This window comes from Lissotriton vulgaris, chromosome 5 (genome assembly GCF_964263255.1).
Source record: "Lissotriton vulgaris chromosome 5, aLisVul1.2, whole genome shotgun sequence".
Taxonomy (NCBI): domain Eukaryota; kingdom Metazoa; phylum Chordata; class Amphibia; order Caudata; family Salamandridae; genus Lissotriton; species Lissotriton vulgaris.
The window spans coordinates 1,382,019,706-1,382,091,794 of record NC_141693.1 but is presented as its reverse complement, the minus strand read 5'-3'; positions in this window follow the sequence as shown (position 1 = coordinate 1,382,091,794).

Sequence of the window (72,089 nt, the reverse complement as noted above, 5' to 3'; positions counted from 1 at the left end):
GGCCAGTGCCTGTAGCTGCACTCAAAATGGCCACCAGCCACATGGCATGTCCCTCCCCATGAACACCCCCAAAAATCAAAAAACACTGCAAAATCAGCACAATCCCATTCCATCCATGGCCTCCATGATGTTTAAATTCAAGACAACCCACAGAAAGACTAGGCCCATGCAAGACTCACTACCCCTGGGCATAAATAAAGGTTGAAAAGTAGGCAAAATGGTTGGAGGCCTAACAACAAAGCCTGCATTCAAAATGGCCACTTGCCTGCCAGCACATGGCCAGTGCCTGTAGCTGCACTCAAAATGGCCACCAGCCACATGGTATGTCCCTCCCCATGAACACCCCCAAAAATCGAAAAACACTGCAAAATCAGCACAATCCCATTCCATCCATGGCCTCCATGATGTTTAAATTCAAGACAGCCCACAGAAAGACTAGGCCCATGCTAGACTCAAATACCCCTGGTGAAAAGGCCACAAGTACAGGCCCAAAAAACGAAAATCACTGAAAAATCTGCACAATCCCATTCCATCCATGGCCTCCATGATGTTTAAATTCAAGACAACCCACAGAAAGACTAGGCCCATGCAAGACTCACTACCCCTGGGCATAAATAAAGGTTGAAAAGTAGGCAAAATGGTTGGAGGCCTAACAACAAAGCCTGCATTCAAAATGGCCACTTGCCTGCCAGCACATGGCCAGTGCCTGTAGCTGCACTCAAAATGGCCACCAGCCACATGGCATGTCCCTCCCCATGAACACCCCCAAAAATCGAAAAACACTGCAAAATCAGCACAATCCCATTCCATCCATGCCCTCCATGATGTTTAAATTCAAGACACCCCACAGAAAGACTAGGCCCATGCACCACTCACTACCCCTGGTCAAGGCCCCAACAACAGGTCAAAAATCGAAATACACAGAAAAATCAGCACAATCCCATTCCATCTATGCCCTCCATGATGTTTAAGTTCAAGACAGCCCACAGAAAGACTAGGCCCATGCACCACTCACTACCCCTGGTCAAGGCCCCAACAACAGGTCAAAAATCGAAAAACACAGAAAAATCAGCACAATCCCAATTCATCTATGGCCTCCATGATGTTTAAGTTCAAGACAACCCACAGAAAGACTCAGTCCACCCACCACTGAGTACCCATGGGCAAAAGGCCCCAAAACAGCCCAAAAATCGAAAATTCCAAAATTTTAGTTGCAGCAACTGTAATGCCCCAAACAAACTTACTTGTAAAATTTCTAATCCAACAGTGATCCAAAGAAAGTCAAAAAGGCCTCAAATCCAAAGATCCAGCAGCATCCACAAAAAGTGATCCTTCCAGCTCCAGATCCAAATGAAAAGTGACCAGGAGATGGACAAAGCACTGGGAGGAGCCTGCTGAACAGGAACAGGAAGTTGAAGACTGTGGGGCACTTCCTTCCTCCCACCCCCTTGCCCCCCTCCCCAAAATGGACTCCTCGCTAAAAAAGTGCAGGCAAATGTCAAACTAAGGAGTTATTCACATAAAAATCATCATTTCTAGAAGGTTTATGCTGCTTGCTGGTGGATTTCTTGTGCAGAATTGCAAATTTATATTTTCGCTCGCCGCATCTCAAATCTCGCAATTGCGAAGTACCGCGAGACGTGATCTCGCCGTACTCGCGTTGACAAACTATCGCTGGCAAGCCGCGATGACGTAATCGCGCTCGCCAATTCCCGCGGGATCACACAGCAAGATCCAAAATGGCGCAGCACTCGCAAACTATCGAAAAAAACAACTCGGCAAACGATGATAAACGCCGCGCGCCGCAAAAATTGTATCACCAACGCCGCGCGCCGCCAAAAAAATCCGCTGCGTGCGAATTTGCGGATTTTGCGGGAAATTCGCAAATTTCGCGGATTGCGAATTTCCCAAAAATCCGCAAAATCCGCGAGCGTAACGGATTTTCCGCCCACACTTAACCGGAGGCCAGTGTACAGCAGTTGAATCCAATACTCAAAACCTTCATCACCTCTAACAGGTACCACAGTCCACTGTGTCAAAGGCCTTTTCAATGTCGATGGGGGCTAAGGCCATTTCCTCCTGAATGTCTTTTACCTTGAGAAGCACATGTGAGAGCCACTGCAAGTTCATGCTCATACTGCAACCAGGAATAAAGTGGCACTGGTCAGCATGAACCACTACTGGGCACAGCTGATTGGCTATAGTTTTACATAAAGATTTTATGTCAGAGTTTATCAATGTGAGAGGATTATATGAAGCAGGATTAGGTTTGATCCCTCCAGCTTAGGTATATTGCAGATAAGACCTTTGTGCATGCTCAGCAGGAGTACCCCCAACTCATTGGCTTCCAAGAATACCCCCTTTAGGTGCTGAGTCAGTGCCACTGCAAACCCTTGGAAGAATTGCACAGGGAATCCATCCCCCCTAGAGTCTTATTCTCAGGCAACATGTGCAAATCAGCCCATAGCTCCTGCAGTGTGATACCCACTTCTATTTCTTTCACTGCCACTTCTCCTACCTGAGGCATTTTCAAGGGTACCTCTATTTGTAGCTCCTTTCGCAGCTTCTTACATGCTCCATATGTCAACCCCAGGCTCTGTCCCCTCATCACAGCTTTCATAATATCCCATTCGACAGAACGGGTGTCCGTTGAGCCCCAAGTAGTCTTCAAGTATTAAGTTCAGGTTTGCGTTAGTTAGTCTCTGGTCACAACACCCACCAGCACATCAACCAGGAAGCACCAGTTCCATGAACGTGCACCGCCCCCTTCTCATGGCAAGTCACAGAATACTGGCAAGTGATCTGAGAAAAATGAGCTAAGCGCATTACTGTCGACAAATTGTCCAGTTGCAGGCCTGCAACCAACACCCCCTCAACTCTACTGAACAAGTGGTATGTAGGCGAATGGCAGGTGAAGGTTTTATCTAAAGGTATACACATCTCCAAGCATCCAGCAACACCATACTGGACATTAGCTCCCACAGAGCAGAGGTCATTCACAGCTTCATGTCAGGCCTAGTTGGCAGCCTACACCTTTCCCCGTTCAATATGAAGTTAAAACCCCTCAGCCAAAGGAGTGGACCCTCCACCTCTGAACCACTTATGTCCTGTAGCCTGAAGAAGAATTGGGAATCATCGACATTGGGTGTGTGTAAATTAAGCAAGGAGATTGCTCTCACATCAAGCTTACCCTGCAGGAAGACATACTTCCCCTGAACAACAGCTTCCACATACATGGGCAAAAAGGGGGTCCCTAGAGCCACCCACACCAGCACTTCCCTAGTAGGTGGAATAGGAGGCAAGATATAGCTGCCCTTTCCATTTTTTGGCCACCTTGTCAATCTCTATATCCTAAGGTGTGTCTGCTGGAGACAAGCAATATTAACCCTATGGCGCTTCAAGAAGGATAAAAACCTATATCTTTTGACATAGGAACTCAGACCCCAGAATTTCCAAGTAAGTATTTTAAAACTACCTCCCATATGTATGATAATGCAATGCTTGGTGAGAACCCTCACTTTACACTATTTCAATATTCTGTCAGTACTGCAAGAAGAACAAAATAAACAAAATATAAACATGAAAATATTTCCTCCCACCCCAGGACAAGAATAGTGTAACCATCATGCTATGTAAGTCCCCCTAGCTCTGTGCCAGGACAACACAATATCTCTATCCTACCGAACCGGGATATGAACCCAATTTTTGTACTCCCCTCCTGGTTCCTGTCTAATCCAAAACCCACTAAATGATAAGCAGCTGTTCAATTAAATGCACATACCACTGTACACTTGAGTTTTGACTGGATCTCTGTAAGAAAAAGATTAGTGCAGAAGAAAGCAGTGCCAAATGATAACTGTGGCCATGCCGGGAAGTGTAACATCAGGGCAGGTTAACATTAGGATGCACCAAAATATCTAGTCTTCCAGAGAGGCTGTCCAGAAAGCTACAAATGCCACAGGATATGTCCAAGAGCAGCTGCCCCCTTTCCTCCACTAAAACCTAATAGCACACTTTCTAGACGCAGCATGAGAAAAACCATCACCTACAGTGAGATTAGTCTCTGATATCACATCTACAGGGAGAAGCTGAGTGCCATTCACCAGAGAGTCCAAAGTTGCAGTAGCAAACAGCTCCACCGAATGCGAAGTGCCCTTGTCCACTACTTGCATGGTGCCATCATCCTTTATTGTGAGCAACCCCTCCAGGCTCTACAGAGTGATGGTTTTCTAGAGGGAACCAGAATTTTCTTCCACATTTTCAGACAGTCCCAGCCCACATGCGGTTGTTCATAAAAGTGTGATTTACCATTGGAGAGAATATTTGATTTGGAGGGGTATAGCAACATGTACTGTAGGTTCATGGCACAGAGCTTCTACCTAACACCCTGGAATGAATTACACTGCTCTTGGACTTTCCTAGTATATTTAGGATAAATGGCAATAGTATAATTGTCTAGTTTTTGTATTTCCTTTTCTCTAGCTCAAAGGATACTATTTCTGTCCCTATAATTCAATATTTTGGTGAAAAAGACCGCACCAAAGCATACATCAACCATTTTACGACCGTTCACCAACCCACAAGGAAACTCAGATCTGGATCCCTTGCCCTAGCTGCCACTCATCGCATCCGCCGAGCATACAGCGGAGACTGATCCTTCTCCCATCTAGGATTTAGACATGACGTTAAATGACCTCCTGGCACCTCAGAGTCTCACTCTTGTTCCAGAAATTCAGGTAGGACCTAAAGACATGGAGGTTCAACCAATAGGAGAACAGACAGCACTATCTGACCCTCATGGTTGAAGCAGCTGTGCTCTATAAATCTTGATTGAATGATTGATAAAAAGCACAGTGGGTCATTTCCCTACAAGAAATTCCAAGAGGCCCTGTGGACTCAACTGCCGCCGTTCCCACTGCTCCAAGACATTTTCCACTGAAGAGCCCTCCACCTGTTCCGGAAACCTCAGGAGACAGAGGTTACTATATGGGGAGCAACCTTTGGAATCCCTCACCCTGGCTTCCAATGCCGTCGTAACTATTACTATTTTGCCCATCTATTGCTTAAGTGTGGATACCTCACCCTGCAGAGGCTCCATATCATTCTCAGTGTTTATTACATTCTCAGCCACTTTCCTGAAATCTGCCCATAGCAGGTTAAAATATATGGAAACTGTCTTAATCTTGAGTTACAGCACTGTGCAAGAGCTGTGAATTTGAAAGGGTTCCTCATCTCACTTCGGCGATGTGGTCCTCTGGTCCACCTTCCCCAGTCTGGCTAGCTGCTGTGATGGCTGATGGAGAGTGGGGTACTGAGTTATAGTGTTTGTGTATTGGGTCTTTGCCCATTGTGGTGCAACCACACTGCATGTCCCCTCCCCTCAGTGATATTGCAACCCTTCAACAATAGCAGGCAGGGGCCCAGTAGATCAAGTCAGGTGCTCCCTACTCACAGAGAATATTCTCTGCTCCCACCAGGTGACCACCATGTCACTCACTCATAGTTTATTGTATGTGATTACTTAAAATCTTTAACAAATTTCAAAGTAATAAAAAAGGATATAAATATATCACTACATACACAGATAAAATGCATCCAACAGTGTTACCACCTTAAAAGTAGGGAATAAGCAATTTCTTTAAAGTCCAAACACGCCTGGGTTGTTAGCTAAAGTGCGTGTGCTGAATCGTTGGCATATGATCTTATATTTACATTATAAGTGTATTGCCTAGGTATATCTTTTCCGTAGAAATTACTGTGATATTTCTTCAAACCTAATGATCAGTATTTTAAAGACAACACGCTGGAAAATTAGCAATCCCTGATTGAAATAGCAAGTGTCTGGAAAAGTGCAAATGTATACAGTAAATTTTAAAATATTTGATAAAAGCAAGCTTCTGAGGTCCTACTGATAAAGTTGTCTCTAATGGAATTTTGCAATAAGTCCAGTTATTACATAGATCAGTGAACTGGACCCATGCCGGTCTTGTTCATACATTTTTATTTCCCTCCAGATTCGCTTGCAGTAAAAGTTTCTTTACTTCTGGCTTATATTTTACTCCCCGGCAGGACAAAATTATAGAGAACCCTTCCATCCAGCGAATCATGCCTTGCCTGCATGTGCAAATGTTAAATTAATTAAAAATGGGTTTTAAATACTGTCTCCTCAGGTCAATAACTGCAGGGCATGCACATAGCAGGTGAGTTAATGTTTTTTTTTAAAAAACACATAATCGACAGTGCTCTGCTTGTTGGTTGTTTTTCCAAGATGGCTGTCTTTTGAAGCCCATCCCATAGTCTGAAAAGTTCTTTTTATTCTCAATGCTAAAATGAGCTGCTAAATAAGCTTAGGGCTTTCAAGATGTGTAAGAGTTGATCACGGTAGAACCGTGCTGATGTTTGGAAATTGTTTTTTTGTCTTCCAGAAAAGATTTCTTCTTTGCTGCGTCATTGACGGCTTTACTAATACTTGTACGGTCAACCTTGTTATCCCATGCTATTTGTGTTCCCAGCTCAGCCAATGATGTTCTCAAGTAACTTCACCATGAATTTGGAGTTTCTTCATCCATCTGATGTTTAATTACCTCCGGGCAACAAACTATTCAGTGTGTCGGGATCGGAGGAGCGGAATTTATGACAAAGCTTCACGAAGGCGCTCATACCCTGGAATTTCTGATTCTGAAGGCAAATTCCAACCGGACCTGAGCTGGAGAGGCAGACTTTGGAAGATTGAAAAGGCATTATAAACCTTCGTCTGAAGTTCGTTTAACAATACAGCCTCCTTACTGCACCAGGTGACTAGACCGTAGGACATTGAGGGCAGGATTTGCGCTGCCATCACTTTTAAGAGCTGATTATACTTCGGGCAGGCTAGTTTTTTATACACTAATCTATGTACACAGATTAACGATTGCGCTTTGGCTTTTAGGGCCAATTTGTGTTCCTTATATGTGGTACCCTGCCCTACTTTTATGCCACGTTATTTGTAGGACACTTGCTCTTCTACCGTTGCCCCTTTTACCAGCCATGTAAACTTTATTTTTTTATTGTCCACTAGGCGAACAACTTTGGTTTTCTCTTTGTTTAATTCCATGTTTTTACTGGTCCAAATAGGTTTCTAGGTTTTATTATTGCCCTTTGTAATCCGATGGGACAATGTCATCTGCGTACTGTAAAATGGAAATTGGCTCTTTGGCTAAGTTCGGCGGATGACAGTTGGCAGCATGCATGTAATTACTGATGTCTGAGAGAAACAAGTTAAATAGGCTTGGCGCCAGGACGCAACCTTGTTGTGACCATCATGTCACATTGCCTACATTTAGTAGGCCCCCAAAAGGAGCACTCCATGTCCAGCGCAATGCAGAGCATCTGCTGGGACACTCTTACTCCTGCCAACCAGGCCAAACTTCCCTGTGTCCGTACCTATGCCTCAGGGTTCACATCCGCAACACCAGACAAGACCTTCAATATTGTTCAAAGAGACGTGCTGGGCCTCCAGATCCCAATGTCATCCAAGATGCAGACAATCCATGGAGAGTCTCCAAATAGCCTACAGGCAAAAGTCTGCCAGATGGCAGCTGAGCTAGCCCACAAAGCCTGCAGTGCATCTAGTGTAGGCAGCCTGTGCCCCACCCACACTGTAGCAGCTATGTGCAGCCCCCTCTGTGGCCACGTGGGAGAGAGTCCACTCCCGTCACCAGAAGCCCAGCTAAACTCCTTTTGCCCCTTCTTCACATAGCTGGTCGTCCCTACCTCCAGGTGAGGCCATCTGGGTGACCATAAGCTTTTACAGACCTCATCAGGGTCACCAGAGGAGTCCATCACCACCCCACAATCAGCAACGCCTAGCATTAAGGCTCAAATGCATTGTAGTTGCACTGGTTTGAGGCCACTTCTCTTTGATTCCCAGTGGGGTCTCCTCACTTCCTGCACAGATCTCCAGTATGGCATTGCAGCTCCTCTACAACAACAGGGAAGCACCTGCATGGCTCAGGGGAGTAGTGCGTGTCCCCTCTAAGCCAACCGCCTCACTACAGTTGAGCAGCCAAGGTGATGCATGCAGTCCGCAGGGATAACCACATGGCCTGAATTCACACCGGCCCCCAGGATCCCCCACCTGGTTCCCTGCTGTTCCAACAGGGTCACCTGCTCACTCTGCTAGCGTAGGCCTGGGTGTGGCTGCATACCCTGACCCAGCTAGGCCACAGATTTGAAGCCATTTAACTCCTCGCTCAGATGGGCGCTGCTGCCAATCAGGATCCTGGCCAGTCAGCACAATAAGGTGACCTCAGCTCTGTCAAAGTTAGAAAGTGTCCAAAAGAGTTCAGGATCACAGGAATGTGAAGGATAGTAGATGGGGCGACTAGGACTACACCCTGTTGGGCATCTTATCAGGCCACGCTCCATCTTACATATTGTCTTATGCATTTCCAAGTAGGCAGATATGAAAAGATGGGTGCGCATTTTTTAGACAAGACCTGTTTCCTCCCTTTTCAGGACAGATGCATACATAGGAGAACAATGGGCCTTGTTAGTCTTCACAATTGTGAGGCTTCTTTATGTCACTCATTAGTCTGCGCAGAGATTACACTTCATGGAGTTAGTAATGCCTCTATGGCAAATTTAGCATGTTTTGTCAAAGGTATTCCTGTATAGTTGATCAAAACTGAATATTCGTTGCTTTCTAATGAGAACAATCTAGTTTTGAATGATCAGAGTTGTTGCAGAGTGAAACCAGGTGACCCTTATGTGGTCACTATTTCCAGAGGTTTGAGTTGTTGTATGTATACTTTATATCTTTCAACGCATACGTTGTATTCCAAGGTCTCTGTGGATAAAATTTGCTTTATAAATTGATCAGGCTGAAATCCTTATTGATTCAAAAAGATGTGGTTCTTACATCTGCCCGAGAAACATTTGATCTTGAAGTAGCCCTTCCTCGTAAGATGTTCAGTCCCTTTTATGAACTCAATTTACACCACATGTCAGTGACCTTGTGCACTGTATTTTCAATGCTTCTATCACTGCCCGAGTTGCACACTCTTTCAAGGTGAATTAGGCCTAGTTTCTACTTTCCAGACGGTACCTATAATCAATCTGTCCTTTCTGCATTCCTTATTCGCAAGAGTTTTTGCCGGAATTCCGATTTTATTACTCCTTGTTGGTGCATTGTTTCTGTTGTGGTTGCTCTGCAATGGATGTCCCACAATGAAGTCATCTGGAAATGCCTCTACCACACGTTCTTCTGTGTGAGAATACATGATTTTGGACTGTGCTACTGGAACTGAACAAACACTAGTCTCTGTTTGTTCTGCCAAAATGGTTTCAGAGCATGAAGTCTGTGTTCACTGTCCATGGTGTTCATTTGAGTATTGTCTCAACTTATGCCTTTCTACCCAATTGTCGGAGTCTTCAGATACACATCTGCTTGTGCGTCCTTTGTGGCCGCATCAACTGTATCGTCAAATGATGCCGTTTCCTTTGCTGCAAGATGCCTACTAAAAGCTCCATTTTCCAATGCCACATGCTCCTTTGATTTCAGGTTCCCTGGCATCTGGGCACTCTTCTGATGCTGCTCTACTGGCGCTATCATCTTCAGTATCTGCTGACTGGGCTAGTGATGACTATCCTCATTACTTGGATATGATACGATACAGGGAAATACTCTGCATGCCTTTATCATGGATTTTCTTTTACACATATGCTTTTACAATGTATGCCTTTACCACGCATTGGTTATATATATATTTATAAATGTAAATAATGTATTTGTGGGGGAGACTCCCTACACCCCCACACTTAGTTTAAATGAATGGTAAAGGCATATGTTGTAAAAGCATATGCATTCTAAAATCATGTGTGGTAAAAAATGCACGGTGAATGTACAACATGGTGAAAAACTAGTTGTAACGGCTGTTTCCCGCTATTAATTGTTTGTACAAAATGCAAGGCTTTTGAAATAAAGTTTATGCTGTTGCTATTGTATAGTAGTATCCTTCTGACCACAAGGGAGGTGGTATAGGGATAACATTTTGTCTCCATTTTAGTATTCGTTTCAAAATTACCATGATAGTGCTTTGACCATGTTTTTCACTAACACGAGAAAATGCCACATACACATTTATTATAGACAGACATTGTTGTTCTGTAATCTGCACTGTTAGTTTTAGGGGCATATAATAGAACAAAACGTCCTCACTTTGTTTTGTGTTGGTAGGAGACAACTCTTTTCCCAAAACTAGGTAAATCTATTGTTGTGCATCTTGTGCAGAATGAGATAAGGCCAGTGTATTATTATTTAAAACAGCGCCTATTTTGAATTCAAGTGAGAGGCGCTTCACACAGATGTTTTCATGCATGCTGCAGAGAGCAGTGAATGAAATGCAGCTCTGCCGGCCCCGTTATTAATCCTAAGAAGGAACATAGCGACGCAGGCAGATGTGTGTAGGCTTGCACACACAGTCGGAGTGCATTTGTTAATGCACTAAGGCCAGCTTCCTGAGGCATTACACCAAGGTATGGAGTTAGATTATTCCAATTGGGTCTAGCAGAAGGGTACTTCCACCAGGCTCTCGCTAGTGTAGGATTGTTAATGATAGATAGGAGTGATATTAGGAATAACATGGTTGATTTATTCATATTTTTCACCATTCTAATAATTCTTATAACAAGGATGTGTCTCTTCTGACTAATAATTGCAGTTCATGTTTTATCTACAAGTATTAGATCTTTTCAATAAACATTTGGAAATGTATTATTGTCTCTTCTCTTTGTGAAACGTTCTGCATGCAAAAGTGACAAACGAAAGAGTTAAATCTGTTTCCACAAATTCCTTGGGAATAATGATGGTCATTTTTGAGGTTGCCGATAGCACATTTAAATCTAGTGGTTTAGGAGTTTAGATGCAGTACTGTAATCTAATTTACTCAATGTTCCTGTCAATATTGAAGCTTCTGTTTACTGTAAGAACACGGGTATTCTTCATTTATTTTATTTCGTATTTTAATATTTTTAAGTAAACCTTTTCCTCTATTGTCTCCAATGTCTCTATTGTTGAAACCTTTATGCTACTCCCTTACTTGCTACATTTATTTTTTCAAGCTATGGCTAATGAAAATATGGGGTTGCACATTCATTGCATAGCAGTGTATTCGAAAAGCTTCAAGAGAGGGTTGAGAATAAAAGGATGAAGGTATGCCCTTTTTATTAACAAGATATCATAGTTTGGTGGGCCCTGTGCCCCTACAGTGGCCCACACGCATTCAGTGGCAAATACATCCCATTTAACACTACCAAGTAGTCGATTGATTACCAAGTAGACTATTTCTTCACAAAGCTACTATTGAATATAGATGGGGAAACTGATCCAGAGGCTGCAGCCAGTCAAAGAGAATTATGAGCTCCCAATGAAGTAAAAAAAAAACTGCCGGTGACAAGTAACCATCGATAACTAGTGGTTTTCTAGCAAGTCATCCGGTCGTCAAGGTATGGTGAAGCAGAATTGGATAAAAACCTTCATATATTGCATACATACATTTGAATTTTACACCGGCACCCAATTTTAGTATAGCCTCATCTCCAATAACCAGCGGATATAGGGCCAGATGTAGGTGGCCATATACCGGTCGGTAATGGCCGATTTCGTCCGTTACCGACCGATATTTGGAGTTTTAGGTGTAGTGGGCTTCAAAATTACCAATTCGGTAAATTTACCGAATCGGTAATTTGAGATGTAGGTACCACTGAAAACAGTGCCACAGGGCCTTAAGGATTCGTTATTTACCACCAACTATTAGTTGGTGGTAAATAACGAATACCTGTGTACATGCAAATCTGTGCATGTACACCTGTGCCTTGTGGCACACATACATACCCTAAGGGCATGTAAGTTTGTCACATGGCACACAAGCCTGAATCGGGGGTGTAACAGGGTGTCAAAGTGACACCCTGTCACCCCTGACTATTCGGTAATTTTAACAATTCAGTATTTGTTACCGAATATTTAACTACATGGCATTTGCCGATTTGTAAAAATCGAATCAGTAAAATTCAGTATTTACGAATCGGTAAATGCCATTTACCTACATCTAGCCCATAGTGATTATATGCTTTGGTAGAAGAGGAAACAACTAATGACTTTGTTGACAGAAAATAGATAATAAAATGTGTTCTTTGTTACATGAGATCCCTGGGGTTACATTCAAATAAAACACAACCTAGGACTAGTTCACGTTTTTTTGTGTTTTTTTTTCTTGTTTAGAGTGTTCTCAAACGGAGTTTGGGTCTCAAGTTAAACAGATACCATTGTGCTGGCAAGATGGCAGAGAGACTAATACCCACTATTGACATGTGCGATAGTTTTCAGGTCATGAGCATGAACCTTGGGATTGCTGATTCGGCTTTGCATCTTTCCAAGGATAGTAAATTGGGTAAAAAGATTACTTGCTAATTACACTTCCAAGAAACAGGACAATGTATTATAGAGCAGTATGCAAAACACAAGTACATTTTAACTATGGTAAGCTTTGTCCCAGAAAGAATACTTTTTTGCTGAATTCTGCTCATACCTCACTATAGTATATCCATAGTTCAGTGTCTTTGAGACATGAATTCAGTTTGTCAATTTGAGTTTCAAACTACTGCACAATCTAGATATCAGTTGCATTAAGAACAGGTTAGGAGGGGGCTTCTCCTACATATTGGAGATTCATGGCTAAATTGAGAAACCCTTTGACACCCTGTAATCCTGTTCACTGGAAAGAAAGGCAGTGCTGTCCCACTTACACACTGGTGAATGATTTTCACAAACCTTATGTGAACCATGGCAGTGTCGGATCCCACTATTACTTCATTTTTAGGACAATGTCTTAAGGTTGGTTGACACAGTCTCCCCAACATCAAAGGTACATGAGCAGAATGAGGAAGGCAGTTGTTCTTCGTATTTTGTGTCTGGTTTAATAGTTAACACCAATTATGCGATATTCCCTACTTTTGTTGCATTTGGCTTTTTTATTTGAACTTTTCAGCTCAAGGCACGCTGAGTGAGGTGAGTGCATGTGGCAGTGAAATGCATCTTAAGATATTTTGCCAACAGCTTTGGAGTTGGATTGCACATGATCACTAACAACTCCTTCACTAATAGCAGTGGGGATATACTCCCCTGCTTGAGAACGTATGGAGCTAGGCTGAAAAGGGCAACACCATCCACTTTACTCTTCTAATTGTTACCTAAATGTAAGCACTTGCATAGATAAGCTTATTAGTAATGCAGCATCATATGTCCAGAGAATGAGAAGCATGCTTATTTCTGTAATCATAGTGTCTGAAATAAAGAGTATATTCAGTATACGTCCACCTCCATATTGGGTACACAATGTATTAGATGTATGCCCCATTAATGTGACTTAAATGTGCTCTGTCCTATTTTTAGCTACACCCCAGCTTCAGGCCTACAATTGGTTAGAAGGTGATTATGTAAGTTTACCATAAGTGAGAGATGTCTTCCAAGACTGCACATATTAGTTGAGCCCTGCCAGCATCATCAGCAAAAATTGTACCAAACAAACTTTGTAGATAATCAGATTATAAACTCAAAAGATCTTCAGCTGCTCTCTTTGGTGAAATTCTGCATAGATTGAAAAATATCACAATCATTCCACTTTTTATAAAAATCTAAATTTATCCCAATGTCTTAACTAGATATAGACTTATATTTTCAAGACCTGAAAACGACAAATCTTTGAAAAATAGTTACTATTTTAAGATGATATCATGGTCTTAATCTTATTCAATCTAAAAGTGGTTGCCTCAAGCAATGCATAATTACTCATTAGCTCTAATCAGAGTTTGAATTGAATTGAAAACCCTCAGCAGTCGGTGCATGTGTGTTGAAGCTGAGAGATAGCAGGTGCTGTTCAAATTGCATTTGCCTGTCGAGGCAGAGATAAATAACCATAGCCACATTAAAACCAGTGAATTGTTGGCAAAAAAAGAAGCCTTCAAATCTGTTTGAAATTCATGAATGCTGAAAGACACAGGATTCTTAATCAGAGTTACTTGCACTAACATCATTCAAAAACTCATGCCCTTACATGAAGGATTAGGTAAAATGTAAAATACACACCTGCAAAACCCATTGAACAGGAGACCAGAATGTTTGGCTGTTCCAGTCATTTCACACAACTGATTGTCAGTTATATGTATTTGCAGTTCTGCTTCCCCTCGGAGTTGAATGACCTTCACACTGTCCTGGTCCTTATTCGTAAAATGATATTTAACTATGCATGTACGAATGTGTTCGTATTTGTAGAGTGCACGCCTAGCTCGATAGCAACAGAGCGCTAAATAGTTGGCATAGTAAGATACAATCTTTGGGGAAAGTCAAGGGTAGACTGTCGCATCAGGGGTAGGACTATCCATCAAGATCTATTTCAAACTCTTTTTATCCAATTGGACATCACACACACCATCCTCAATTGGTTCATTAATTTTCTGTGAAACAGACAACCACATAATCAGATGGATTCCTCTAAACTCACTTCTTATATAGCGCCAGAATCGACCCCCGAAGGGGTATCTCCGCGCTTGCCAGGGTTTTTCCCTGTGAGATAGCCCCTACAGGGCATCCCCAAGGTGAAAGCCAGGCATCCCGCCGCAGGGGGCCGTTGTGGAGATTAAGCAAGCTTAATGCCCAGAGTTGCAGAGTGTGAACCCATGATTAGGTCAGGCACCGAAGCGAGAATTATCGAGTCCGTGGACATTTGAGCTCAACACCCTGCCGCGTCGGGAATCGAACCCTGGTCCCGGGTCTGACCTCTGCTTCAGGGTCTGTCTGCTCTAACCAGTGAGCCACACTTCTCCACCTCAATTCCAAAAAGGCACTGGTGTGCTCCATGGATCAATTCCCCAATCAATAAATATTCAATCTGTATGTAGACTCAATTGTAATACTATTGGAAAAACACAATATTGATGTCCGCAGGTATGTACCCAATCTCAGAAATTGCCTAAAAACTATTTACATGCAGGTGGTGTCAGACCGGCCATCCTACTCGGGGGTTCCTTTAACTTTTTGCATTCACACTTCCTATTTTTGCTGACTTAGGATTCTGTAAACTTTACCACTGCTAACCAGAACAAAGGTGCTTTTGCTCTTTCCCTAAAACATGAAACAATTGGCTTATACACAGTTGGAATATTTAATCTACTTCTAAGGCCCCAGTAAAGTGCCCTACGTGTGCCCAGGACCTGTAAAATAAATTCTACTAATGTACCTGCAAAACTGATTGTGCCACCCACCTAAGTAGCCTTTTAAACATATCTCAGGCTTGCCAAGGCAGAGCCTGTGTGTGCAGTTTAACCTGTCATTTCGACCTGCCAAATAAACCTTTTACCAGGCCCAAACGTTCCTTTTTCCATACAAATAAGTCACCCCTAGGGTAGGTCCTGGACAGCCCAGAGGACAAGGTGCAATGTATTTAAAACATAGGAAATGTACTTTACAAGTCCTGGTAGTTAAAAACTCTTGAATTTGTTTTTCATTACTACAAGGCCTATATCTCCCATAGGATAACATTGGAGTGGATTTTTATAAGTATAATTTCCAAATGAGAACGTATAACTGATTCAAGTGTGGCATCTCCGGAATTGTCATGCCCTTTAGGCTAGTCCTTTCATGTATACCCCTATTACAAACGTGTCCTATCAACATGACAAATAACGATTCTAAACACGTGACCTTTATCCTAGTAGCTTTTTCCTGTCTCTTCAACACCAGGCTCTCAGTATCCTATCATAATCCCTGTACCTGACGTGCATAAACATGTCCCCAGGCACAGCAGAATTATTCTGTATATGGGTCATCACTTTTTTCATCTTTGGCCAACATCCAGCTGTGCATGATCGCATTTGTTTAGAAAACATTGGTATTGTTTTCAAAACATTTATGATTGTTTTCAAAACATCCATGATTATTTTAAAAACATCAATTCTAGAAAAAAACCTGGAGTAACCACTTTAGTACAAAAGACCCTTACTCCCCCCTACAAATTAGAGGAGAATTCCCCACAACTGAGATGGGGGTCCTACATGCTGAATCTTTGACACGCAGCAGTCTGACATCCCTTTTAGAGTGTCATCGTCGAAGCAGAGATGGGGGTCTTTTGTTTTCAACCATCATGTGAGGGGGCTGGTTCTTCCCTAGGGGATTCTTGGCTACACATACGTACATACGTACATATATGCATATACATGCTACATAAAAAAGATCTAGGCTAGGTACATTTAGACAAATTACATAGGGAACGCGTTTTAGAAATATGCAAGTGCTACTGTTTCTATTTGAACTGCCTATGTTCATCCTTTTAGCACTATGGTAGAAAAGTATCTACTATTTACTATATTGGTACGAGCAATCACTTTTGTATGCTTCTGTCTCCTGATTGTCGCAGCACATATGTTTTACACAAGGCGGTCGCTGGACCAATAAATACTCATTGAAATGTCCTAATCGCCATCCTGTGTATTTTCTGATTGAAAACAAGCACCAGTGACTTAGCAAAAAGTACGGTACTGTTTTCGACAATCCATGAGGAATCAGGATTCCCATGTTCAGTGGTTGCCAGAAATTACGTACACCACTGTAGAATACAGGGGGTGATAGTGGCATTGTAGAGCTAGCTGGTCTAACGGCTGACATAACCTGTGGGGTGTCCAGGGTTGGTTTGGACAGCAAGCTCTCAGTTTAGGTCATCCAAAAGGCGCAGGTCCTGGGGGACTCCTAGGAACTACACAACAGAATCCTAATTTAACATTCTAATTTATGGGACAGTCGGATTGAATATTGAAATTCTGAAAATGACACTGTTAGAAAGTTGCCGTTTTTTTACCCAACAATTTGGTGCCTGCACCCTGCCTTTGTGCCCATGTCTGGGTGGAGTTGGCAGTTGGGCTTTGTGCAATTCTCCTAGACTGCCACACACAATGGGAGCTTAGGTGTGACTGAGTGGGCTATCACTGACAGGATGTGAGGGAGAAAATGAATACAGCTTCACTTACACATAAATAGGCTGTGTCCTGTCCCAACACAAAGGACTGCCTACCCCCTGTATTTAGTCTGGAGCCAGAGATACCAGGGCAGAATATCTGTGCACTTCAAAGGCATGCCTCTAGAAGCTTCTTCCTACTTCAAAGGCCCAATTGTGAATAAAAGAAGGACCACAGACACCACCTCTTCAGTACACTTTTGGTCCTGTGAGTATTTTAGCAGGAAGAAGGGCTGCTGTGCTACTGAAAGGGCTGCCCCTCTGCTGGACTGCTACTCTGCTGAACTCCTGCTTTTCTGTGCAGACCTGCTGCCTGTGTCCCTATTGCCTTGGTTAGTAGGGCTGGTTCTGAATATCTTGAACCCAGAACCCAGAGTCACTCCAAGGTTTCGTTGGCTCACCTCCTGATCTGAAGCCTCAGGGACATAACAGGCTTTCAACAGCCTTGAACCGGGATTCCGCTATCTTTAAGTCTGCCCTGCCAAGTGGTGCCACCCCAGTCCTGGACCCTTGGAAGTCGGCCTAAGGTGCTTACAAGAAGAACCAATGCATCTTTTGTGCTGAGCAGCACATCCTCAAGTAGAACCGATGTATTACTGATGCTGCATGGATTGGGCCTGGCACAGAAGGCCAACATCACCCTCGCAGTCTACAGAACAAATCGCGGAAAGAGCAGGCATCTCCGACTCAGGTCCCCGCATCTCTTGTCGATGGTAGCCGTGACAATGATGCCGGAATCCGCATTGCAGCCTCGCAGACCTTCGGAACTGATGCATCTACAGCTGTGCGCCACACTCTGACACCAGGACTTCGCATTGCAAGCCCACTCAACAGGATCCTCAACGATGACGCAACATGACCTTGCATCTCAGCCTCACTGCATCTCAGAACTGATGTATTGCTTCGATTGTACGGCAATTCTTTGACCTGGATCCACGCAACACTCCTCAACCAGGATTTAAGGTACTGTATTTATTGAGCTTACCGGGGTCCCTGTAGCTGGCCTGTGCTCCATCACGTTCAGCCTGAACTTGTGACTTTGTCCTGATATGGCATGAACAGATATCGCTTGTTGGAGCATTGTGCTTTTGGCGCAGTTTCAACTTAAACTTTCAAAATGTAATTTCTCTCTTTTACTGATCTTTTACTGATCGGAGTGGCGTCATTTTGGTCTTCTTTTATTTATTAAAAATGACTCTGTTTTTCCAAACTTGATATGGGATCTTTTTGTGTGGTGTTTTTACTGTTACTTGTTTGAAGTGTCGCACAAATACTTTACACATCACATTCAAGTTGCTCTGTGCCAAGCTACCAGGGGGTAAGCACAGGCTAATTTGTTTTTTTATTGTGCCTTTCCCTGACTATGATTGTAGTTGCTGCTTGACCAAGGCTCACACCCCAGTCAACCAGTAACCCAATCTTTAAAATTGAAGATCAGCGTTGAGAATAGGTCTTGTCTTTGTTCAGTGCCATACAGTGAATTGTTGTACACTACCATCCCAATCCAAGACCAATTTGAGTTTAAAATCTCCCTGATTGGCTTTTTATGCTTTTTCCAAATGTATTCTCGTTCTGTTATGTTTTCTGACCCCACCTGCAAATATTGAGTTTGAGCTGGCAATCCTGGAGAGCTACACTGTGGCCCATCTTAAGAAGTTTTATCAAGAAACAGGGCTGTCTATTAAGAGAAGAACCAAAAAGGCAGGGTTCCAGAAGGCTTTGAGGGCATTTGAAGAGATCCAACAGATGATGGTGAACAAAAGGAAGAACATGAGTAGGACCAACAGCAGGAGCTTGGAGTACAGTCTATTGAGGAGGGGGTAACCAACTCCCAATACTGGAAATCCCTTCCCATGCAGGGAGCAGGGTGTAATCCAGGGACCTGACCCCAGAGAAGCTGGAGGATAGGAGGGAAGAAAGGAAGCCCAAGTTAGAGCTGACCAAATTGAAACTTCAGAAAGAACGAGCCTTAGAGGAGAAGAGACTACCCATGGAGGAAAAGAGAATGGCCCATGAGCTAAGTCTCAGAGAGCTTGACATAAGAGCTAAGCAGGCAGTGCCCAGCAGGAATTTTGGCAGCGTACCTATGGTGCCCCCTGGAGACAAGAGGATATAGATCCCTAAAGCTCTGGTGCTTGACTTTGTTGTAGGAGATAAGATTGATAAGTGGATTGAGGGTTATAAGATTGCCTTACAGATGCACGAGATCCCTGGGGAGTATTGGGGGACTAGTCTTTGGATACTTATCCCTAGCGAGGGGAGGGTCACACTAAAGAAAAGGGGCAGAAGGAGGTATAACCCTATGAAGGACACCCTTATAAGGATATATGGTCTGACCCCAACATTTCAGGGAGAGACAGAAACTGCCCCAACACCTGGGTGGATTGTTTGAGCCCTTTTGCAAGGCACTGGATGTTTGGGGGAAGGGCAGTGAAGTAACACATTATCAGGGGCTCTACAATTTGATTGCAAAGGAGCGTATGTCCAGTCTTTACTTTACAGATCTGTGCCATCAACTTATTGACAGTAGGCTGTCTGACCCCAGGTAGATTACTAAGTTGGTGATCTGCTGGGTCAGGCCAAAGGTTCATATAAAGGTATCTTTGGGGAGATCTCCACAAGAGTGGGCAGGGTCACCATCAAGGTGTTCTCTAAAGGGCCCCAAACTAGTTCTATGGGTCAAGACTACCATCCCCTAACTGAGAAGAAGAGATGATTCCCTAACACTAAGTCTTCAGGGAAGGAACCCCCTAAGTCTTTTGATTGCCAACGGGTAAGGCAATTCAAAGGGGCCCGTTCCAAGCAGGCCCAGGCTCTACCAGTGGCCAGTCACTGGGATTGGCTAGTGTAGCGCTTGAGGAGGAGACTGTCCCAGATAGTATGATGGACAGAGTAGAGATTACCATAGTGTCCCTGGGTGACAGAGAGATGATGCACAAAACTCACTGTCCTAGTAATACTATGACATACTGTAGTGAAGATATGGGGTTAACGGCAGACATTGCTATGTTACCTTAAGTGAAATATAGGCTTAGACATCATTTTGCCACTTTTGTACACCACACTACATGGCTCTGTTCTCATATATACACTGCTTGTGTTTCTTCACATGAGAACTGTCTGCTTTTCACATATCTAGTTGTACACTGTGCTCTCTGTCTGCACTGCGTGTTCAAGGTTGAATAACAATGTATGCTGTTGATTCACTTTTGTCAGTCCCACGCACATAGACATAACAGGACGCACAGCTGCCCAACTGAAAATCGGGTGCTTTTTAATATGGCATTAGAAGCATGAGAAGGCACTTGGAGAAAACCTTTCCAACTAAGAAGAGCTGTGATTGTCTTGGGATGTGATTCATTTAATCTGATTTTGGAGGTATGGGGTCCCCCTTAAAAAGCCTAGAGGTCTTCTATAATTATAATAATCTAGCTACCAGCACGTGGAGAGTGGTAAAGGCGTTATAGTCCTGTTTCCACTGTCATTATAATATGATTTCCCCTTTTGTACTTTACGGAATTGTAACAATACTGCACCTTAGTGCACGTTAGTTAAAATAAACATTTTATACTATACTGTGTCTCTGATTACTCACGTTGTGGACTAGTATGAGTGTTAGAGTAAAAGAGTGTTCATGTTTGCCACTATTCCTGAGAGTTTACTAAGTCACATGTACTGTGTTGTCTAACCATTGGTAGCTTCAGTGTAGTACGGAGAACGAATGAGAAAATATTGCTAGTCGGATTGGGGTTCTCAGCACTGAGGTGGGTTTTTTGGTACGCCACAATACACCCAGGTCCTGGTTTCCTGCGCAATGTTCTGTGCACGAGCAGAATCCCTGCAACATGGCACACCTAACTTATGGTCTGGTACTTATATTCGAGACACTTTAGTAGTGCTTGTACTTGTCCACAATACCCTCCCTCCTGTTTCCGGAAAACAGTTCTGACGGTATAACCTACCTATACTAATGTGTTATAGGTTCATTCAAGCTTGAAATTAAAAAAAAAAAGGATTTTATTTTCATATTGAATTGCTGACCCTTTTTGTGCTGCAACACAAATAAGTTGTTTTCCTTTTCTTTGTCATTATGGCTGCAATCGATATTGCTGTGCATAGTCGCGCACCACTCTGTCGTCATTTAACTGCATATGGAATGCCTGACACAGGCATTGCACTTATTTTTGTGGTTGGTGCAAAACCGGATTATCACTTTGAGGTATTCTACTCTTGGCTAACCTTTGAGAGAGTGAATTGAGATGTTAACTTGTTCCATAAATACACTCCCACTGCGATACCTGTTTTATATCGCCCATATACAACACTCAAGGTTCCAATTTTGGCATGGCAACACCGTATTTGGTTTAATGACGCCCTCCCCCACACAGTGACTCCGGTCGGTATAGGCCCTTTGTCGATTCCTGGGGCCACTTGGCCAGTTTTGACGGGGACACACCTCATCCACGTTATCTAGCAGCCACTGTAGAGGAATTGCGTGTCATGTACACCTCCTTAAATGAGGTACATTGGGCTCTAGTTAAATACGTTTCCCAAAATCTCCCGGTGGGAGCACTTGGGGTAGCGGCGAAACCAGCTGGACTGGTCAAGATGCCGATTAGTCCCGTCATGGTTAATTCAGTCATGGGAAAGCGTCCCCAGAATAAGGATGATTTACCTTACTGGCTTGCAGGGAGATTTGACCAGCTGGAAGCAGTATTTCCTAATACCAGTCATGTGGAAAAACACAATTAGTTTGCAGAATGACTTAATACCAGAGGAAACCAATTGTGAGAATTGGGGTACAGTATTCGCAGCAGTGTATGCAAAGTGTTTCGGCATACCTTCTATGACTGTGCTGCCCTCCGTGATTAAGCCTGTTCAGGATGAGCACGGCCCATATGAGGCGGTTGAGAAGGGAATGAAGCTTGTCGGAGTGCTTGGACATAGTTGCTGATCTCATCCTTACAAATGTAAAGGGAGATGCGGTTAACTTTCAGGTGTCTAATGCTTTGTGCCTTGTCCCAGAGGATGAGAAACCCCAAGAGTTCCCGAAAATTATTGATAATACTTATAATACCATTGGACGCAATAGTTTGGGTTTTAAACCTTTTGCTAAAATACCGGCACAACAGCAAACTCAGACGACGCAGTCTAATAAAGACAACAGTCCTAATTTTCCTAAAAAGAATAGGAAAAATAAAAAACAAGGGAAGCAACAATAGAAACAAGGGTCGCTTGCTTCGTCACCGATACCTGAGTCTTCTGAGCGCACTTAGGATTTGCACAACCGTGCTAGAATTAGGTCTGCTGACAGGTTTCAGGTCCCTGATCAGCGTTCTCTCGTTCTTCGCAGGAAACATCAGGGTCACAAGCCAGTGGAGGAAATCGCCAGGATCGCGGCAGAGGTCGTGGTGCCCCACAAGATTGCGAGCAACCTCATCAGACTGATGGTAACGGAAAGCAGGACAATTTTCCTCATCAACGCACTCCATTTCAGAAAAAGAAAGTTGCTGCTTTTTAAAAAAAAATTCTTTTTATTAAGCATCAAACATGACCAAATACAAAAGACAGCCTTCTCAATGGTACAAAGGGCGTGTAATTGCCAGGGCTGCAAAATAGGTAGCTATGATGGGTTCAGCTTAGCATAGTCCCCAAACTAGTCACCGCCCTGTACAGGGTGAATGATGCCTGTTTCAAGAACATGTAACCACCCCTCCCCCCCTAGAACCAACAGCATCCTCCCTCCCCCCTCCCTCTTCATCCGGTGGTGACTCAATTAAAATAAGAGCAATACGAAAATAATATAACAGAGAGAGAAGTGAGCAGTGACCTAGGCATTAGTGGAGAAGTACCGACTGGACCACAGGACAATCAGGGTATCTTCTAAGGCCCACAAGATCAACAGAAAGCCACTATAGCTGAAAGAGATGCATAGCCCTCACTGTTGGCGGACAGACCGCAGAGGGCAACCCCCGGGATAGATAGGACACCAGAGGCCCCACGAGTAGTGTGAAGTCTTTATAATCAGTCTGGAAAATGTCCGCCAGGCGTTCCATGGTTATGATCCTCTTTAGTCGAGCATGCCACAATGGAATAGCCGGAGCCTCGGTCTTTTTCCATGGAGCTGCTAAAGTGAGTTTGGCTGCCTCTAAACAAGTCCACATGATCGCTTTTGTCCACCTTAGTTTGTCTGATCAAGAGGGGGTCAAGAGGGGGTCTCGAAGACCAAGAAGAGCGAAGTCTATGGAAGTTGGAATCGGATAGCCCAATATATCCTTGATATATCCTTGATATGAGAAAGAAGCTCATCCCTAAAGGGACGAATTTTAGGACAGTCCCACCATATATGTCTAAAGTCCCCCTGTAGTCCACATCCCCGCCAACACAAATCTGTGGTGTCTGGAAAGGTACGTTGAAGCTTAGTAGGGTATAGGTACCAATCATAGAGGGGTTTATAGTGGGCTTCTTGGAGAGCCAATGATTGATTATGCTTGGCGATAGCCCTCCAGACATGAGACCATTCCCCATCAGCAATATCCCTCTCCAGGACCTGCTCCCAAAAATGCATATACCGTGCCCGTGGGGGGAATGTAGTGGAAAGTAGCATCTCATAAATAGCCGAAATGGCTCCCTTCATGGACCCCGCCCGCAGGGCCACAAACTTCTCCATCTCCGTACGTTCCCTAATAGCCGCCTCTCGAAAGGGAGGCGTCAAAACCCAGTGTTTAAGCTGTAAGTAGTGGTACTGTTCACTCTACTGGAGTGCAAATTCCTTCCTGCATTCAGCAAACGTCAAAACCTCCCCATCGCGAAACATGTCAGCTATTTTTAGGCAATCCCCTTTCATCCAGCAATCAAAATGGCCCCTCACGTAGTGCCGGAGGGAAATCTAAATTAAAATGAATGGGCTTGTACGGGGAAGGGAAAGACGTCCAACCTACCCTCATGGTAACCTTACCCAGGTGGTTAGAGTCGTATGAGTGGGAGTACTAAGATAAGCATTGGCAGGGCAATACTGTTTGGGCTTCCATAGCACATCCCATATATACCTCCCGACAATGGTGCGGTCCATGTGGAGCCAATGTTTCTCGGACTCCCTGGCCGACCACTCAGTTGCCACCCGTAGCTGAGCAGCCTGATAGTATAAGCTGAAGTCAGGTAGGACCAGACCCCCTTGAACACGAGGGCGTCGGAGTACATGATGAGGGAGGCGGGCTCTCCCCCCTTGCCAGATGAATTTGGTGATCAACGTGAGGAGTATCGGCAACAAAGATCCGTTTAGTTCTATGGGGAGTACCTGAAATAAGTATAAAAATTTAGGTAGTACCGTCATTTTAACACCGTTAATTCGTCCCAGCCATGAAATGTAAAGGGTTGACCACCGCTTGTAATCCTGTTGGAATTGGCCAGAAGAGGCGGGTAATTCACTTGATATAAGTTCGCCAGTTTAGCCTTGGGGCGTACCGCCAGGTAGAGTAGGGAGTGTTTAGCCCATTGGAAAGGCGTCGTGAGTTTTAAGCAAAACACCTCCGCAGGGTGAAGAGTAAGGTTAAGTATGAAAGATTTCGAGTAGTTTACCTTGAATTCAGCCACTTGCTCGAAGCTTCACAATTCTCCATGCACCGCTCGCAGCGATTGTGCTGGATTCCCAAGTGAGAGGAGGAAGTCATCTGCGAACAATGAACCTTTATGTTCAACCTCACCAAAAGGGTTGCTCCGGATCTCATCATTGTCTCGGAGTCTAAGAGCCAGGGGTTCTATGCTTAGGGCAAACAAAAGGGGCAAGAGGAGACACCCCTGTTGCGTGCCTCTACTCAAAGCAAAGGCGGAGGAGGAACAGCCATTAACCATCACACGCTAGGTAGGCTGGTAATAGTTGGCCTTCACCACGTTAATACAAAGTCCCCGAACCGGAATTTCCGCATGGTTAAAAAAAGGAAGGCCAAGTCAACCCGATCAAAGGCCTTTTCCATGTCAAGACCACCAACACTGAAGGAATCCAAAATTCTCAATCAAATGGACTGTGTATCGGATGTTATCATGGGTTTGTCTGCCCTTTTTAAATCCCGGCTGGTCGGGATGAATTAGTGTAGGCGTCAACGATTCCAATCGCGCTGCTAAAACCGCAGAATAAAGCTTGGCGTCCAAATTAAGGAGTGCAATGGGCCTATAAGAGCCGCAAAATTGCGGATCTATACCAGGTTTGGGGATTACGGAAATCACAGCTTCTGCCATCGATCTAGAGACCTGCTGATCGGAAGCGACAGCCTGGAACAGGGCCGTAAGATGGGGAAGAAGCTCTGCTGAAAACATCTCTAGAAATGGACCGTAAGGCCATCAGGACCCGGGGCTTTATGCAATTTGAGTCTCGAGATAGCCTCTCTAACCTCCTCCTGGATGATGGGGCATCCAACTCTGCAGCTGATGCCTTCAATAATTGTGGGAAGGCCAGGCTGTTGTAAATAAAACAGCGATATTGTTAAACATTAGCTGAAGACATATTTTGTCTTCCATTTGTTGCGTTTTCCCGCCCTAACTTTCGTAATAGTTAGACTCCATTTTGTTTCTATGTCCTCCATCTTGAATGCTACATCTTGCCATGTGCCCGCCATGTGACGAGTCCTACCTTTTCACTAGTCACCCTTGAGATCTGCCCGGCAACAATCTATAAATAAACCTCTTTGTGCGTCTAGCGCATGCTCAGTGAAAGTCACATCTGTGTTTGAACAGCGTAGATAGGAATCTACTTTTCGCGGGCTTCGAGAACCGTTAACTCCGCCCATGTATTGATCATGTTCAGAAATGTCCATATATGGTCGTAAATCATGCTTTGTGTTGTACCTGCCTACTTATGAACCCCTTTTTTGTGTATAAAAGGGGGCTATATGCTTGAGTTCTTTGTGCTACCTTGTACAATGCTGTAGAGTGTTGTGTGGGCTGTAGTACCACCTTTAAAGGTTTATTAAACTAACTATCTCTTTGTATTTTCAGTTTTCGTGCCAACTTCTTTCCTTAGTCTGAGAACTTCGTACACAGAAGGGCGAACCCTTTGCACTAACAGGCCTTGCTGAGGCCTGTACTCATCAAGGCTGTCTAGAAATTGTTGTTGCCGTGACATGTCTGGAGTGCAGCCCTGATAAAGCTCACTGCAGAACTCACCAAACACATTTGCCTTAGCAGTGTTGGAGTGTGTGAGATGTCCCTGACGATCTAAGATCCCCCCAATTAAGTCCTTTTCCTTTTGACCTGAAGCTGGCGTGCTAAGTGTGAACCTACTTTATTGCCCTGTATGAAAGAGGACTGATAAGTCTTTAGCAGGGTGAACTCCGCCTGATTAGAATATATAGATCTTAATTTGCCCCTGAGAGCAGTGTGTTGCCAGTGCAGAGTGCGTGTTGGGTTGGCTTTGTGAGCTTGCTCTACGGCTCCAAATTCTTCCTCTAAAGCCTCCCTTTCCCTCGTCCTTTGCTTATTTAGATTCAAATTGAGCATCCCAATTATTCTTGTGGGTCATTATGTAAATAAAACTCGGCAATGGCCGCTCGTAGCTCCTCTCTGGCCACCGGATCTCGGGTCAAAGCTAGAGGAAAATACCATCTAGGTGTTCGATTAGCCCCAAGTCAGTGATTTTCTGTTGCACCCTACGTTGGAATGTACTGGTGGCTGCCCTGTTGGAGCTAGAGCTATCCAGGGACCCCTGCTAAGTGAGATTAAAATCTCCTAACAACACAATGAAGCCTTCAGCAAAACCCCCTATTAAGTCAAGAGCTTGTGAAAGAAAGGCAGATTGCCCTGAATTTGGTGCATATAATGAGACAAAAGTACAGGGTGTGCCCCTCAAGCGGCCCTTGACTAATAGCAGCCTTCCCTCCTTATCAAGAGACTCGAATTGGAAGTTCGCTGAGACATGGAACAGCAACGTCGCCCCATTGTGTTTTGAAGCTGCAAAGGAGGTATAGATCATCGTGTAACTCCTATGGCGTAACCTAGAGACTTCCGCCCACTTAAGAGGAGTTTCCTGTAAGGCTACCACTTCGAATTTGCGATCATTTAAATACTTCCAAATCTTTTGGCGCTTCTGTGGGGAGTTTAGACCCTTGGAGAATGTTCTTGAAGCACACCATTAATGTTCTCCGATACAAATGGTTGTGTCAACCTTTTCCTCGTTTCACGTCAAAAGTAGTTTTTTCAAGTACTTTTTTCATGTTTTGATCGCAGAACATTATGAAGATGGACTGTTTACTTCACAGATCGTGGATGTGACACACACAACAGATGTTTATTTATTTAATTACTCGTTTAAAATATGCACTGTTTCACAATGGGATATTCATTTTGAAGTAACATTTTGCACAGGATTGTGGGTGATTGAGTCCGTACATGCAAACGGTAGTAAGGATTTAGAGCGGGAGGAGGCGAGAACACGTGAGCCGTCGTGCACCAATGACCATAGAGCTGGGAAGGGTAAGACTTATTTAAATTTGGGACGAATAGCATAGTCGTTCACAAGCAACAAGAGCAAACCAACAACGTTGCCAGGTCCTGGTACAGAGAGCACTCATGCCCCTGAAAGGATACCTCCTTCAGCTTTCTGGACGCCGAGAGAATGGCCTCTTTTACCTTGAAGGAATGTAGCTTGACCAGGACCTCCCGCTGGTGCTTGCGATTCCCCGTCTGCAGTGCTCCCACCCGATGCACTCTGTCGATCTTGATTTTAAGCTGCTGGGGGGCGAGGATCTCAGCAAGAAGACCCGACACAAAGGCCTCCAAGTCCGGCCCCTCCGGCCCTTCCTCCAGGTTCTGGATCCGAATGTTCTCACTGCGGGTCCTGTTCTCCAAGTCCTCCGGTTTGAGCTGAACCTGCTGTAGCTGGGCCCGGAGGGACTGTTGTGTGTCGTGCATCGTGGCCTGGGTCGACGTCAGACTCTGCGTTTGCCCCTCTACCTCCAGCAGTCGGGATCCCACGGCATCCACATCTTGCCAGAAGAGCAGTAAGCTTCTCGGCGAGATCAGCCTTCAGAAGATCCACAGAGGTTCTTAGGTCCTGCTTAAATTCCTGACAAAGCTCCACCTTAAAATGAAGGTAGCTGTGAGTCCGTGCATGCATGTGGATTGTCTACTTGGCAATGATCTGGAGAATACCAACTTGAAGGAGGTGGAGCTCAGGTCCCATTTAGAGATATTAGGGTTGCCTGAGTGGGTTTGGCTGACGAAATGGTCCATGGCATCCCGAGAAGGTGGTTAGGATGACCAGCAGCCTGGCAGATTGGCCCGAATGCCAGTCAAGAAAAGGAAAGCCCAGGGCGTGGGCAATCCACTCCTGAATATACCACAGTCTGACCCTTTGGGGGACATCTTGGAGCCTGCATGGGAGGATGTGGATGAACTGGGGATCTTGCCTGAGCTGGCAAAGTGGCAGCAGGAAGGGTGTCCCATGAGGGAGGAGTTCAGCAAGGTGCAGGGGTAATGCCCTACTCTTGTGGGTGTATGGCAGTATGCTGAGACCCAGGCAGCTGGCAACACCTCTGGTGATCTTCTGGGAGGATGGTCTCCTGTATAGTTAGCCTAAGGGTCCTGAGACGGGTTCAACAATGGGTGTTGCTGTGGGTGTTCCCACCCAACACCCATGGAACAAGACACATCTCCAGATTTACGAAAAATGGTAAATCTGGAAATGCGTCTGAATGCTATGCCACCCTAGAGGTGGCGTAGGGAGGTGCAACGAGGAGAAATTTTTCATTTCTCCTCGTTTTTTCCTCTTTCAATGCGTGCTGCATTCTACAGCACACATTGAAAGGGGAAAAGGCCTTTAGTGATTGTTTTTGTGAAGGAAGGTATCCCTTCCCAATACCAGGAGAAGCATGACCACATTACTAATCCAAACAAAAACAATATCTACACAAACGTTTGCACTGTAAAGTATACCAATACTTGCGGGGGGACCTGGAAGACTCGTCACTGTACCAAGCCCGATGGAGGTCCCACACTAGCAAGGACCATATTTGAACACATCGGTGTAAGGGTATTGGGGGTAAGGTTACATTAGAAATAATACAGCAGTATTACTTCCTTCTTCCCATTGATTTTGTTCTGCAGCTGCACATAGTAGGTGGTGGGTCCTGTTGCCCTGTTCAAAAAGTGTTTGCACTGTCTGTGGGGAAATGGTTGGAAATAAAGGATCTTGGCTGTCCGAGTCTATGGGTTCTGCTGTGTCCTCCGACTATGTTGAAGGCATAGGTGAGTGCCTTTCACGTAAGGCCAACACTGCTGCAAGCACTGAAGCTTGATCCCATGGAGTCTGTGCCAGGGAGGGTCCTTGTCTTTCAGGCTTCCTAGGTTTCCCAGTTCCCCACTGTCGTGTTCTCGGCAGTTGAGACGAAGTGCTGAGTAATTTGCCCTCGAGCTCGGCCAGTGTTTAGGGCGACATTGTAGCCTCAAGCCAGTCATTTGCCTCCTCTGGGCTGTCAAATAAAGTGGAATTTATGGTCGTACAATATTTTCAATTGGGCAGGAAAAATTAGTGCATATTTAAGCTGCAGTTCTTGGAGCTTCTTTTTGAGGGGCAGGTAAGAGGCACGCTGCGTTTGCACCTTGATTGTGTAGTCCGGGTACAACAAGATACAGTGACTCTCACATTGGATGGGTGCGTTTTCTCTGGCCCTTTGAAATAGTATGTCCCAATCCCTTTAATTGAGAATGTGGTCAATCATTGTCCTTGGCGGTGCCCCCGCCCTCGGCCTGGCTGTTGGAATCCGGTGAGCTTGCTCTACACAGAAGAAAGGAGATAGTCCCACAGGAGCGATGTGGTCCCTGAACCATTGCTCCATGTACTGCCTCACATATGCCCCCTCCGTCCGTTCCGGCAGGCTTAGCACGCGGACATTATTGCGGCGCACTCTGCCTTCAGCGTCCTCCACTCTGTCTTGAAGGGTCATTAGTTGTTCCTGCATGCAGTCTAGGGCCTCTGTATTCCCTTTGTGTTGTGGCAAGATCTCCAATTGCGTTTGTTTGTTGACTTTAACGGTGTCCACCAGTTTCAGATGGTCCACTTTCAGGAGGGATAGGCCTGTGGACAGGGAGCCCATCTGTCATTCAAGAGACGTGCAGGATTCCCATATCTCTTGCAGGATTAAGTCCAATTTGCCATCGACAGGGTCTTTGTTTGTAGGCAGGATGCAGATTATTGATGAGGTTTGCAAATGCTCTTCGAGGTCTTCTCTGGCCGACTGTTCCGCCTGGGGTTGCTCTGTATATTTCCACCTACTGCGCCCCATTGTTTCTGCCCTCTGTTGCATACGTGGAGTTCCTCTCAGTGTCCAAATGATGCCTTCGGGTAGTCCGACCCCCCACAGATATCATCTAGGCCCCACTGCAGCTAGTGTGTCTCACTGTGGATATCTGTTGAGCTGGCGGAAGTGGGGGGAAGGCATAGGTGGGGGCGTTCGCTGTATATGGAGGCATCCCCTCAGATCACGACGGTGCAGTAAACCCAGAGATACCCGCAGTGATCGCTGGCAACCCACACCGTGATTCAAATGTCCAAACTAGATGGTGTGAAACGGTGGTGGGCAGCGCACACACTCACAGCAGCGCTCGGTCATCGCCACAGGGCAGGTCCAGTCTTCACAAGCAGGCCACACCACTCCACCACACCAGCGGCCCTAACCTGCTCGGCCCACGAGAGTGTTGTCACATTCTCAGCCCAGTGGGAAGTGTCGGCCCGGCCACGTCCAGCATAGCAAGTCATTTCCCGGCGGTGTGCTGATGAAACCCACCATGCAGTCAGAGGCAGCGCTTCAGCCCCACCGCTAGAATCCAGCTCAAATAGGTCCGACGGGACCCTCGATGGCTCAAGACCTGTGCAGGCTGCACGGTTCCACTGAAAGCCTCCTGCTCACGCCATCTCACAGCTTGTGTACACACAGGTCCCCAGCAGTGTTCTGGCTTCAATATCACTGCTGTGGAAGGGCAGCTGCATCTGCTGGGGGGACACCGCCTCGAACTCTGCCGTCGCAACTCGTCCTTCTAGATCCCCGTGTGTGGCACATTTAGGCTCCGCTGCAGGCAGGCCTCCTGCCAGCGAAGTCCTGTCTCAGGCTCGGGGTGACTTTTTGATCAGCCAGTCTCATGCCCCCATGTCACAGGGTCAGGAGAAGAGGAAAGCAGCAGTGTTTACCCCCGGATCCCTTAATTGCAGCGATAGCTGAGGGTCTCGCAGTGGAGCTCCATCAGCCTGTGAACGCCACACTGGGACGTTAGCCACGCCCCTCACTTAAGTAGTTCCTTAAACATGTTTCAGGCCTGCCATAGCAGAGCCAATGTGTGCAGTTTAACCTCCCATTTCGAACTGGCTAAATAAGCCTTTTCGAGGCCCAAACCTTTGTTTTTAATACATGCAAGTCACCCTAGGGTATGCCCCGGACAGCACAGAGGTCGTGGTGCAATGTGTTTCAAAATTATGGGAGGTGGTAAACGTTGCTCCACCGGCAGAGTTCATAGAGTTTTTGTAACTCTACACTCCACTTGGTGGGTGAAGTTTGGCAAAAATAACAACTACGAGGCTTAGCAGAGTTTACCGGCACCCACCTACCACTAATGTGGATATCATTCCTCGTCCTAGAACCTGAAGAGCTCGATCCAATCCAATGAATTGATTATTTTCGTATTGTCTATTCAAATATTGGGCCTCTTAATGGGTGAGGCGCTATCACACCGCGGTGCTGCGCAGCATCCTAGGGGTCAAGCTTGAGTATGGCCTCATCTAGCAACACAAAACAAAATAACGTCAGGAACGAGAAGGTGGGGCGCATTGGGCATCACAGTACAAACCTTGGTCTCTGACTTTTATGGAATTAAATCAGAACTGGTAAGGCCTTTTGTGTGCCGAGGGTTGACACCATGGCATCATATTAGGCTGAACTCTTGAACTGACCGATTTAAAAAAAATCATTTTAATAAATACTTAATTGTAATTACGTGCTTTATACTCTTATATTACCGCACTATGGTGATTTGCGTTGCAATTTATTTACCTGAATCCTTTTTAAATATCAGTGTTCTTTTCCAAGATGGTCCAGTTTATTTATTAGTAATTTTGCCAGAGCGAGGTGAGGTTCACAGAGAGGCTATGTGTGACTTCAGTGCTTTCGTGGGCAGTACTAAAGTGATGTCATAGTGACAGGTCTTGGATCAGGAGCAGGATGAAGTTGTTGGAGGGCATGAAAGGGCTGAGCTGACTATGAGACAAGCTCACCATGGGGGACATCGACAGTGAGATCTTGTGCCAGTGAGGGTTTGGTAGTGAGAAGCAATCTAGAGTGACAACCAGAAGGGGATTTAGGGAGCGACAACAAGTTGGTTTTGTAAGTGTGGAATGATAAAGAGAATGCTATAATGAAGGGGTAGTAGGAGCGCCAAGGGATGGGTATCAAGTGTAGTATGGTTGGCAGTTGGGTTTTGTGCATTCCTCCTAGATAGTAAGCCTGGGCAAAGCACTACGTTACGCTCGCGTATTTTGCAAAGTTTGCGCTACTTGCACAATGCGAATTGCATGTAGCACAGTGCAAACACGCACAGCATAGTTCAGCGGTCATTTTTTGCTTGTTCACGGTCCTCAACGTCAAGTTGGCGACCGTGAGCAAGCAAAATGACATCCCGGCGAGACTTTTTCCTCGTTCGCGATCAGCAACATCAAGTTGCCGCTCGCAAACGTGGAAAATAAACCTCCCGGTGGGCTTCTCAGCGCGGGAAGGTCAGGTTTCTCATTGCGAGTGGTCGCGTATGCTCGCTAACGGCTCGCAATGAGAAACTACCAGTCCACGTTGAGAAAGCTGCTGCTCGAGTAGAAATCTACTCAAGCGTCAGAAAATGACCACTTACACTGTGTAAGATACAGTTTGCACTGATTGCACAGTGTAGACAAGCATCCGGCACTGTGCAATCAGTGCGAACAGCATTTTGCACAGTGCACTACGCAGTTGCTTAGCTATGCGTATCTCGAGTAGTGCAAAGTGTACTTCGTGTAGCTACGCGTAACGCTACTTCGCAAACAACGCCCAGAGTTACTAGATAGCCAAACACAATGAGAGCTTAGGTATGACTGAGTGGGCTATCACTAACCGGAAGGGAGGTAGAGTTCAACCATTGCCTCACTTAGACCTGAATTGGGAGTGTTCTGCCCAACACAAAGGACTGCCTACCCTATGCCGTTAGTCTGGAGTCAGGGTTGGTAGGGCACAGGAGCTGTGCACTTCAAAGACATATCTCTAGAAACATCTCCGTACTTCAAAGGCTCAACTGTGTATAAAAGAATGACCTCAGACACCACCACTTCAGTACTCTTCTGAACCTGTGGATACTCTGCCAGGAAGAAGAACTTAATGTGCTGTTAAAAGGACTGCCACTTTGCGGGTCTACTTCTCTGCTGCACTCCTGCTTTGCTGGGCTGACCTGCTGCCTGCTGCTCTCTTGCCTAGGTGAGAAGGGTTGGACTTGCATCCCTTGGACCCTGAACCCAGAGGGACTACATGGGCTAGTTGGCTGGCATCCTGATCTGAAGCATCATGTGCATAATAGGCTGCCAACAATCTTGCACTTGGACTCTGCCTTCTGTGAATCTACCATGTCAAGTGGTGCCACCCTAGTCTTGGACCCTTGGAAGTGGGCTTAAGATGCTTACCAGTGGAGCTGATGTATCCTCGAGCAGACTGACGCATTGTGACTGCTGCATGGATGGGGCTCAGGGAGGGGGCCTGTATTGTCTCTCTTAGTCCTCAGAACTGATGCATCACCAAAAGCATGGTGTATCTCTAACCCAGGTCCTCACAGCTCTCGTCTAAGGCAGCCTTGATTACAGACTCCGCAAAGCAGCTTCGCAGCTCTTCAGGACTGACACATCACCAGTGGCGCACCACATCCATGAATACACTGCTTTACATCACAAGCCCTGTCGATGGTGACGCAACAGAACCTCACAATTCAGTTTCATTGCATCTGGGAACCAACGCATCGCTTTGACTGCATGACGCTTCTGTGACCCAGATGCACCCAACACTCGGTAACCAGGATTTAAAGCGCTTTGTTCAGCTGGCCAAACTGGGTCCCTATAGCAGTCCACCCCCCCTCCATTGTGGTCAGACTGAACTTGTGACTGTGTCCTGGTCTGGCGTGACCAGATATCCCTTGATGGTGCTTTGTGCTTTTTTGGTGCTATTTCAACTTACATTGTTTTAATTCACTATATCTGGTTTCACTGATTTGCTTTTTGTCATTTTGGTCTTGTTTTATTTATTAAAAATTACTCTATTTTTATAAACCTGCTCAGATCGATCAGACAGAACTAGGACACACACACTGAAAGGCTGCTAAAAAGAAGCCCAGACATTTAAACAGGGAATGAATGGAAAAGAAGAATTTTGAGAAAGAGAATAAATCAAATTGCCCTGATGAAGTCCCTATAGGAGATGAGACACATTGGCTAGTTTTTTTAAGTGAGATGGAATTGGACACTTAACAAAAAGAACTCTATGGAAAAAGACACCAACATCTGGGAATTAATTGAAAAACGAAATATGGAAAGTAATTGAAAACAAGAGTGATTATGGATAGATGCAATTCGAATTGGAAAGTTCAAAGTGAACAATGAAATTAGGTTGCTCGCCTAATATTGTGAAAACATTGACTAAGGATTGAGTTATGTGGGCAGTCAGAACTCCAGGAGTGGGCACAAGGGAACTATAAGATTGGGATATTTGACTGGTGCTGTCCAAAAACACCACTGCTGGCTGTCTTTTGGAATTGTGTTTTATAAACCTGGTGGGGCATCTTATTGTGTGGTGTTTTCACTGTTTTACTGTTTGAAGTGTTGCCAAAATACTTTACATATTGCATTCTAGTTAAGCCTGACTGTTCTGTGCCAAAGCTACTAGGGGGTGAGCACAGGTTGATTTAAGGTTTACCTGTGCCTTACCCTGACTAGGATTGTGGTTGCTGCTTGACCAGGTCTCACACTCCAGTCAACTAGTGACCCAATTTCTAACAAGTGGCTATTTTCTATCTAAAGATTAAACCAACAAAGCCAGAGTTCATTTTCATAAGTGGAGAAAATGACAGCCTCAGCTGAAGAACTTGTGGACCATCTTACAGCTCAACATCCTACCCTCTGCCTACCTAAAGAATTATCAAGGCTTTTTGTTTCCATACTGGTGCCATCTCTACATTAAGCATAAAGATAATTGTAAATGAATTGTTTTCAGATAAGCCCACTTCATATGATAAAACTTAGCCCACTTATTAACCTCCCATTGAAAGCTATCTTTATTGATACATAACATTTGACCATTAGTGAAAATATGAACACATCAGCCGCATGTGCAAAAATACCCCATAACCCCACCTTGACATATGTGTTAAAATCAAACCTCTGTGCAATATCTACAACACCTTACACACCAACAAGACTGACTTATTCTCTGAAAGTCTCTCTTCACCAGGCCACACTTGTATCATTCAAAGCATTAATTAAGCAATTAATCCTTATTGTAAGGAAAAAAAGAAAAAAAGGAGATAATGCGTCTCTTTATTCACCCTATTGCTGTGACCTGACCCACCTAAAATCTGAGAATATGCCCTTTATCTTCACATTCTTCCTGATTCATGCTTCAAGATTGGCTCTATTATTCAATGTGCCTAATACGTACAATAAGAATTTGGGTCTTCTTTTTGCAACCCTTGAGTACTTTAGTGCTAGTGAATGGGCCACAGATAGCCGTGCAAAACATTAAGGTAACATATGTGCCAGTATGATAGCAAAGGAGTGTGACCCCCATGCCAAAGAGGGATTCCTTTTCCTTTGAAATTGCTCATATTATATAGGCAGGCTCAGAGGCAAGAAACCTGTTGAGAGGTCAACTGACTGTGCTCTATTTATGGTTGAAAACAGTCAGAGCACTCCTTGGGTGGAGTTAAGAGAGACCCTAGGGGCCCCTCTCAGGCAGGTACAGTCACAGTGTCGTGTTTATATCTAGGACCCTAATTCAATATTCCCGATGTATGCCCTTGTGAGGTTATAATCAATAATATCCTGATAAAGGTATAGGAATCAGATCCATATTCAGTAATAGCCCATTCAGTCCAAAGCACAGCACGGCTACTCCCATCGACTCCTAGAAAGTACAACACGTTCTTTAAACAAACCAAGCCTCCAGCAGCCCGGGAAAATCCCCCCTGTTTTAGTTTTGATTTGAACAAGAACTCCTGAAGTCCAGAAAGAACTGTTAGTTCTTAGTGACGTCTTATGTCCAATCTTACGTCAAACCCGGCACCTTCCAGGTATAAAATACCAACAGTTGCCTTAAGCAAACACACGGTGGTTTGGAGCAGAGCGGCCATCTACTTACCCGAGAGCCCAGCTGATGCGAGAGCCCACGGAAGCCGCCCCTCCCGTTTTTGACGCACTGAGAGAGACCCTGTCTTTTTCTCCAGCCGAGATAATCCAGCTCCGATGTTTCCAGCCTACCCTTGCGGGTTGCTGGAAGATCGAGTCCTGAGGAAAGAGATACCAGACCTCCCACATTCTATTACCAAGGTACGAAGCTGACTAAACCCTTAAGAGAATTCTTGATTCAGATTCTTGGCAAAACTTTCTTAAACAACTTAACTTAAACTGCTAATTACTCATCCCTTCCCAAGTATTAGGCTTAGGTTAGGTACACCGGGGTAGGCCTAGTTAGAAGCACCAGTTGAGTACGTTAGTCAATGTATTTATGTATGTATATATTTTATCCATTTTAAAGTATCACATGGCTAAGAAACCATATCAATGCTTTTACAGTATTATTTCCTAATACTACTTTTACTGTACACACTTTACTTTATGATAAGTATTGCAATTGTGGCAATTCATTTCTCTTGCATGGGAAAGAAGACTGCTCAATAAATAACACCTTTTATTGAAATCGCCCGTCTCTCTATTTCTCTGCACTCTGGTGAAACTAAATATGCACGATTGACTGAGCGAAATAGCTATCACGACTCTAGAGATACACTCTTATTCTGAGGGAGCAAAGTTGTCATGTTTATGCGGTTGTCGGAAACTGAATCCCTTCTTGTCTGAGCCAGGGAAGTTCATCCCTCCCTATTCATGCAAGAAAGTTTTCCAGTGACCTCTGAGCTAGCTGGCACAAACCTAAATTAAGTTTAACATAGTCAGTAGAGACCTAGATGGCCTCAGTCCTACATCTACACTGCTGTTTATGTTATTCCAATGCGCAGAGCCTATTGGGAAAATAGGAACTACACTACAACAGTCTACACCTGCCTCCAGGCAGATTCCTGCTCTCCGTGTAAAAATGGGACAGGTTCACCAACTGCAGTGGAAGACAGACCTGTGGCTTCAACCCACTGATCTATCTTTCAATAATGTGCTATTTACAATGCAGGCACAGGGTCAAAACTGCACACTTGTTTTACCAGAGCACATTGTCCTGTTGTGAATGTATGTATGACCCTAATTAAATATTCCTGAGTCATGCCCTTATGTGGTTATAACAAATCATATCCTTATAAAGGCATAAGAATCACATCCATATTTAGTCATAGCCAATGCAGTCCAAATACGGCAAGGCTACTTCCCTAGACTCCTAGAAAGTACAACGCATTCTTTTAACAAACCAAGCCTCCAGCGACCCGGGAATTCCCCCTGCTTCTGTTTTGATTTGTCCTAGAACTCCTGAGAGTCCTGAAAGAACTGCCAGTTCTTAGTGACAGTCCTTAGTGACGTCTTATGTCCAACCTTACGTCAAACTCGGCACCTTCCAGGTATAAATATACCAGCATTTGCCTTAAGCAAGCACACTGTGGTTTGGAGCAAAGCGGCTATCTACTTACCCAAAGCCCAGCTGATGCGAGTGCCGAAGGAAGCCGACCCTCCCATTTGACGCACTGAGAGAGACGCTGTCTTTTCTCTTGCCGAGAAATCCAGCTCCGGTGTTTCCAGTCACCCTTGCGGGTTGCTGGGAGATCGAGTCCTGAGAAAGAGATACAAGACCTCCTTCATTCTAAAACCAAGGTACGGAGCTGATTGATCCTTAGAGAATTATTAATTCATATTTTTGGCAAAAATAACTTAACTTAAACTGCAGCTCACTTACTCCTTCCCACGTACTAGGCTTAGGTTAGGTACACCGGGGTAGGCGTATTTTTTAAGCACCAGTTGTGTACGTTTAGTCAACTTTTATCATTATATGTATTACACATATTTTATCAGTTTTAAGTATCATATGGCTCAGAAACCATTTAAGTGCTTTTACAGTATTATTTCATAATACTCCTTTTACTGTATACTGTATGCACTTTACTTTATTACAAGTATTGCAATTGTGGTAATTCACTTCTCTTACATGAGAAAGAAGACTGCTCAATAAATAACAACTTTTATTGAAAACGCCCATCTCTCTATTTCTCTGCACTCTGGTAAAACTAAGCATGCACGATTGACTGAGTGAAATAGCTATCTATTGTTTTCACACGACTCTGGAGATATACTCCTTATTCAGGAGGGAGCAAAGTTGTCATGTTTTTGTGGTTGTCAGAAGCTAATTCCTTCTTGTCTATTCAGGAAAGTTAACTCATTCCTGTTCACTCGAGAAAGTTTCTAGTGACCTCTGAGCTAGCTGGCATTCATAATTAAGTCTAACATATTCAATAGAGACCTAGTCGACCTCAGTCCTACGTCTAAACTATTGTTTATGTTATTCCAATGCGCAGAGCCTATTGGGAATATAGGAACTACACTGCAGTCCTGGTAAAGGAAATGGTGTGGCGCAGACCGGGGCATTGCACCTTATCTGTAGCAAATGAATGTGCGCTAGTGCCCAAAACTCTGCTCAGAAGCCTGCGGCCTGAACTATTAAATATTGGTGTGCCAAATACCAAGGCTGCATAGTTTGGAATTAATCTCAGGCCTTTTTAGTTTACTCCCAGGCACTCACTGCCTCTTTCTCCCACTATTGCTGGTACCTACTTTCTCCCTGTGTGATGGTTTTTTCCACTTTCGCTTCCTCCTTTTTCCACATTTGTGTGTTTTTCCCTCTCTTGATCTCGATCACTTGCTGAAGAGGAGAAATAAATGCTGGTTTCATTAAGGAATGCTGGTGGGCCCCAATGGCAACTACCATCTCAAATTAAGCACTATCTGTAAAATGGCCACAGATGTGCAAACCCTGCCTATATCTGCTAACAAAATTATGTTAACCTAGCTGGTCCTTTTAGAGAAGCATCAATTATCTGGCAGTATGTATATCTCACTCAAACTGATTTGTAACTGTCTAACAGGAACTCTGTAATCTGTCCATGACAGATTATATTTGATTCCAAAGTAATGGTGTCTACTCCCCCACAAACATTGCCATATTGCAGAAAAATCTCCAATAAAAATTATCTAGAAGAGGTGATAGAAATAGCCTTAATTAACAATACAACTGGATTTCCAAAATGAAAAGTCTGAGTGGATGGCAAAAAATGGCAAATGTTGTATATATTAGACAAGGCGAAACTGGAGAATTGTTTTAGAGTTGTTTGTATAAATGCCATGACCCAGGAATGGAAGTTTTCTTTCTCACATGCAAAGTCAGTATCTGCAGCCTACTTTGTTAGCAACTGGCTCTAATATTCAATGTAATTGTATTCAAATTGCATTTATATAGCACTTACTGCCCCTGACAAGGCCTTAAAGTGCTTTATGACAAGTAGCACGCTACTTGGTAGCCTCACAGTTAGTGCTCAGTCCATTGGGTATTGGTGATAATAGTGCATGCTAAAGAAAACCATTCCATGCATTTCCCCCATTTGTTTTTTGAGGTACATTATGAATATTGTGTGATCATCAGAGGGCACGTTGTAGAAATCAATGTTCGCTGGAACTAATAGATATTGTCAGGGTGTAGGAATATGGTTTCAAAAATAAGGATTGAGACCGACAGGCTTGAGATTCAGAGTAGCCTATATAATGAAGAGGGATGCATGTGGCAGGAGGGGAGGAGAGGTGTATTCAAAATAAATAACTGAGAGAATAAATAAATTGAATTCAAGGTCAATTTTTCATGCAGAATTCTTTAAGAGAATATAGCACGTGGAGATTGTTGCAATGCTGTATAATCCGTGGATGTAACCCTATAGATATAAACCGTTTTAAATTCTACTTTAAAGGCATGTGGCATTTAATAGCCTTTCTAGAGTCACATAACTTTTAAAGAGGTGACAGGAACTTGACTCACTGCAAAAACTAAACCCAGTGTTTTGAGACCACTTTAAGAGAGACCATCAAATAATGCAATATTGAAGCATATCTCAATGCCGGTAATTACAATTCGACAACACCATTATCACCCCATTTTATGCAACTCAAGCAGTACTTTCAAACCCAGAAAGATCCCCATCTGTACCTACAAAAGTATATTTAAAACCATAATAAATTGTTACAGTTTATGCCAGTGATTTTACACTGTTCATAAACGGCATATAATATATAATCATGTCATGCAATCATTTATAAACCTAAATGTAACAGGGCAGTCGATAAACACATTTCAGCAATCATCATTAACAAATTCACTGCACCCTATCTGGTTTGGAAGTTGCTGTCCCCTGCACCCTCCTGAAGAGCACCAGGCATCATAGAATAGTCACCATGAGGCTGCAGAAAGGAATCCTTATATTACAGCAATGTATTACATAGACATAGAAGCAATTGACGGGAAAAGGAGCAGTAGTTAAAGTACAGAAAAATAATTCAAGTTGTGAAGTGTTAACTTCTCTTGTTGTCGAATGGAGAAAAAAACAGAAACACATAATTTAATGTATTTAAAAGCAAGAAGCACGACAATATGAAATCATGAAAAAGTATTTCTGACACATGGAAGAACAATACAAAACTCAAATAGTACAAAACATTTTCTTTTAATTTGTATTATCGTGAGATTTCAATGCACAGATCAAATTTGAAGAATATGTAAATTTTTTAAATCCTGTTCCATGTATGCTAGGTGCCCTGTTTTTTTCCAGGGCCTTCATTAAACACATCATTGCATTCTGGGAGATATAGACTTCATTTCATTTCTTTTAATTAACCTATATATTTGACAATAATCTGAAAGAGGAAAGACCAGGACAGGTGCACACGGCGGCTGAAACAAGGGACTGCCGTTATTTTGCCGAAACCATCTCTCAAGCTTTTTGTTCCAGCGTGCAAAAGGCAAGAAAACAGACCAGTACGTAAAACTTTTGAAATCAAATTAGAATAGCGGAGGTTTCAGATTGACCTAGAAATATATGAACTGTTTTAGAACACTAGGGTGGGAAATGCACATTTAAAATATTTCCTTTAAATGGAATCTGCAGAACTTCCTCTATATTTGGAATTAGTCTGGAGGTGGAACTGAGCAAGCCAGTAGAGTCAATCATTAGACTGGGTAACTTGACAGGTTTGTCACCCCTCGTCATCCCAGCTCATTTCGAGCATCTATTATTGAAACCTCTCTGGCAGCTGGAAGGGCGCTGCGCTTTTTGCAGCTTTCGTGTCGGCAACAATGTTGTCATTAAAAGTCTGTCACTGTCCTCAGGTGATCCCCCGCGCACAACAACATTTTCATAGCGCGCAGCACAGGCGCGCGGCGCAGTCCTCTTCACAGGCGTGTCTGTACTGGTACACGGCACGCGGCTCTGGCGATGTATATTTAGATCAGCCCACGGTGCACAACGTGAACTCGCGCACATCGCCTTCTGCTAAGGGATGATTTAACCAGGCCTTTCACACCTTCCTGAGAATTTCAAATGTCGGCACTGCCAACACATTTCAGTAGATACATTACATGTTTTGCGTCCATCTGCTGCTTTTTAGGAACTTTAAATGACAGGAAGTTTGCATAACTACAATTTCACCATCCTTTGTTGAACTTTAAAACTTGGAAAGTTTTGAAAGAAGTTTAAAGAGTAAGGGGCATATTACCAAGCAATAGCGATAATTATCGCTATTGTTTGGTTAGAGACAAAAATTTACCGCTGAGCTGCGGCGATGTTTATCGCAAATAAACCTTGGTATTACCAAAGTTTATCGCAAATGTGATAAAAATCGTCCGCAATGCATGAATATCGCTGAAAAGTCAGCGATATTCATGCATTACCGAGCTAATGCTCTTAGCCATGTTATCCACCTCCCATTGGGTAACATGGCTAAGAACTGCTCAGGGCAGGGGTTAGCTTTTGGAGATATTCGCGCTTAGCGCGAATATCTCCAAAAGTTGGTAATAGGAGATAGCGATCTTAGCGACTGTTTCCAGTCGCTAACATCTTGGCACGCCCACTTTGCATGTCATTAGTGATAAATATCACTGACATGCAAAGTGGGCCCCAAGATGGTCGCTATCTCCCACTAGCTGTCGCTAACTGGTGTTAGCGACAGCTAGGTAATAGGGAGATAATTTTATCTCCGCTTTCTTGGCTTTTAAAGCCAAAAAAGCTGAGATAAACCCCCTTGATAAAAGAGAATATTATACTAAAATATTTAGGGAAGCCCAACAACGACAAAAAACCTTTTTTTCCATAGTAAAATCTTTCACCCACCCAACAACCTTGAAACAAGAAATCCCTCCGTTCCACAGTCTCTGCGATCAAATCGCCAATTACTTTGATGAGAAAATAAAACTTATACAGGACGTATTTTCACCCACTGACTATACCACCATAAAGGGTACTAAAGACTCCCCCTCACCCGCGTTGAATACCATTAGTATGTCCCTTTTTCATTCTCCACCAGATAATAGATATTGTGAATCCCATCATAAACCAAAAAGTCAATGAATCACTCAGCTCTGGGTTTCTCCCTGTGGACTGGAAAAAAAGCCACAGTAAAACCTCTGATGAAAAAGCCAATGATACCCAATTGATTGTATCCCTCGACAAAAATTCCACAATGGCTGAACAAAACTTTCAGAATTGCCTTACGGATGTTTTCCAATGGATGAATGACAATCATCTCAAATGCAATTCGAGTAAAAAGGAAATATTGCCCATTGAGAAAAATGTTAATTTCAGCTCCAGAAAATGGTGGCCTAAGGGGGCCACTCCGCCTCCCAGCTCGGTGGAAACAGCCTGCAATCTGGGCATTCTTTTCGATTCGTCACTGTCCTTTGACCACCAAGTAAGGAGTGTAGCAGGTATTTGTTTTAATATCATCAAATCACTGAAAAAAAATTCAGATTTTCTTCCCACCGAATCAAGAAAATCTGTGGCTGTTGCCCTTATACTTTCCCGCCTTGATTATTGCAATGGCCTGATGGCAGGAGTAAAAAGCTGACGCTCAAAAAATTACAAAGCGTCCAACACGCAGCTGCACGTCTGGTTTTAAAACTGCCCAGAAAATATTCTGCATCTGCGGCCCTCAGGAAATTGCATTGGCTTCCTCTCCACAAAAGGATTCTTTTTAAAATCGTATTGACCTCCTTCAGAGCAATAAATAATGTTGGCCCAAAGTATCTCGCGAAAAGAGTCTCGCGCTACAATCCCATCACAGCTCTGAGATCAGCAGGCTGTAATTTAATCAATACTCCCACCTTTCATTATAAAACCAAAGGTGGTAAAACTCTCTGTGTCCTGGCTTCCAGGGCATGGAATGCTATGCCAAAGGAGCTAAGATTACTAGATCGAGAAGCCTCTTTTCGCAAACAACTTAAATCTTGGCTGTTCAATTTGTCAGATGCATATGTACTGGCTGCCATCTAGTTCTCGCCACCGTTGGCTCCCTCACTCTCTAGCGCCAGGATGCTCCTTTCGGAGCTGCAGTTCGCGCTCTATAAATCCCAAATAACATTAACATTAACATTAACATATTTTATTCCCCAGATATGCAGAGCCGCTGCCATGCAGCAGTATATGGATGGGGAATAAAAAATAATTTTCCAGAAGTGTCTTTATCCGACCATCCTTCTAAAAAGGACTGGCAACAGTGGCAGTGGACGTAGTCAATTCAATTCAAGTTATTTTTATATAGCGCATAGCTATATGCCATTTTTATAGTAGTGATGTGGAAAGCGCTGAAGCACTCTCCGACCAAGAGGCAGTTTATCAAAGATGATAGAAAATGCTGAGCTCTTTCAAACTGTTTTCTTTTCCTTGCAGTATTCGCTTATGGTTAAATACAAAGGTCAATGAAAATTAAGTAGAGCCCCAAGAACAACTTTTAACAAACCATTGCATATTGCTATCTTATTAATGTCAGTTGAATTGGGGAAACAACCTTTACAACACAGTCATTACATCGCACTACCTTTACATAAACAACCTTTACAACTCAGTCATTACATTGCACTACCTTTACATAGCAATCATTACATCGCAACATCCTTTACAAAGCATGTCATTACAATGCATACCATTACAACGCACAGTACCCTTACACTATCCAACACTTACCCTACTGTTGCACTCACTGGAGTTAAAATAGTAATTTTTACCCCTACCCTATCCAACACTTACCCTACTGTTGCACTCACTGGAGTTAGAATAGTAATTTTTACCCCTATACTATCCAACACTTACCCTACCGTTGCACTCACTGTAGTTAGAATAGTAATTATTACCCCTATACCATCCAACACTTACCTTAAATGCGATGCAAAGGTATGCATTATAATGGTATGCGTTGTAAAGGTATAATGCAATGTAATGGAATGTATTGTAAAGGTAGTTTCTGAAAATGCGATGTAATAGCATGCATTGTAATAAAATGCATTGACAAGGATGTTGCGATGTAAAAATTGCATTATAAATGCATGCATTGTAAATGTATCATACATTCTTTGAATTGTGTTGCTTCAAAGAGATGGCATTTACTGTCACACCTTTAATTACTCGTGATGAGGTCCTATGCAGCATGAAAGAATGATGCACATAAAAAGTACCAACATAAAAAACAAAGCTCATTTCTGAAGCTGACAAATGTAAAAAGAGGTTCATTTTGGCCTTTAAATTGGGGAATGTGATGGCAGAAAAGTTTCAATATAGGGTGAAAAAACAAACTAAAATACTTTTATTTCAATCTGTCATGTGGGAAGGTTAAAAGCACTTAGAGTTAGTAATTGTCTCTTTTACATATCTCCATTTATGAATTAAAAATTGGCACATTTTTCTACTTATTGAGAATATTGCATCGTTATGTACTATTAACCCACATTTTCACTAAAAATGGCTTGGACTGCCATCTCATCCACCTCTTTCCTTTCCATAAACACATGCTCACTCGCCACTTAAAGGTTTTTCCTCATTTGCATCACTTGCTCGTGTAGTAACACTATCCTTTATTTAAACCTCTTTAATTTAGTATGCTGAGGTCCCTGATCAGCACCTCCAATCAGAACGTTGTTCCAGAATCAATGTCTGGAGAAAAGGGGGTCAAGCACGAACACTGCTTGTGCCAAATCCTGGTATGCTGAGATATTAATAGCAATGCAGAGCTGCGATTTCAACAGGTAAAATAACATACAAATATGAAAAAAGGGTATAAATCAGGTGTGATAAGTCCACGTCTGCATGTTATCTTTCATTCAAAAGGACTAAGCTTGTATTTAGAGGTCATTTACCCCTGAAAAAAACGGAAAATGTTGTAACAGGTTTTCTCTGGGGCACGTTTACCACATAGTAATCTGGCATCACCCGAATGAGACCCCAGTCTTCTGTATTCGCTATCCCTAAAGCACTCCCTTTTCTGCCACTTTATTAGAATCTGCCTTTTTTTTTTTAAATCTTGTCATTAACAGTCAACAAAAAAGAAAATAAACAGAACAAAACGGAAGCATCAGGTGAAATACAACATCAGCAGCGGACAAAAAGAACAGTCTTGTTTATACCAAATAAGAAAAACAGTATATATGTATCAGGTCACGGGGATTCAAGCGCATCGACTACTACCTGCCTCGCCGGGGCGCACACATCTCTCATCAGTAACTATTCCAGGTCCCCCACACCTTTCCCCATTACTCTGGACAAACTCTGGCAATATACACCAACCTCTCCCAAAACATACACCAATCCAGATCCTCCGCCCACGTAGAAACCTGGGGCGGCTGACTGGCTCCCCACAACTGAGAGATATTTTGTTTCGCGACCATACACTCCAGTGTTACCCATTGTTTCCCATAGGTATTCAGGTCCGTAGGTTTCTACACATTCAGCAGACATCTCCGGGCCTCTGGCCTTATCTCCACCCCTGGTGCACCACTCATCTCGTCATGAATCTTTGTCCAGTACTCCTGTACTTCCGCGCAGTGCCAGAGAATATGCATAAAGGTGCTGAGCTCTCCACACCCCCTTCGGCACGTTCAACTTTCTATTAGGCCCATTCACACCAGGCGATGCCCTGTGACATATGACCTATGCAATATCTTTAATTGTACCAAACGAAGTCGCATCTGGATCGCAACCACTCTCGGAGAGGAGATTGCCTCCGTCCAATCTTCATCATATAACTCCACCCCATCAGCACTCCACTGTGTTCTAATATGTCCCAGTGGGTCCTCCATATGATTAATGAGCTTTTTATATATTAAAGAAATTGTCTTCTCAGGGAGGTGTCCATCTAGCACACGATCTTCCAGAGGAGAGACCTCCGGAAGTGCTGCGTCCCTAGGTATGTGTGTGAGGAGTGCGTGTCTAACCTGGAGGTACCGAAAGAACTCGCTATCTTGTAGGCTGTATTGCTGTTTGAGAGGGGCGAAGGTATGTACTGCACCCCCTCCCAATATATCGTTAATCTGTGTAATCCCAATAAGATCCCATTTATCAAATCCCTTGGTCTTCCACAAACTCCAGAGTCTCTCTGAGTTCCAAAGGGGGTTGCCAAGGTGAGCTTCCCTTCCCAAGCAAGATATCTATTGGCCGCATGCCACACGTGGACAGCATGCACCGTTGGACCCGCTAGGGAAAACCGCTTCGATCTGGCATACAGCGCTCTGGTGAAGTCACCTCCTGGCACCAGCCCACGATCCATGGCATATCCTGGATCCCTTGGAGGTCTGTAAATAACATGGTTCACCGCAGCGAGCTGAGAAGCCCAATAGTATTTCCGCAGGTCTGGCAGCCCAATCCCACCGCCGTACCACGGGAGAGTGAGCTTAGAAAATGCTATGTGGGATCTTCCATCCCAGAGAAGCTTCCTCTGGAGATCCTCAATCTCATTGAAATAGGATGCTGGTACCGGGTCCATTGTATTCTGAAATACATATAGAAATCGGGGAAGGGCCATCATCTTAAACAGAACTGCTCTATCCAACAGGAAAAGTGGAAGAGCCTTCCAATGCTCCACGTCCCTCTAGAGCCTGTCCAAGGGGGTTCCCAGATTATTGAGATATCGTAGCTTCGGGTCAAGTGTAACTTATATTCCAAGATACCTAAACCCTACCGACTCAATCTGTATAGGGCATGACTCAAGGACGAAGAGCACCGATTACGACCAATTAATTGCAAATCCGGAATATCTTCTGAATATGGCAAGTACATCTAGAAAATTGATCAAAGAGTCCTTGGGGTTAGTGAGGGAAAGGAGGATATCATCTGCATGCAACGAGATTTTATCCTCCCACTCCAGTGTCCACCGTAGACCTAGTATTGATTGGTCCCATCTAACCCATGCCGTCAGAGGTTCCAAGGCTAGAGCGAAGAGGAGCGGGGACAAGGGGCACCCCTGTCTCGTGTCCCTTCCAAGGGGAAAGTCAGCCGACTTATGGTTATTGACGAAGTACCCTGGCCAAGGGAGTAGTGTACAACAAACGTACCCAGCTTACAAATTCCGGTCCCAAGTCCATCTTCACCAATTCTGCGCACAGGTAGGACCACTCGATCCTATCGAATACCATGGTGGCATCTAGAGACACTAGTACCGCTGGCTCATTAATCGACGGGGTACCACCCAGTATCCCATGCAACCTACGCAGATTGAGAGCTGTTTTGCGGCATGGTATAAAGCCCGACAGGTCTGAGTGTATCAAGCTGGTTATTACTTTAACCAGTCTGGTAGCTAGTAGCTTCGCCAGTATTTTAGGCTCAGCATTGAGCAGCAAGATTGGTCTGTATTAGGAGCTGAGAGTTTTAGGTTTGCCTGCTTTGTGTATAACTACTATGTTCGCGACCCGCTGGTCATATGGGAGTCGACCTCTCTCCTTACTTTCCATGAACGTGGATCGGACATATGGGGCAAGTTTATGGGCATTTAATTTATACAGTTCTATTGGGATATCGTTTGGGACGGTCACCTTCCCGGATCTTACCCCTCTAATTACCTGTGCCACTTCATCATCTGTGAAAGGGGAATCTAAATACCCCTTATCTTCCTCTGACAGTACAGGCATGCGGATGTCCTTTATCATATCACTGTTCTCAGCCTCCGTATATTCACCGACCAAAGAGTATACACCTCTGTAATAGTCTGAGAACTTATCTGCCATTGCCTGGGGGTCTGTAACCATGATGGAATCCGCTCCTTGTAACTCCGGCACAAGCCGCAACGCCCACTCCCCACGTTCGATCCAAGCAATCAGTTTACCAGCCTTGTCTCCATGTTCATATATTCGGCTTTGGGTGGCCTTATTCTGAGCCACCACCCTATCCTTGGCAAGGCTTCTGTACTCTTCCTGTCTTAATTTTAAAAGATGCACGTCTACCGGAGCGGCCGTCCTGGCCACCGATTCTTCCAACTGAGTTACATCTGCCTCCACCCTCTCGACCTCTGCCTGGTGCTTCTTTTTCTTCCTAGCTATAAAAGACAGGACTTCTCCGCGGACTATTGTCTTATATGCTTCCCACAATGACTGTGCCGATTCGACAGTACCTACATTTTCTTGGAACTAGCGATCTGAAATCTTGACAATCTCCCTCTTAGTCGCAGGGTCTATCAAGTGGTTGTCAGAGCTTCACACTCAACCACATGGGAGAATGGTCGGAGATCCCCCTTCCGAGATATGGTGACTCTCTGACTGTAGCTGCTAGGGCCGCCGGTATCAATATGTAATCTAGTCTTGACATGCTGTGATGCGCTGTGGACACATACGTGTAGTATGTCTGTGTCGGATTAAGGACCCGCCAGCTGTCCACAAGCCCCATAGTTGCTAAGAATTCTGAGAGCCATCTATGTGCTGGTCTAAGTATTCGGGCCAGGTGTCTATCTACCTCACCGTCTAGCACTGCATAAAAGTCGCCACCCAGCATCAGAAGGCCCAGGGGCAGGGTGAGAAAGACAGACCCCTGGTCACAGAAAGTGTCAGATTGGAGGCCCGGCGGGATATAGATCAAGAAGGTAACCATCTTCCCTTCCCACTGACCCGAGATTCCAATGTAGCGGCCCCTCCGGTCGGACCAGGTGGCCTGGATTGTTAAAGGAAAGGAGTTTTTCACCAATATTCCTACCCCCCAGACCCGGTGGTAAACCCAGCATGTGCCACCAACGTATATCCTCCCCTATGGAGAGCCATGCAGCAGCCACCTACAAGATGAGTCTCTTGCAATAATACAACATCAGGAGAATGCCTTCTCATCAACTGATAAACCATTCCTCTCTGGATCCGGTCCCCAAGGCCATTCACATTCCAACTTAGCACCTTTATCCCCGACCCCCTGCTAGGTATCGACATTTAACCAACTTGAACTTTGTCTGACTGTGGCCTTGCCCCCTGTTTGCTGACATAAAATCCACATTGTCAGTACATTCACAACATTGTCACCTCTATACAATACAATCACAGATCCATCACCCGACGTAAAGAAAAAGAAAAGTAAAAAAATCCACCAAGTAAAAAAATGAAGCGAACAATAAAACCACCACAGCAGAACTCTTCATCCACCCCCCTCTCCACCCCCCCTTACTGCGGCCCCTGCATATGGCTAACGGCCATCCCCAATTCGCAGTGTGCCTGTCGCCCAATACCCGCCTATTTGACTAACTAAAGGTAGTAACGACGGAGTAACCAATGCCCCGCCCCCCCTCCACCTCCAAAAGCACTGTCTTGAGCCCTGTAATAGTTCCCAGCCGTGGCACTTATCTGCAGGGCCGTCCCATCACACGTCTTTCTCAAACTGTTCAAAGGTTCCGCGACCCCATCATTACTGTTCCACTCGGTCCCCTGTTTCTCTAAGTCCTTGCTCTTCCGTCCCAAACGAGGGCCTACTATCTATCCAGTCTGAAGCAACTTCAGGGTCGCAAAGAACCATGTCTTTCCCTCGATTTCCACCCGCAGCTGAGCAGGAAACATCATGGCATATCACAGGCCTCTTTCCTAAGTTTCTTCTTAACTGGAAGGAAACTTTGCCTCTGTTTCTGCACTGCCTGGGTGAAGTCGGGGAAGAAAGAGAGTGTAGCATTTTCAAATCGCAGGGGAGCCTCCGCTCTTGCCGCCTATAGGATCGCATCTTTGTCATAGAAGTTAAGCACTCTGGCGATCATTGGGCGAGGGGGTGCTCCCGGTCTAGGTCTCCCCCGGCACTCTGTGGGCTCTTCCTATTGTGAAAAATTTACTGAGACCCTTCGGCTTAAGGTACTTAAGGATAATGTCTTCTACCAACAAGTCCGGTGCCGGCCCCTCTGACTTTTCGTGCACCCCAGGATGCGTAGGTTATTGTGCCTGGCTCTACCTTCATATTCATCAAAATTTCGCTCTGTGGCAGTTTTGAGGTCCTGCAACCCCTGCTGCAATGTCGCCATATCATCGACTAAGCTGGCAGTCTTAATGTCAAGCGACTTAAATTTTTCGCTGGTCTTTGAAAGATCAGTGCGTATCAGGTTGACCTCTATTGTGACCGTGTCCAGTTTGTTATCTAGGGATTCCATTTTTTCACCAAGTGAGGATTGGACCACATTAATCGCCGCCATGACATCCGTTAACGTGGGCTCCACGGGGCATCCTGTGAGTCCCCCCCAGAGATAGTACCTTCCTAGATTCGACTGGGGATCCCTTTGGCATTGTATAGCGGTCCTGCTTATTAGATTTAATGTGTTTAGATCCCTTTGAGGACCTAGGGAGAGGTTTGTCGGTGTCCGGCTTCGTCGCCATCGTGGTGGTTGCAACTCATCCGATATTCGTCGCGGTGACTAAGTCCAACTGCCGGGCCCTCACACTCCTCCGCATCCCAGTCAGGGAGCCAGGACTCTGAACCCTCACCTCAAGGAAATATGTGGCCGAGCAGGGTCCCCCGCCAGGCAGTGACCTCCTCACCCCAACAAAGACTCATATTCACGGTTTCCGGAGATCTTCCCAGCAATGCACAGCAGTCCGCTACCCGGGGGGTGGGAGGGTGCCCAGGATGTGATCTCTGCCGGGTCACGCCATCCGCATGCAGCACCACAACAGTCCCTCTCCACGATGGCGCTCGATGCTTCCCGCACCAGAATCTCGGGAATGGTGCTGAAAAATTCAGGCGCGCATTCCCCAGCCAACATATATTGTGTGGGCTCACCCCAGCGTCTGCTTCCGATAGCGAGGGTCCTGGTCCTATACGTCTCTTCCACCTCTAATATTTGCGATGGGCCCGCCTCCACATTCAGCCCCCTCGATGCGCCTCTACCCGCTTTCCTCTGTATAGCCGGGCAGACCGCCGGCGCGTACCTCAGTTATAGCTCCTGCAAGTCCATACGTGCGACCCTCGGTGTCCCGCTGGTACTATAAGGAGGTTTCTCGCCCAGGCAGATTAATCTGGTCATAGTTTTCCGGACCCGATGGGCCACCGCCACCTCTCCTCGCCCCCAGGGGCCCACCCTGTTGCCAGGCTCCACCGGAGGTTGTAGCAGTCCAACGCAGCTCCCCACTGAACTGGAATGCGAAGAGGGGTCTCCAATGTGCAGATGCCCCGGGCCGCGTCACGCCCGCACCCACAACTGGCAGCCACGACAAGGCTGGTCCGTAGTTGTAGCCAATGTCGCTGTGGGGCCGTGCAATCCCCCCACTCCCCAGCAATCTTGAAAGAGTGACGGGCCGGACCGGCAACTTCCGGTTTCCGGCCCCGCTGTTGACCGACTTGCAGCCGGGCACCACTTCCACTTTAGTCCCCGGCTAAGGAGGCAGGTAGGCCGCAGGTTTGCGAGCAGTGTCACTCAGTGCCCTGACCTCGGAGCCAGCTCCAAAACACCTTGGGGAGCGTCACTACGATTCTGCTATCGGATAATAGTTTCAGGGCTCAGGATGTGTGCAGGATATTGTAGGAGGTGGATGGGGTCTCAGGAGCTGAGCGCTCACGTGACCATCTTGGTCCCGAGCTTGGCTCCTCCCCCCTAGAATCCGCCTTTTTGATTTTGTGAGGCCGTTGGAAAAGACATTATATTTTGGCTCTATTTAAATGATTTTCTAAAAGCAAATAATTGTTAATGTTGCCTGATAACTGGTTAGGACTGTTTTGATATGGTACATTCTTTGTTTCTTCCACCTGCATGGTGGATGTGTTCAATATTAGCCTGCTAACCAAATTATTTTTCTTTATTTATTTTCTTTATTTAATTTTCCCACTCTCGCAGGGAAATGTTTCAGGATATTGAGATCCCTGAGGAAAATGTCCAGGTACCCACCAGAGGCAGCACAAAAAACTGTGTCCCCGAGACGTAATGTTCTTTTTCTGAGTGTGGCCAAGACCCATTTTAAAAGATTGCAGCGGGTCCAGAACGCGGCTGCTCAGGCCCTGGTAACGCTTCCCAATAGGACTTCCATGAGACCTGCATGGCAGACACGACACTGGCTCGTTTTAAGGCTCAAAGTCTTTGCTTTTGATGTAAGGCTTTTGCCTCCCAATGCCCTCGCTATCTTCAGTAAAAGGTGAATTCCTATGTGCCTACCAGAAACCTGAGATCAGCAGCAGCCAAACTGGCCTACATTCCAAAATTCAGAAAGGCAAGGCGGGCGGTCTTTTGGCCCCGAGCTCCTAAAGCATGGGACGCCCTCCCTATGGAAATTGGACTTGCACCTTCCAAACTCTTGTTCTGAAAGAAATTAAATACCTGACTTTTTTTGTCTAGACTAATTTCTCCATGAGGTTTGAGTAATCTGTGTTTTATAGTGTCAGTACCCCAGCACTGGAAAACTTGTGCTTTATATATGTTTACTAGTATTATTATTATTATTTATCACAATTCCAAGAACCTATTAGTAAAAATATATCTTAATAGTCTAGGTATACCCATTTGCTTGTGTACTGAAACAAACATTATCTTCTTTTGTCATTAATTTCTGCTGTAGCAGAATTTCAGTGTCCTGGGTAGCTTATTGTGAGCCTAATGCTAAAGTCATTGCAAAGAAGATTCAGAGATCACATAAAAATATTATCGGAAATACTGAGGTTATTTTTCAAAAGGGTATCAGTTTCTTCTATATGCCAGGTCTGGCTACTTCAGACTGTACTCACTTCTTTCCCAGAGTGAAGCACTGAAGAGAGGCATAATGAAAGGGAAGCTCTTCTTGGCCCTCATAGGTTTATTTGACTATAGTCAAGATAATTTGAGGATTTAATTAATTCGCCTTGTGTTGTTTCAAAAATTTGGAGGAAATAGCCACCTTTTAAACTATTGAGAAATAAATCAGTGTTAGAAATGGGGGTCTCTATGTGGCAGAGGTGGGTACCTTTGTCCAAATAGGGGCTCTTGCTTCTAGTCAGGATAAGGGGACACACTTCTAAAATAACCCCTGCTCACCCCTTTTTAGCTTGGCACGAGTAAACAGGCTTATTTCAGAGGCAGTGTGTCTAGCATTTGTGAACAAATACAGTAATACAGTCAAAATGCTACAAATGGACACCACACCAGTTTAGAAAAATAAGTCATCTTTATCTGAACCAAAACATGACCAAACAATAAAAATCCACAGTACAGTGATCAAGGTATCCTCAAAAATAAGTTATTCGCTAAATTAAAGTTTGAAGAAACAAATGTCTTCACCTGGAGTTATTACAACGTTGTGACAGATAAAAATCCCAAAGTACAGCACCGACGTCGAGCAGACCCACAAAGAACAGAACCTTGTAAACGATGAAAGCAAAGGCGGTGCACGGCGTCGGGAGGTGATGCTTCATTGGCGCCAAGCGGTGTGGGTTCCTTACCACACCAGGGGAGGTGAAGCCTCAGTTACTTACCGCGGTGCAGGGGAGGTGAGACTTTAGTTCCTCACTGGATCGGGGAGTTGACTTCATAGTGGCAGCGAGGCAGTGGTTCCTTATGATGGTACGGTGTTGATGGATTCAGGAGTCACCCACGGCGAGTATTGGCTCTGTGTTGATGAAGCACCGGCGTTGGTGAAGTCGGGCTGAGGTGCAAGTTGAGACGTTGTGTCATAGACATATCGAGCGGTGTCCTCTGCTCCATTGCAGGCAGCCGCCTCGGCGACAGCTTTGAAGTCAATGCGGCCCAGAGGCAGCAGACATACGGCCTACGGTGCATGTCGGGGCAGTGCATTGTGCTCTTCACAAGCAGTGCCCAGATGCAGGTTACAGCATCACTCGCCGTAATTGGTGTTGCAATTTCCTTCTGTGGCAGCTGAAACAGCAGTTCCAGATGCAGAGAGACAGAAGAAATTAAGTCTTTGTGTCCCTGAGACTGCATAATAGGGGGCAAGCTCAATTTCAAGCCCTTGGAGATCTTTCACTCAAACAGGTGACAAAGCAAACAGAAAAGTTCTTTTCTCCTTTCCTTGGTAGCAAGTAGCCTCTGAAGGCCAACCCCAGACAGCAAACAGCACAGGGGCAGTATTCCTCCTCAGTTTCTCCAGCTCTTCTCCTTGGCAAAGGTTCCTCTTGATTCCCAGAAGTGACCAAAAGTCTGGAGTCTGTGTCCCTTCTCATTATACACAAAAATCCTTTGTTCTTTGAAGGCAGAGAGTGTCTGTACCCAGCCAAAACAAGTTCTGTCCTCACTGGTGCAGCTTCCTGGCAGGAAGTGGATACAGTATTGTTGAACGTAGGCCAGGCCCATGCATGTAAAATGAAATCTCCTCCCCCTCCTCTAAATGCAGCCCAGATCTATTCGCCCCCACCCTGACTCATCAGGCTCTCCGGAGCCACTGCCCCTCTCCAGCCCCAGTCATCCAGAAGCCAGGCATGCAATACACAAACCTAGCAGAGGCACACTGGATGGTTAAGCAAGAAAATACCTACTTTCTAAAAGTTATATTTTCAAACACAGAATGTATAAATCAGTCACCCTCACTAAAAGATGCATCTTAACATTCTAAGTTCAGGCATACTAAAATGTATTTTCCTACCTTATTCCCAGGGCAAGTTAGGTTTATAAGATGTTACAAATGAACTCCCAATTCTGTCCTATGGGAACAGGTAGCCTTGCAATAGTGAAAAACGAAATTGGCAGTAATTCACTATCAGGACATGCCACACACACTAGGGCATGTCCTACCTTTCACATACACTGCACCCTGCCCACAGGGGTACCTTGAGCTTACTTTAGGGGTGACTGACATATAAGAAAAGGGAAGGTTATGCCTGGGAAGTGGGTGCACTTGTCAGGTCGACATGGCTGTACTAGACTGCACACAGGCTCTGCACTGGCAGGATAGAGTTTCTTTTTACAGGCTGCTTCTGTGGGTGGCACACTCAGTGCTGCAGTCCACTAGCAGCATTTGATTTACAGGCCCTGGGCACACACAGTCCACTGTACTAGGGTCTGACTAGTAAATCAGATATGCCAATCATAGAATCACTAATCCATAACAACAATTTAAAAAGGGAGCACTTGCACTGCAGCACTGAACAGCAGTGGCAAAGTGCCCAAAGAAGCTAGACAGCAAAACGTATTACGTAGAAAATGTTATTTGTATGCAATTATTGTGTTTGCTGAGTTAATATTTAACCCCAGAAGGGGAGGAAGAGGGTGCTGGGCGTAAAAATAACAAAATATTATATGAGCCTATCAGTAGAACCCGAATTTGAGATTTTAAATCTGGAATTTCAGACAGAGGATTTCACTTTCATAAGCAGAAAATGTATACTTCTATCTGCAAAATATGTTATAAATGTTGTTTTCAATTAAAACCACTTGCGATCCATGTGTCTGAGGCAAATGTCATCCAACTCTGGGGTTAGCCCTCTGGAGGGGTCCGTGACTGTATTCTAAGGGGGCACAAATGTCTTTGTATGTACTTGTAAATAAAGTTGGCCTGGAAGCGCAATCTTGTTTGAAATGCATAAAAAAGCAAGGGAACTCTGATCTGTGGATGTGGAGGTCAGTATGTGTGGTGGCAGGGTGAAAGACGTGGCTAAAATAACAAAATATTGCATTCATATTTCGTTGTTCTTTCATGTCTAGTTTACTGTATATGTTTTAGCTCACACACCTTAAATGTAAATTAAACGCAGGTTAAACTAATCAGTGGGAAATCCAGCCTTTAACATTATGAAGCTTCTGTTGGTTAATGTCATCACTGCAGATTTCTGCGTGTGTGACCAGAGAGTCACAGAATTGAACCTGAGTTGGTGCATTGGGGAATAGTGACTTCAGGCTGACGTGACCCCTTGCACTGGCACTCCCAGTATGGAGGTCACTAGGTGGGGTCCTCCCAAAAGGAGGGACCCATCCATGTCAATTTTGGATTGGACAAGTGGGTTTTCTAAGAGGAAGGGGCCTGGAACTAGTCATCATCTCACTCAGGAAAGATGTTTTGTGATAGATGCACAGGAACAACCTTAGTTATGGCTAGGTAACTCCCATGTATTTGCAACACTGTTAAGACTAGGACTTAACTGTAAGCAAATATGTAAAATTGTGGGCTCCTGTGCAAATAAATGATGAACTGTTTTCCTCTTTATATGTATTTATAAATATGTCCAGGAGTCTTATGACCCCTAACTAAAAAAAACTTAACTTTGCGTTCATGGTCCCAGACATGGGTGTGGGAACGGGTGGTGTCTTTGGGGAGGAGGGGGTTTCCCCAAGGGACATCAGCGACTCCCTGACCATTAGTAATATGTAATCAGACTGCACCTTGTGAAAACATTTAAAGATTGGCAGATCTCAGCTGAAACCCCTCTTGCACCACCTCGCAAAAAGAATAAACCTTTGTCACCATGAAGCTACAAGTGACTTCCTCAAATATAAGATTTTATAGGACCCCAAGTTGCCTCTACATTTGTTGATTAAACAATTGCAAACATTTACATTTATTTCAGGTAGAAGGTACCCTGGGAAGGCCTCCATCTTTAGCTCTGTGTCCCTCTCTTGCCTTCACAGCATAGATGATCCAATACCCCATAAACTTTCAGCCAGTGGCACCTCACGGACTGCATTAACTGACAAGGGACAGTTTCGTTTTTATAAAGTGCGGTGCATTGGCACTAGCCGCATCATGGTACTTTTTGAAAGTCAATATAGCCATGCTGCACAGCAGCCATTCTGTTGTACAGCATGGCTGCAAATCATTGCCAAAGGCAAGAATTCTCATAGACAAGACCTATTAGGTTTGGTATTGATTATTTACACATGGACAGAGACAGATTTCTCAGACAGATGCCCTGAGGAAGGGGATGAGATATGGGGGCTTGCTTTTTTTAACGGGACATCATTGCCATTGGTGCAGTAGGAGAATGGCACTGGTGCCACGTAGGATTAGTGCCACAGCACCTCATTTATTACTGTTTCACTACCGAAGAAGGGAATTTGGGGCACATTTTTTTGCCATAATTAGGGCCCTAGTCACCCTTGCTGTGCAGGAAACAAGGCCCAAGCAACAGGGGCCTTCTTGTGAGGCTTTTACCCTTTTTTTACACAAAGGAGCAGGCAGCCTGCTTTAGGCCTCATGCCTACTAGTTATGGTCCAGTGGAGTGAACAGAGGAGGCAACGCTGTAGGTATGATTGGTGCTTTCAGTGCAGTTCCACCAGGACCCACAGGTATGAGAGGCCAACTAAACCCCAATTAAGACTGTATTACTACCATTCCTTTCTTGCATTAGAACCTAATATGCAGCTTTGGTGTGCCAATGTCGCTTTGGGCATCAAAGCAGTGGTCCACGGGAGGGGAAATGCAAAGCAGACACCTTAGCTTGGACTGAGATGGTGGAGAGAGTGGAGCAAGAATGGTACCCATCTTTTCAGCAATGGGCAGACAGACCCCACTTTGCATGGCAGTAGTTATCATTAGTGTTGCAGATGCAGTGGCACTGGAGCTCGTGAGTGTGAAAGGAGCATAGGAGCATAGGAGTTCATTAACCTTGCTAGCATTAGGGTCTGAGTACCCTTACTGTACAGCAGGGGAAACCGATGGAGTTCTCTTTTTTTTCTGAAAGGTACAGAAAGTCTATCTCTAGATTGGAGTAATTGCCAGGCACGGTGTGGATATTGCAAAAGAAGCATATGCGACAGCTTTCTACTCAGAGCCACTGCTATCATTAGTTCACCGGCTCACATCACCGTAGTTATGGGGAGAAGTGATTTTGTCCGCTTTATATTTTTGTTTGAAGCAGTTGCTCTTTATGTCTCACATTTAGTATGAATTATGGGCTACAGAAAACGGACCTCTGAACTTATTTCACAAGCTTACCCTCTGCTCTCAGCCCTGCTCCTTCCAATCCTTGACATCGAGTTTTGGAGAGGCGCCTGACTTCTAAACATTTGGCTTAGATAGTCCTCCGAGCAGAACTGTTTAAAGTCCCTGCTCTGAGTTTGAAGACCTCTGCTCTAATGTCTCCCACGCATGGCCCCACGCATGGCATCTGAAGAGGGCAGGAGGTTGTTCGGTACAAATGCTTCAGTACAAACAGTGCAATAGTAACTAGTTGCATGCTCCTGCTGGGGAAGAGTTAGAGACAGTCTGACCTTCTAAAGTGCAGCTGTCTTGCTCTGAACGAGCACAGCCCCTTTGCCCCGCTCCCGCCCCCTAAAATAATGTCCTCTATCCATGGCTGGAGGCAGATCATAAAATACACCCTCAGTAAGATTCATACTGATTAAAGAGTTAAAAAATAAGGTACATAGTAAAAGTTTCTAACTGGCCAAAATGCTGGAAATCACAACATTTTGATATTTAAAAAAATGCACGCCTACTAGGATATATTTAAAATGACAGGAACGAAAGCATGCATTTTCAAGACAACAAATCACGGCAACAGTCATCTAAATATTTACTCTCGTCTTAATTAAAAGAGAGACAGTTCCGACACTCGTCTCCTTCCCCCATTATCAGCTCATCACGCCGAGTAACACGGATGATAATTAACGCGCCGCTCGACGTCAGTCTGAAATCTTAAATACATAGGCCGCTTGCTTCCCAAAATGTCACCGCTCGCGCTTGCTCTTTTATGTTCTGTACTCTCGGTGAACCTTTTCTTCCCAGGACCTATTAGCTGGCTCGGAAACTTTGGAGCAGCCATTGGGGAGTTGTTTGTTGCTAATTGTGCAGTCCGTTAATATGCCTCGCCACTGCACCTCTTTTCTTCTCGGGCGCTCATTAGAGCACATTTCTTTTGTTCTGACAATCTTTCCTCTCACACAAAGGGCTGGCTAAATGCTCTCAGCCTGATATCGCAGCACCGAGGGAGGCTTAGAAAGAACAGAAGGGCTTCCGTGCTTCCTGCGCTCTGCGCCCTCTCCCCCTCATCACCATAATGGACTTGCGTCCAAGACGGGTTCGAAATGCACCCACCCGTTGTTGTTTTTTTGTACTTTTTCCATTTGGTATTTCTATTATATAGTGAGCTGTGGGCTCAGAAGACTCGGTGAGTTTTTTTTAAAATGTATTTGCGATATTGGTAGAGTTCTACATAACCACTCTGCAGTGGCTCATCGAGATTTGGGTTATAAAGAGATGAAGCATAGAGTTGCAACAAGTTAATCAACCAACAGCGGTGGACTGAAAAGAACAAGGGCACCTGAGAGCAGGGGTCCTGAAAGCCTGGGTTAAGAGGTAAAGCCAGTGTGAGTCCTTTGTCGCAGGGCTAGTGGTTTTATAGGATTGCTGCAGCCAGAGGCGCAACTAGAGCCACATTTTTGGGGGACTACTAAAAATTTAGGGGCAGGGGGGAGGGTGGGGCTGACTCTTCCAGTGATAGTTAGAGTGGAGATACAGGGGCTCTAAGAATGGGTGAACACACAACAAAGCCTCCTTAGCAAGTAAATGGTCTTTTTACCCCTTCGCTGCGGCAGCAATTCTGCTGCAGTGCTAGGGGGGAGGGGGGCCATGCAGCGCTCCCATGCTCGTGACGGAACTGCTCCGTCACGAGCCTCGGGCGTGCTGTGCTTGTGACGAAGCGGTTCCATCACGGCCCCTCCCACTCAATAGAACGCCCAGCGCAGGCGCGGAATCCGCACAGGCGGGCCGTGACGGAACCGCTCCGTCACCACCACAGCGCGACAGAGGCTGGTGACGGAGCGGTTCCGTCACCACCATTGGAGGAGTTAAAGACCTGTGAAGTACTCAGGTGGGCTGTGAGTGTGTCCGGGAATCTGTCTCATCCGGGCTTATTCACACAAGGGGGGGCTGAAGCTCTCTGAGCCCAAAGGGCGATCCACGTCTGCCTGCAGTTGAAAAGAGCAAGTGAGCTCAAACTTAAAAAAACAAGGCAACATAGACCGAAACTACATGGGTCAGCTCTGGAGGGTTCGCTGCCATTTTGGATTTCAGGTGTAATCCATTTGAGCTTTCAGCATGTGGGCATCAGTTAACATTACTGGAGTTGCTAGTAATAGGCTGTTGTCCGTACAGTGGATGTAATGGGGTTTCAATAGACGCATGTGGAAGAGCAGATTTTCTAAATTACTTGAAAGTTCTGGAAACTTATGCAATAGTTATTAGCAGAAAATGCACAATACATATGGCCAGGGACTTCCGGAGGACCCCCCTTCCGTTAACAAACATTATTAATCAGGACATGAGATGGATTTCTTTCGAGGCGGGGGGTCTTACAACCCCCCGGCCGTATTTTTTAAAACATACAAAATAAATCAAAAATTTAAATAAAAAATATTTACACAATTACGCAGAAACCGTTACAATTGATATATACAGATATCAGATGGCTAACCTTAACATACTTCTAGTACAAGGTATTTCCTATCTGAAACTAACATATCAATCATATTATATAATAATTATTTTCTGCGTATCCTATTTGAGCCTACAGCAAGGTCACTAACTGGTGTCAGAACCTTCTCACTAAACCACGCCCTCCTGTCAGAGTGCGCATGTGCAGAGGGCCCGTTTACCGTGAGGGTACTTCTCCTCCCGGTTATCCCCTTACGCCTGATTAACGACGCTCTTCTGTCGAAGTGCGCATGCACAGAGGGCCCGCTTACCGTGAGGGAACTTCGGCCCCCCGGTTACCCTTGTACGCCCTATAAACTCCATTAAAGGGGTTACTTGCGTCTCTGCGCCGTTTACTGGTGTCATTGTGCACGTGCGGGTTGGCCAACCAGCCTAGAGAAAGCGTGACTCTCCCCTCCCCCCCACCCATGTAGCCAACACGCTTTAACTGCCCCTGGAGTTCTAGAAGAGACCACTTGTCCCTCCGTTTGGGTTACCCCATTCAAGAATGGCGCCGCCTCCTAAGGACCTTAAATTAACTGCTCACCAATCATGACCTTACAGCCTGACCAAGGAATAGCAATAAATAAAACAATTGATGACCTGTAAACGGGATAAAGTTCTAAGGAACAGAAACACATTAATCAGACGCTCTTGCCATCTATAAACATTAGTAACAAACTGCAAAAATCTTCATAACACACAATACGAATCATCTGCTTCCGGGGATGGTGGGTGGGGAAAAAGAATTACAGCCTCCTAGAGGCTGGAGGGGCAGGCCGCGGCGCGCAGAGTCAAAGAGGCAGACTCCTGCGCTCCCACGACCTTTTAACCCCTCTGCGGCCAAGCCGGATCTACCTGGCTGGCCTTTGTTCCATAGTGACCCGCAAGTGATTCCCTCACTTCTGGGTCACTCCGGGACCCGGGGGCCAATCTACATTGAGGCGCGGCCACCACGTCATTTTGAAGCAATGGGGGTGCACCCCAATAGCTATAGCGGGTAGCGGTTGGGGTCCGGTGCACCTCGCCATACCTGCGGCGGGGCCGATGTCGTTCCCATCTTTCCTTATGGCCAGGGACTGCCGGAGGACCCCCCCTTCCGTTAACAAACATTATTATTCAGGACATGAGAGCGATTTCTTTGTAGGCGGACAAAGCAATACAAAAGGGGATGATGGGCAGAGCGTTTGAGCAAATCAAACACTCACCCCCAGTCAACTGATCAGGGTTTAATCCATCACCATTCTTTAGCTCACTCCGCCACCCCAGTTCAAACATGGCCATATGCAAATCAGTCTGAGCCTGTGCCTCATGGAAACAGTCCAGCCCAAACTGCCAAGACATTTCTTCCCTGGACCGGAAACAAGCATCCTGGGACCGGTTTTGGGTTCAAAATCCTCATCAGGGAGGCTATCTTGAATCCAGTGGCAAAGAGAGCAAGGGACTCACGTCTGAGCATACCCTGCCAACTTATGGCGAACAAAGCGATGCAAAAGGGGATGATGGACGGAGCATTTGAGCAAATCATACATTCACCCCCAGTCAACTGATCTGGGTTTAATCCATCACCATTCTTTAGCTCACTCCGCCACCCCAGTTCAAACATGGCCATATGCAAATCAGTCTGACCCTATGCCTCATGGGAACAGTCCAGCCCGAGCTGCCAAGCCATGTCTTCCCTGGATCGTAAACAAGCATCCTGGGACCGGTTTGGAGTTCATAACCCTCATCAGCCAGGCTATCTTGTATCACTTTGTTCGACATAAGTTGGCAGGGTATGCTCGGACATGAGTCCCTTGCTCACTTTGCCACTGGATTCAAGATAGCCCGGCAGATACATTAAACAAGCCACAGGGGGTGGAGCCAGCATTGTAGAGGGAAAGCCCAGCCCTATTCAGGTCCCAGTTGCAACTCCTCCCTCCCATCTAGATGCAGATCTCTCTATTCACCACTGGGCAGCCCCTGGCTGTCTCCTGGAATCCCCCAGCCCTGCCACTCACAAACACAGACAAGGAATACACAACCCAGCAGAGGCAGGCTCAAAGGGTTAGGCAAGCAAATACCTACTTTCTAAAAGTGCTATTTGCAAACACAGAATATTAAAATAAAGTTTACAAAAAGATGTATTTTATTATTCCGAGTTCAGGCATACTAAACTTGAATTTCTACAGTGTTCCCTGAGTCAGTTAGGATTATAGGAATGTAATAATCTAGCTGCCCATTCTGGTCTATGAGAGCAGGTAGCCTTCAATACTGAAAAACAAAACATGGCTGTAATTCACTATTAGAACATGCTACACACATCAGAGCATGTCCTACCTTATTCTAACAATGCACCATGCCCTTGGGCCTACCATAGGAGTGTCTAATATGAAGCAAAGGGAAGGTTTAGGGACTGGCAAGTGGGTGCACTTGGCCAAGTCGACATGGCAGTGCTAGACTGCACACATGCCTTGTAATGGCAGGCCTGAGATACACTTTACAAGCTGATTCGGTGGGTGGCACAACCAGTGCTGCAAGCCCACTAGCAGCATTTGATTTACAAACCCTGGGCACACATGGTGCACTGTACTAGGGGCTGACAGATAAATCAAAGAACCCAATGATGGAAGAACCAATTAGTACATAAATTTAACATAGGGAGCACTTGCACTGTGGCACTGATTAGCAGTGGCACAGTGTCCAAAGCATAAATCCAGCAAAAACATTTCAAAACAGAGGAGGCAATCCGTCAAAATGGAAGGAGACTCACGCCAATGATGCCAGATCTAACACTCATGCACACACCCACACTTCTACACACACACAACTTGCACACACGCTGACACACACACACACACACACCATAACTTTTTCACACACTGATTAGTACTTACACCATGCTGGCACACACAACTTACAGATGTAGGAGAGTAGAATCTGCTTCCAATGGCTACCTCCACGTTTTGCTGTGTTTCACTGGTTTATCCACTTTAGTACGGCTGTGGCCCTGCTAATCAGGGCCCCAGCCTAGCTGTTCTAAATTCATTGCATGTACATTAGGTACACTCCAGATTGGTCGCTGGGTTACCCTTGTGAGAACCTAGTATATGGTACCTAGGTACCAAGGGCATAGGTAGCCCAGAGGCCTACCAGGGGCTGAAGCATGTATTATGCCACACCTGGGAAGCCTTCCAAAATTGCACCACAGGTTTGCACTTGCAGCCTGGGTAAGGTGGTGTAAGCACCCCATACTGGTATATAGTATACCTATATCCACCATTTAAAACAGACACATATTAACCTATAAGTCACTCCTATGGCAGGCCTTGACAATCCTGAAGGCAGAGTGTTTGGTTTTGTGTGAAAGGGTGCCCTAGTATGAGCTGAGCACCTCTGCAGCTTTCAGAATCCCTTCCTTACAGCTGTTCTGTGATATGGCCATACTACATAGTCTTAAGTGCATTATAATCCTCGCGATTAATGTTAACTTTGGTTTGGCTTTATCAAAACATGTTGTGACTGGTTTCAAAAACTTTGGAATACTACCCCCTGCCAGTTCTGACGGCGGGGGTAGCATTCCACCCTTCTAGAGGGAGAAGACATGTTCAAACATACTTTCCCGGTAATAGTTTTAAAGAGCCTCAGCATCACAAAATGGATGCTGCTGCCACAGACATGAGTCTGACCTCCTGCTGGTGGACAAAACTCCGGCAGGGGAGGCCTGGACAATAGGTTTGCTGTCCAGGGAGATGCCAGCTCCTCTCCAGACAGGGGTGGGTTGCATTCAGGGAAAGCTTTTCAGACAGTGCCTGGGGCACACGAGGTATACCCGTGCATTTCCCAGTTCAAACCGGTTGCTGGGGCACTCAGCCCCAGCTCTAGCGCGAACCTGGACAAAGGGGAAGGGGTGTAACCACCCCCTCCCAAGGTCCTCCCATAGGTGGGACCCTAGAGTTAGTCAAATTATAAACTTGGTATAAGTATAGGAACCCAGTCACTAGGACTTTAGATTACCCTGGATGAAACTCTGAAACAGAAATCTCGGACCTTCGACATTCCATATCGACTGGAAGACATCTCCCTTGGCGCCAAGGAGTGACTCCCCTGTTCAAACAGGCACCAAAGAAGCTTCTTGCCAGTCTGCATTTTTTAGGCTCCCGCCGGATCCCGAAGAATCTGCGACACAGGATATGGACTTCCAGACATCTCCAAGACTGACACAAGTCCCCAGCAAAGCTGAGACCCGTAGCTATCACGAGAGATGTGAGACTGGAACTCCTGGATATCCTGTACATTTGCTAGTGCATCAACTTCCAGAGCTTTCCCAAAGTTGTGCATTAGGCTACTTGTAGTCCAAGCCCTGAGCACCTTTTGCATTGAAGATTGTGGGCATACACTCCATGAGTGCTCCATGAGTCCGCTTTCAGCATTTCAGTTTGAGACGCCTTTGCGATCCCTAGTCCGTTGGCTAGTGGGTCCACACAAAGGAATCTACTTTATTTCCTGGACTTTCCTGGTTGCTCCAGAAGTGCCCTGACTCCCCTCCACAAGATGAGTCCCTAAGACCTTGCTGGTTTGCATTATAGCCAATCTTGTCCTCTTGCGTGGGTTTCTGTTGCTAAGGCTTGTTGGTTCCAATCCAGATAATGACACTCCAGCACTCGACATCTGACGTGAGACAGCTTGAATCCAGCTCCTGGTTGTCGTTATTGCCTCCTGGACTTCGTGGTTGAAGAGTCAAGCTTCACCTACTTCACTTAAAAACACCCAACATTGGCTGGCATCTTCTTGTCGCCATCCTGGTCACTGGCTAGTGACCCAGCCTCTGTCCCCTCTGCTTTCAGGTTCTTCAGATCTCCAATCCACCCTTGGATCCATCCGGACACTCTTCTCCTGGGCGCCTGCAGCGCTTCTTTGCAGCTCTCGATTGGAATCAACATCGAAACCTGACACGAAAGGACACCTATGCACCCGGCTTCCCTGGGTGAGGTAACACGAGTACTTTGGTGCTCCAATGGGTCTTGACCCTCGAAGTAACAAGTACTGAAAGGGTTTTACCATAGTCCACTGCTAAGTGTCCTTAAACTTTAACTTTGTAACTTTAACTTCCGTCATAGAAGTCAATGGTGATTCGCGGCTGTGTTTAGACACTGCACACGTCCCCCGTGGGTGTCCTGCGTCCTTACCTTGGGTGGTTCCTGCTTGCCCCAGCAGTTCTACAGGCCCTAGGCCTAACTTCTATCCTTCACGTGGTTTTATACCACTTTCCTAATTATGGTTTGTGAGGCCCCTAGGGCAAAACGTATAATGTGCTTATTTACTGTGTGCTATTTAAGATCTTGTATTGTACTTTTGCCTCTAGCCTCATAAAGAGACTAGAGGGGTTGTGTTCAGAATAAACACATTTATTTTATATATATAACTGGTGTGGTGCTCTTTCATTTGATCATTCAAGAGACTATAGACTGGTAAAACAAGTTGCTTTACATTCCTTCAAGATTTAGCCTGAAAGCTGCTCTCCACAGCTACCACTAGGATAGCATTCTATAAAGGTTGGCTAAACCAACCATTAATAAGGGTCGTTTGGACTGGTGCAAAGTGCCCACTAGAATAGTGGACATCATATGCCAGGTCAACTGCTCACATTGGTGTGCAGATTGTGGGATTCCAGCTTGCATTGTTTTACCAAATAATCTTGAGAATATCATTTGAAAATCCACTAAAGGTACCAAAGGTACATTTAACACACTGAACTTAGAGTTGTGTGTGTTAAGGGCCTAGCACACCCTCACCACAACTCAAGAGGGGTTTAGTAGGAAACCAAATAGTGTAGGTAGATGCACACACCACACCTCATTAGTCATGTCTTCAAAGGAGGGACCCAGTGGGCCTGTTCCAGATACCAGTAAAGGACAGACATCTAAGTATGACACCTTTCCTTTCCAAGAGATAAGGACTTTGTGTGCCATAAGAAAATTGAAGCCAGGACAGAATCCCAATACCCAATGCCTTATAGAGGTGTTAATGCTTGACGACTTTAAGAAAGCATCAGATCCTGAAAAGGTAGGCAATAGGGTGGGTACATCAGAGGAAGAGAACACTGATGAGTTACCTCATCAGAACTCTGACTCTGATGGAAACCAGGAAGGTGACAATGACCTAGACCTGGTGAATCCAGATTTGCCTGGAGATGAGGAAGTCCAAAGAGGCCCTCTCTTTGTCCCCCCAGGTAGAATTGGTGGTGTGCCTAGAAGAGAAAGGTATCCTCCCCAGGAGTCTAATCATTCTGGTACATCTGTAGGATCTTCTGCCTCTGCTCATAGGAGGGGTACCTCACTTGAGAAGAGGGAGTATAATGCTAGAATGAGAGAAGCCCAGCTTAGAATAAGGAGTCAAGAAGTAGTCTTACCCAGCTATTAAAAGAGAGAGGAAAAAGATAGGGCTAGAGCCCCGTGGTGAGGACAACTTCCCTAGTGGTAGGGATAGGTCTTATGACCATAGAAACTTAAACAAGATTGTCCCTCCCTAGCAGAATGGGGATCACATCCACAAATGGATTACTGAACTGGAGAGGGCCTGCAAAGTACAGAAGGTACCCCAGGAGCAGTGGGCAGCAATCGGGTGGCTCTTCTTTTCAGACAATGGTAGAGATAAGCTCCTCACTGTAAGAGAAGAGGATGCTGATGATTTCAAGGTCCTGAAGAGTGCTCTGATAGATGGGGTTGGCTTAACCACTGAACAGAACAGGTTACAGTTCAGAGACACTCAGAAGGCACAGAGTCAGGACTGGGTTGACTTTGTAGATTGTGCTACTAAGGCTCTGAAGGGCTGGTTACTGGGCAGTAAAGTGTGTGAATATACAGGATTGTATAATCTGATCCTGAGAGAACAAATTCGTAATAACTGTCAGAACCAGCTGTTGCATCAGCACCTGGTAGACTCTGATCGGACCTCTCCCCAAGAATTGGGAAAGAAGGCAGGTAGGCAGGCCCGTCTTTAAGTGAGTTTTGGTCTGCCTTGGATAAGGTGCTGAAAATGAAATTAGCGAAACCTCCGCTACTTTCTGCTTTAACTGTACTTTTAGATGTACACAACACTACTTTGCCTCAGCAGGCTTTAATTTCTATTTTACTATCCTGCGCCAAACTTACTATAGCTCGAGCCTGTATCTCCCCACAACCGCCACATATTACACAGTGGTGGTCTTTGGTTAACGAAATTCATGGTATGGAGGCGGCCTTGGCCCGAATTAGAGGTATTAGTTCTTTACTTAAATATGAAAAAGTATTGGGTGACTTTAATTAAATTTGGGTTTTTTAAATGGTATGGTTTGTCTGTATATATTCTTTTAGTTGAAACTATGGTCTGCCATTCGGTATGTATTTGTATATTTTATGTTATGATTGATTTATCTGTGATATTTTTGTCATGTCTCCTCTTTGTACTGATAATAAAAAATAATTAAAAAAAAGGGAAAGAAGGCATGCCGAAAGGTATTTAGTTTTGCGTGACACTCTTTGCATGCAATTCAGTCGCAGTGCTACTACACATTACAGAGCATGGTTCGTAGTTCTCAATTATCCCAGCAGGTGCGTGAAGATTCTGGTTATTTATGTGCAGGCATTTATCCATATGTGTATTTCTACGCTCCCTATTCAATCAGCACACATAATTCAAGTACGTCACCCAGTGACACGTCTGTTTAGAAGAAACACCTTAATCTGCAGAAAAACTTCACCAATTACAGTGACTGGTGTTTATAGAGTAGTTATACACAGTTATTACCAGACCTGCATGTATTCTCAGTAATATCTTCTGCGAATGCAAAAAGCAAAAGGAAAATTTGTACACTAACAGGTAACCTGCGTTTAAAAACCACAATCATATAAGTTGAAAAGACTAGCCTTCAAACAATATAATTGTCGAAAATGCATACTTCTCATGTGGCGATAATTCCAGGCCACATGTTGGTTTGGCTTGGAAAACCTACACAACTGACATCAGGAAGATTGATTAAAAAGAAAAGAGAAAAGAAAGAAAAAAGTTTACTGATTTGTTCTTCTTTTTGTGCTTTACTAAATTCTGAAAAGAATGTTTCTTTGAATTACGTGTGCTTGGGTACAATTTTGCTTCCTGCACATGTGTTTGCTGTGAAATTCGTCACAGGTCAGAAAGTCTAAAACTGGACTGGCACTGGATTCTGGAACAATGGACCAGTTGTCTACCAAGAAAAGGAGCAGTAGGGTAAGGCAGTGCCTTCCTCCCTGACTCAGAGTCAGGATCAGCCTTCAGAGGAAGCTGATTGTGAGCCTGATGAAGGAACTGTCCCAGAGGAGCTTGAGCCTAATCAGGTTGAGTTCTCAGGGACAGATGGCCCTTCCAGGGCAGATCTGAGTCAGGCGCAGTTGAGCTGCCCTTCTCTCGAACCCCTCAGACAGCAAGCTGCTGCTGAGGCTGCTGGGAATGCTAGTGGTACCCATAAGATTTACTGGGATGATGGACTCCTGTATTCAGAGAGTAGAGACCCCAAGCATGGTGCAGTCAGGAGTTTGGTCATACCTTTGGCACTCAGGGGCTTCCTATTGACACTAGCCTACAATATTCCCCTAGCAGGACACCTAGGCCAGAACAAGACTTGGGACAGAGTTGTCCCTCACTTTCACTGGACCCACATGTCTGAAGACACCAAGGAGTTTTGTCACTCTTGTGTCACCTGTCAAGCCAGTGGTAAGGCAGGCGGCACTACAAAGGCCCCCCTAATACCACTACCTGTGGTGGTGGTTCCCTTTGAACATTTAGGGATTGGCATTTTTGGACAAATGGATCCCCAACCTGTACCTGGGCGCAGGTTTTTCCTAGTTGTAGTGGATCATGCCACTGGGTACCCAGAGCTATTTCTCCTTAGGACCACTACAGCACCTGTTGTAGCAAGAGCCCTCTTGGGAGTTTTCTCAAGAGTGGGTTTCCCTAAGGAGGTATAATCTGACAGAGGTTCAAACGTTATATCTAGCTACTTGACTGCAATGTGGAAGGAGTGTGGAGTGAACTACAAGTTCACCACACCCTATCATCCACAGTGAAAGTTTCAACAAAACCTTAAAGGGTATGATTAAGGGTCTCCCAAAAAAGCTCAGGCAGAGATGGTATATTCTGCTACCCTGCCTTTTGTTTGCATACAGGGAGGTTCCACAGAAGGGGATTGGCTACAGCCCATTTGAACTTCTATTTGGGGACCCTGTCAGAGGACCACTTTGTCTGGTGAAGGAGGGGTGGAAGTTACCTCTAAAACCCCCTAAACAGGATATCATGGACTATGTACTTGGTCTCCGCTCCCGGATGACTGAGTACATGAAAAAGGCAACTAAAAACCTTGAGGCTAGCCAGGAATTACAGAAAGCCTGGCATGACCAAAAGGCTGTACTGACTGTTTACCAGCCAGGACAGAAAGTGTGGGTGTTGTAGCCTGTGGGTGGCCCGAGCAGCTCTCCAAGACAAGTGGAGTGGGACCCACACTATTGATGAACAGAAGGGAGCGGTCACCTGTTTGGTAGATCTGGGAAGTCCCAGGAGCCCCCATAGGGTGCTTCATGTCAACAGATTGAAACCATATGTTGACAGGACAGACATGGGCTTGCTCATGGCTACTGATGAAGGACAGGAAGAAGAGAGTGACCCTCTCCCAGACCTGCTCTCTCAGAACCCTGATGATGGATCAGTTGATGGAGTAGCCTTGACAGGCAGACTTACTGATCAGCAGAAAACTGATTGCAGACAAGTTCTACAACAGTATATACATATGTTTTCACTGACTCCAAGTCAGACTACCTGGTGCACTCATGAAGTGGACACTGGGGACAGTCTGCTTGTTAAAAATAGGATTTACAGGCAACCTGATCATGTCAGGGACTGTATCAGGACAGAAGTCCAGAAAATGTTAGATCTGGGAGTGATTGAACCTTCAGATAGCTCTTAGGCTAGTCCTATAGTCCTAGTACCCAAACCTCACACCCAGGGTGGTAAGAGAGACATGAGGTTTTGTGTAGACTACAGAGGTCTCAACGCAGTTACTAGGACTGACGCCCATCCAATTCCTAGAGCAGATGAGCTCATAGATATGTTGGCCTCTGCCAAATTTCTGAGCATATTTGATCTAACTGCTGGATACTGGCAGATCAGGCTAGCTGATGATGCAAAGCCAAAAACAGCATTTTCAACCCCTAGTGTACATTATCAATTTGTGGTAATGCCCTTTGGTCTGAAAAATGCATCTGCAACATTTCAAAGGTTTGAGAACAAAGTCTTAACAGGCCTGGAAGACTATAATGCAGCTTATCAATATGATACTGCTCTCTTTAGCTCCAACTGGGAAGAGCACCTGATCCACCTGAAAAATGTTTTGAAGGCCCTGCAGAAGGCAGGGCTAACTATCAAGGCTAGTAAGTGCCAGATAGGGCAGAGTCAGGTTGTGTACCTGGGCCACCTTGTAGGTGGAGGCCAGTTTCAACCATTGCAGAGCAAAATCCAGACCATAATGGACTGGGTTGCTCCAACCGCCCAGACTCAGGTCAGAGCTTTCTTGGACCTGGCTGGGTACTATAGAAGATTTATCAAGGGGTATGGATCCATTGTGACACCCCTGAATGACTTAACTTCTAAAAGAATTCCTAAGAAAGTTCAGTGGACAGTCAGCTGTCAAAAGGTATTTGATGACCTGAAGCAGACCATGTGCAAAGTCCATACTACTCCAAATAATTAATTGTCCAAACAGATGCATCTGAGTTGGGGGTAGGGGCTGTGCTGTCACAATTGAATGATGAAGGTAAGGACCAGTCAGTAGCTTTTATTAGTAGAAGGCTGACCCCTAGAGAGAAACGTTGGTCAGCTATTGAGAGGGAGGCATTTGCTGCGGTTTGGGCTCTGAAGAGGCTGAGGCCATACTTGTTTGGTACTAACTTCACAGTTCAGACAGACCATAAGCTCCTCTTATGGCTAAAACAGATGTAGGGTGAAAACCCCAAACTTTTGAGGTGG